General features: G+C 25.6%; 4 protein-coding genes across 5 annotated transcripts in view; all 4 read right to left on the bottom strand.

The window, feature by feature from the left end:
* The window catches only part of LOC112591702 (serine/threonine-protein phosphatase 2A 65 kDa regulatory subunit A alpha isoform), a 7,250-nt gene extending 2,952 nt beyond the window's left edge, over positions 1 to 4,298 (bottom strand). Inside the window, exons 1-8 of the mRNA XM_025335603.1 lie at positions 4,009 to 4,298; positions 2,145 to 2,336; positions 1,848 to 2,067; positions 1,542 to 1,702; positions 1,318 to 1,473; positions 296 to 618; positions 111 to 228; positions 1 to 35 (exon numbers count right to left, since the gene is read on the bottom strand). The exon at positions 1 to 35 is cut by the window's left edge and continues 131 nt beyond it. Of these exons, the coding sequence (XP_025191388.1) occupies positions 1 to 35; positions 111 to 228; positions 296 to 618; positions 1,318 to 1,473; positions 1,542 to 1,702; positions 1,848 to 2,067; positions 2,145 to 2,336; positions 4,009 to 4,110 (1,307 nt within the window). The 5' untranslated portion in view covers positions 4,111 to 4,298. The remainder of the gene's footprint in view (positions 36 to 110; positions 229 to 295; positions 619 to 1,317; positions 1,474 to 1,541; positions 1,703 to 1,847; positions 2,068 to 2,144; positions 2,337 to 4,008) is intronic.
* Positions 4,299 to 5,599: 1,301 nt separating this feature from the next.
* LOC112591707 (cytochrome P450 4C1-like) lies at positions 5,600 to 17,386 on the bottom strand. Its single transcript, XM_025335611.1, has 11 exons — positions 17,124 to 17,386; positions 9,769 to 9,875; positions 9,512 to 9,602; positions 9,230 to 9,418; positions 9,010 to 9,079; positions 8,813 to 8,939; positions 8,653 to 8,719; positions 6,480 to 6,661; positions 6,235 to 6,403; positions 5,961 to 6,140; positions 5,600 to 5,880 (listed from the first exon to the last, which is right to left on the bottom strand). Exons 1-11 carry the CDS (start codon positions 17,308 to 17,310, stop codon positions 5,720 to 5,722), a joined length of 1,530 nt encoding a protein of 509 aa, XP_025191396.1. The 5' UTR covers positions 17,311 to 17,386; the 3' UTR covers positions 5,600 to 5,719.
* An 11,366-nt stretch (positions 17,387 to 28,752) lies between these two features.
* On the bottom strand, positions 28,753 to 35,293 carry LOC112591696 (uncharacterized protein F21D5.5-like). The gene is made up of 7 exons (XM_025335593.1): positions 34,980 to 35,293; positions 33,370 to 33,704; positions 32,984 to 33,301; positions 32,637 to 32,927; positions 32,117 to 32,410; positions 31,455 to 31,516; positions 28,753 to 28,870 (listed from the first exon to the last, which is right to left on the bottom strand). The coding sequence occupies exons 1-7, from the start codon at positions 35,140 to 35,142 to the stop codon at positions 28,753 to 28,755; spliced, it is 1,581 nt and encodes a 526-aa protein (XP_025191378.1). The 5' UTR covers positions 35,143 to 35,293.
* Positions 35,294 to 41,427: 6,134 nt separating this feature from the next.
* Positions 41,428 to 71,718, bottom strand: LOC112591677 (cadherin-23). Of its 2 annotated transcripts, none has more exons than XM_025335571.1 (29): positions 71,377 to 71,718; positions 49,725 to 49,963; positions 49,495 to 49,643; positions 49,209 to 49,427; positions 48,767 to 48,931; positions 48,498 to 48,627; positions 48,216 to 48,391; positions 47,804 to 48,143; positions 47,463 to 47,718; positions 47,123 to 47,397; positions 46,731 to 47,065; positions 46,285 to 46,599; positions 45,942 to 46,215; positions 45,697 to 45,861; positions 45,378 to 45,626; positions 45,227 to 45,315; positions 45,001 to 45,158; positions 44,745 to 44,929; positions 44,386 to 44,609; positions 44,108 to 44,296; positions 43,910 to 44,042; positions 43,667 to 43,827; positions 43,353 to 43,592; positions 42,940 to 43,265; positions 42,669 to 42,867; positions 42,401 to 42,602; positions 42,195 to 42,336; positions 41,761 to 41,859; positions 41,428 to 41,689 (listed from the first exon to the last, which is right to left on the bottom strand). In XM_025335571.1, the coding sequence occupies exons 2-29, from the start codon at positions 49,873 to 49,875 to the stop codon at positions 41,599 to 41,601; spliced, it is 5,637 nt and encodes a 1,878-aa protein (XP_025191356.1). In that variant the 5' UTR covers positions 49,876 to 49,963; positions 71,377 to 71,718; the 3' UTR covers positions 41,428 to 41,598. The 2 variants fall into 2 exon arrangements, with proteins under 2 accessions (XP_025191356.1, XP_025191357.1); XM_025335572.1 differs by having other exon boundaries at positions 41,626 to 41,714.
* Positions 71,719 to 72,089: the final 371 nt, after the last annotated feature.

Raw genomic sequence — 72,089 nt, 5'->3', positions numbered from 1 at the left:
AGTTCAACAATAGCAGGTAAAAGTGTTTCAGAAAGCTAAAACATGAAATAATAATAATAAAAAAAAAACTAAACAAAATTCAATAAAAAAATTAAAAATAAATACAATACCCGTTGAATTCCAATAACTTCATTAACACAATCCAAATTAGATATTATGTTAAGACGTACTTCAGGGCATTCATCTTTTAACTGAGTCAAAAACAGTGGTAACAAATGATCAAGAGTTCTAAAATAAAATATTCTTTAAAAACTATACTATATTGATTATAATACAATATAAGTATATTTATTACCTCTGTTTTCCAAGAATTGGAGATAATCCCATTATTACAGAAGCTAAAGCTGATTTTACATGTTGATTAGTATCTGCAACAAGTCCTTTAACGACAGGTAAAATTGATGTCATTATAATGGAATCAACTGCATTTGAAGTTTGTGCAGCATTTGGATCACTTAATAAAGTACCAGCAGCAACAGGAGGACAAAGATTACGACAAAAATCACACACTTTATTAGCAGCTGCAGCTCTCACTTCAGCTTCAGTGTCACGTAATAATGATTGAAAAGTTGGTACCAAATCAATACGAGTTATTTCAGGTCCAACAGCTTTTTGTAACTAAAAAAAATATTTTTATATTATACAATAATAACTTTATTTATCATTTAGTGTTGATTATTATGAGTACCTGTATATCTTTAAATATAAAGTACATATACTTAAATGGTTTAACCAGTATGTATAAAAAGCATTTTAAGCATAAAAAAACTGATACAACGAAATAATAAAATATTTAAAAGACTAATCATGTTTATTCAAATAGGATTCATAATTGAGTGCTGGTACTAGTGGTTATATAAATTAAAATAATATGTTATGAAAATATATATAACTCTATTTGTACATTGGTTAAGTAGTAATTTAATCAATATCTTTCTATTTTGACTTCAAACCATAATACAAACAGTATCTATCTATGAGTATAAGGCCTATGGAAATGTTACAATTTTGGACAATGATAAAAAAGAAAAATATACTATAGATAATCATTCACAATAATATATTTTTAAGTAATCTAATACTATTTTAATATTTAAAGCATAAAACTATTATCATATCACAATTTTGAAGTTATAATATTATTTGTTTAATACTTTTATTTTATATAAATACATGTACTTCTTAACTATGAAATATACCTACAATAAATAAAAAGTTTTCTATGACCACATAATATAAACAGGATATAATTCAACTTTTAAGTATACCTGAAATTGTAGAAGTTGAAAAAATATGACTACATTTTTATACAAATACCTCAGTAAATTTATCAGCAACCATATATCGTACTCTCCAAGAACTATCAGAAGTACATAAACGCAAAGTTGGCATCACTAAATCGTTCACATCTTCATGTGTAAGTAATGAAGCTATACTAACACAAGCTTCAATAGCCAAAAGACGAACAGAATCCTGAATAAAAAAAATATTTAAAAAAAATATAATACATTTAATTTCAAAAAAGCTGGATAAATAAGCACCTGTTCATCTTGAGCAAGTGATGAAAACATAGGTATAAGATCATTTTTTAAAGAATCCAATTCAACAACTTTTGCAAATTCACCCAATTTTCCTGCAGCAGCTCTTCGTACCATAGGTGTATCATCCTGACACAAATTACGGAAGAAGTTGCGTAATTCCGCTATATAAAAAGAAATAATCAAGAAAAAGTTAAATTAAATAAGGTTTACCTAAATTATTTAAAATGTTAAATTTGGCAGATGATACATTTTATATTTTTTTAATAATACAAACATATAATATATATATAACTTAATAAAACTTACATTTGATCATTGGATTGACACGAGAATAACAAACTGAAAATAAACCACAGGCAGATGTACGTGATGTAAACCAGTCACCCGATGCTAAACGAATAACAAGACTAACAAAATGATTTTCAAGATCAGTTGGTGAGTGCAATACTGCTATTTGACGCAGTGACTCAACTGCCTTATCTCTAACGACTGTTTCTTCAACTGTAGCCAATGATTCCAAGGGAGGCAATAAAGTACATATCATAGTTAATAAACAAATAAATTTTCCAAATAAAAAAATAATTTTGTTTTTAAACAAATTACCAATAGTGTATATGCAAAGTCTGGTCCTCCAACATAATTGGTAAAATTTCCCAATTGCTCAGCTAATGCTAACAATACTTCATCTTCATCATAAATAGTTTCAGTTAAGAATGGAATAAGCTCTACTCTAGTACGCTCAACACCAAGTGCTAGAGCAATTGTAGAAAGTTTTTTGATAGAATTCAAACGTAACTGTTAAATTTGAAAATAAATTAATTCATAGTATTCCTAATAGAATTATAAAACGTTAAAGAAATAGATATATTTATTCAAATGATTATGAAACAGATATAATTTATTAAATATTTTGATAATTTAATCAAAATATCTAACCATTTTAATTGACAATCAAAATACTCAGTTAATTAAAAAAAAAAAAATTGTAAAGTAAATAAAACATTTAATTAGATTAAAAATTTGGCAAATAAAAAACATTTATACAAATTTATTTATTTAAATAATTTTCAGCATGTTAAAATGTTGTTAACCGATCTGCATTAAGAGCAAATTTGTATACAAATTATTTAATCAATACATGTTGGATTAAATTTAATAATAGTTATGATTTATCATACTTACTATTATCAAGTAATCAACAAATAAAAATGTAACTTAAAATAAGGAACACAATTCAGTTTGTTTACAAAGTTATAAATTTATCACAATAGTTTTTGGTATGTTCAAAAGGAAAGAATAAAAATATTCATTTTCTCTATTGTATTATAATTATTACAATAAATATATTTGTACAAGTAAAATGGTATATGCTACAATTGTACAACTATAAGAAATTCACTTTTAGTAATATATTAAAATCATAAGATCATAATACACTCAAAAGTATTTGAGTATATTATTAGTATTTTGTCCAACAAGAGTACATGCAAATTTTGTGTATTATCATATGACTCTCGGCCATCAAAACTGATTTTACTATGACTGAGGATATACATGAAAATGCACAAAAGAATCAATTTTTGTCATATCATGGCATATTCTCAAATTGGACAGAGGATAGTATCATTCACAATGAAATGTAAATATTGGTTGTCTATTGTTTAAAAGCACATTATCTTAAATGTTTTTATGATGGTTGTAAAATTATTTTTTACTATGTTGTTAAGAAATGAAAAAAAAACAAATAGGTATAGTTTTTTTTTTAAATAACATAAAAGTATAGAAATATATCTTGTAACAAATTTGTAAAGATTCAATATACGCTCAATGTGTTTTAATTATAATATAATGTACATCTTTACAATGAAATAGTTAATGAACTTCAAACATATTCAGTAATACATTTTCTAAACAAAAAAAATGAATACTCAGTAAAAATATTATACCAAAAAATAATAAAATCATTATTGTTGCCTATTCTTATGATTCACAATTATAATAAATAACAGATTTCTTATTATTGAGAATATAGATTATAAATCTTTTAACATTTTTCTCAAACCAAATCAATTTAACTGAATATCTGAGGTAGAACAAAATGAAATACTAAGGAAATTTTATCTATAGATATAATACTGATAGCTAGATTTTTCTATCGAGATTTGGATTTAACTGTTGCTGGAATAGTCTACATATGATCAATAATTGCAAAGCAATACATAAGATATTGATATACCTCTACAATTTTTCCATAATTCAATATAGGGTGATGAAGGAACTGAGCATTTCTTATTCTTTTAAATTATTTTCAAGTACTTCTTTTATCCTAATCAATATGACATTTAAATCTTCAATTACCCACATTATTTAAATACTTCTGTTTTCTCTTTCTAATTTTTTTTTCATTTTAAGCACTGCTTGTTTTTTATTTTTCAATTTACAATTTAGAATGTGTAAAATGATGTACCTGAACGTCTTCATTCTTTAATTCATCTATAAGCACAGCAATCGGATACAGTGATGTGTCTTCGGGTGCGGGCTCACCGGATGGCAATGTAGTCGCAGCCATTTGTCGTCAGTACTGTATTCGAAAATTGTTGACCCGTCAACAGGACCAATTTAATTTTATATGACTATTAGAATCACTAAAATTAAATAAAACTATAAAAATTCACCGTACACGAAAATCAAAACAAACGGGAAATAGGATTACAGGGGAGACGTCCATTTTGATTAAATCTTTTCATGGAATGACATTGCCTTCTGTTCAGTTATGACTCTCCTGGTTGAGGTTATTTGTCATGGTAGAAACGGTGACGAACAAGGCTTCTCGATAAAAATGGGTGGAGAGGGATCAATAACAATAAACAGCCGCGTTGTAGGCGGTAACTAGCAAGGCTATATTATCTCCGCGCACAATGATAATGCTTATAAATATTAAATTACAATTTACAATCATAAATTAATAACCAAATATGAAATAACTGAAATAACTTATATATAAATATAATTTATTTCATCAAAATTATAATTTATAACTATCTAACTAACTAATATTTTTAATCTTATAAATTGTATTCCTGACTTCTGAGTCAACTGTTAACAGAACTACGTAGTTGTAGTACGTTGTGTAAGTACTAGGTTAGTAAATTACCGTAATTTTTTACGGTAATCTTAAATCGTACTCAGAATACAGTTATTAATTAATTGTAAAAATTAAGCCAACAAAATCTATTCTTTGTTAGGGCAAACTGGCATTACGATAGATTCATACTATAGTTTCTATAATAATTATTAATTTTATTTATTCTGTGATATTTTGGTCAATGATGATTATTCATCATTATTTACAAATTCAATACTCGTCCATAGCCCACAATTTAATGGTAAATATTCTAGTCAATACCTATCTTGACTAAATAATTCAATTTCGCTTATATAATATTAAACATACATTAATTTAGTATACAAAAATTCAATTGACATGTAATGGGTTGAATATCTAGAAATGTGAAATTAAGTTTTTAGACGGGTTAAATGAGTTAGTTTAATCGAAAAAGAACTCTAAAAATAATTAAATGATGAAAGAGTTGATGAATTAATGGCAAATAATATAATTCTTGAGAATCAAGTTGGTTGGCGAAAGTGTGTAATCATGTTCATATGTTCAGCGTTTAGTATATTTTATTTTAGAGAAAATTCAACAATATTTATTATAAATTATATCTTAATAACTGTAGCTAATCACAACTTACATAATTATAAAAAACTACAATCGTGATTCTGTGGTTATTATATTTATTCTAAGTTAACTAAATTACAATGAATGTGTTGAAATTATAGTTATAATGGTGCTAATGTTGCCTGTGTCATTAACTTTAAATAATACGTAATAATTAAAAACTGTAATACATTAATAAAATGTATAATATGTTGTATTTTTAATACATGCATCTTTGTTTTCCAAAAATTTAAGTTTATAACACTTATAATTAAAGTATCTTGTACCTAGATAATAAAAATAAATATATCTTGTATCAAAATACTTTTATAGGGCATCTTACTCAAACCTGCATTAATGTTTTCTAATAATATTTTGTTTTATAACAAATAAAAATAATAAAATAATAAATGTATAAAAATTAACAATTTTCATTTTTTAAATTAATCAAAATACATTAATTAATTTTAGTTAGTTTTATATCAGGTAATGATTCAGGTCGTAAAATCAATTGTGCACCTATTTTAATGTCTTCTTGACTTCCTAACGTTTCAATTTTCATCTTTCTAATAACAGTCGATATTATAGTTTTCATTTGACACATAGCATATTTTTGTCCTAGAAATAATAATTTATAATATTAAATAAATAATTTTTAATTATATTTATCAAAATTTTAAATAAATATCATTAATTACCAATACAATTTCTGGGACCAGCACTAAATGGTATGAAGGCATAAGGATGCCTATTGGTACTGTTTTCAGGTAAAAATCTATCTGGATCAAATGTCAAAGGATTTGGAAAATATTTTTCCTCACGATGAAGTAAATATGGTATTACTACAACTACTGACTGTGGTGGAATTTGATACTCTCCTTAAAATGTAAGTGAATTATTGAAATGTAAAATAAAGGAAATTTTCTTGCAAATTATTTGTTTTAATATTATTTAAGTAGGTACATAACTTACTTATCTGAAGATTTTGTCTAAGCTTTCGAGTAACACCAGGAACACTTGGATATAGTCTTATAGTTTCCTTTATTACCCGTTCTAAATATGTCATAGATTTAAGATCTGCCATAGTTGCTTCTCTATCACTATTTCCAAATATTAAGTTTAATTCTTCCCTTACATTGTCCTTCAATACAAATTAATTTCACACAATATCATTAAGAATATTTTAAGCTAAATTTGTAGAAATTTAAATAATTTACTTGGATGTCTTGATCCAATCCCAATTGTATGAAAGCCATTGTTATGGCAGTTGATGATGTATCGTGTCCCTCAAATAAAAATGTATCAACTTCTTCTCTAATATCCAAATCTGTCATTTTTTCTGGATTTTGTTTTGATATTCCAATTAGAAGATCAAGAAATGATTCTACTCGTTTTTTGCCTGTAATTTAACCCTTGAGTATTTAATTGTATTATATTTTTTGTCTTATGAGTTTAATAGCTAATATTATTAATGTATATTTTTGTATATTTTATAGGTATCCTTTAATTATTAATGAAATAAAATAAATTTATTATTTATACTTTGCACTTAATAGTCAGATAAGTAAAATATATTTATATGGACCACTATAAGTAAAGAATTATTTTTATAAATGACTCATAATTCACACCCTTGTTATATTTTGGGTACCAACCTTTTTACTTGCTATCATCTTGCCATCACTAGTTGTAGCCTCATTAACATTTTAATGTCTGTAGATAATATTTTAATCAATATTGTTACTTTCTACTCTTAATAATTTTTATTATTATTTAAAAAAATATTTATTAATTTTGCGCTAAAAATAGAACATTTAACTTAGTTATATATTATTTTCAAATATTAAGTTAAGAGTATTATTTAGGCTTCTTGTAAACTTATTTTTATGTTTTAATTTTGAAGATAATTACAAGTAGTTTTAAATTTTAAACTTACTATAATTTGTTTTAAAACTATTAAACTATACAAAAAAAAAAAAAAAATAACTTACTATAAAATATATATAATTTGAAATGATATATATTCATCAAAAATAGTTCAGTTAACATGAAAATTAACTATAAAAACTAAAAAACATTTTTTTAATTGTACTAGGTATGGTGGACCTTTAACCACTCCTCTTGAAGTTTTTGTTATCTAATCGAGATGTTGACCAATTGCTTTTAGTGATTATTTTTGTCATTTAAAAAAATATACCTACCAGTTGTACTCAACCAAATGTATCAATTATTGCCATTAATTAATTATATTACCTATACACGATTAGAATACCGTTTAAAGAATGAATACAGTATATTTTATAATAATAAATTACATACATGGTAATTTATCAAAAACTATAATACTATTATCATTAACTACAACAAACGTAATTAAACATTTTAACATTATCTAATTTTGTTTTTGAAAAATTACATCGCATATGTCGCTTATTAACTATAAATATCGTATTTATTCATTTATATAAAAATTTACTTCTGCTATTTTACACCATGTGTAGTATATAATAATATGTTGAGGGTAACTGATACATGCCTGCTAATTTTAAGAACAGGTAACTTATATTCCAAATGTCATTACATTGTTAAAATAAATTAAATTTGTAACAAATAAGAAATCGCGACTAAAAGATCTTTTGGAAATAGTCTTTATATATTATTATTTTTCTCGTATTAATTGATATGCAAATATTTTCCTAGTTATGTAATATTAATTATTAACTATGCTTAAATTAATTTTAAATAATATATTATTATTTACTTTTTTTTCGGAAAGTTTGTATTATTGTCTTTTTTATGTTAAAAAATGTCTGAGTATAAAGTAACAGTTCTGTGATTTGACGATAGCAAACACTTCTAATTTGAAATAAATTATACAAATTAAAAAATATGGACTATTAAATTACGATTGTAAATATGTAATTTTGTAACAGATTAAATTATTTATTATAGTAAGTAGATTATAGTCGGGTGCCGAATTTCGATAGTTAATAAGTGGCTAAAGTTGCGTAACTAAAGCTCATCCCTAGGAAAAGGAATGATCAAAATTGTAATTTATAAATCACGATATGATGGACTATAGAAAGCTCCCGCGTTATTCGACTTTAGTTTTTTTTTTAAATCATATTAATTTTTATTTTATATAATATATATATATATATATGAAAATTTTATTATTATAGATTACTTTTATAAATATATATAAAAAAAATTCTAAATGGGCTCTATTTATTGCTCCCCTCCCTCACAAATGCCATTTGATTCAGGTCCATTATTTTATTTTAAAATTATTCTAATAAGATAATTAATAATGTACCAACTTTATTAATCAATGATTACCTATATCTATTTTAGTATTATATTTTATAAAATTGAATAATAATAAATTACCAAAACTTAATTCTTCGGTTTCTAAACAATTAACGGATTCAAGTTTAGCTCGTTTTTCTTTAATCACCTAAAATTTGAAATATTTTTAAACAAATTTAATTTTATTATTAATTATTATTATTTAACTAATTCATTTATCATATTTCAAATTTTTACTTACATTTTCAGTAAACGTATGTAAAACCTTAAGAGATTTATTAAAATTTCTTCCATTTTGACTCAAATTAAAAATTCTTTCATTCCAAAGCCAAAATTTGAATATTCGTTTAATCATGACATCAGTTACTCTGAAATAAATAAGATATAATGAGTATCTAAGTATCAATACAATTTTTAATTTATCATATTTATACATACGTATTTATTGCTTTAACATATTCTATAGATTTACCCTCCTGAGATCGTAATTCAGTTCCCATTATTGTATCTATAACATTATATTTACATACTTTATAATAATTTTATTAGTGTAATTTATAACCATTAATCATATTATAATAATTCTTAATATGTTAGGCTCGTTAATCGTATTTTAAGTTGATTTTATTTATATTTTATAACTTAAACTTAAACTTACCACAAACAACGTCTAATGCACAAAGTGTTATGTGATTATAAATAGATACATGTTGATTGTTACTAGCCAAATTTTCAAGTTTTTTTGTTAAGCACTGAGCATGTTTATTAAACGTAGGGATGTACGTTTCCAATATTTTAAAATGAAATGTATAGGTCAGCAGTTTTCTTCTTGTTTGCCATTTTAAACCTATATTAAATTTGTATAAAATAAATTATTAATAATTTTTATATACACCAATTATTAAAAGTATGTATGAGCATTGGGGTTTATTTTAATTACTTCCACTTGTTAGAAGACCTTTATTTAACCAAGGCTTAAGCATTCCATATTCTGGGCCTTTGTTTATGTGATGTGGACTGGATAATAAAGCCTGCAAATATTTATGTAGGTACCTCATTATTTGATTAATTTAATATAAATTATACAACAATAAACTAACTCTTAGAAATTTAAATTTAATCTAACATATTTTAATATTTTTAAGTTTATCGTGTATGTAATGTTAATTTTAAAAATAAAAATAAATAAGTAGGTACTTTTATATCGTCTGGATCGTTTAACAATACGTATGAATGGCCCAATACGTTTATATGTAACAATGGTCCATACTGCTTTAAGATATTACTAAAAAACGGCAAAACATCTGAAAATAATGAAACATCGTGTATCTTATCAAATAAAAATCATGTAACATTATTTGAAGGTGGACTCATTGGTAAAGCATCTTAGGCTATTAGTTTGGATGAAATATTTAATTAATGTAGTCTTGATAAAGTAATAACCTTCACTATTTAATTCATAGATTGATAACATAAATGCAATTTTTACGTGTGTAATAATATAATAGGTAAGTATTGTAATTTATATGTATTCATCTGTAGACACTATAGATAGTGTAATAATACATGAACAGGTAAGCCTATCAGAAATATAACTCAAAATTTGGGTTTCCAAAAAAAAAAAAAAATAAAAAAAAAATCTTCATAAAATTGTTTTTAGGGAAGTTTCAAAGTATGTGCACAAAGTACAAATGCTATACATAGAACTTACATATTCACAGAAATAGAATAAATTAAATTTATTAATCTTTGTAATTACGCAGGACTACCTACATAAAAAATAATTATTATAGCCATTATAAGATTATACTCGAAGAGTAGAGAGAGTGATTAATTTTTAATTGCATGTTTTGGAATCCGAGAGAATAGAAATTACTTATTAATTATTATAATTGGATAAACAAAATAAAGCTATAAATTTTAATAATAAAAAAAAAATTTAATTTAAAATAGTTTTAAAGTTATAAATTATAATCTTCCAATATTTTTTTTCAGAGTTGTCTTTTTTAACTCAGGGCAAAGACTTTTTACTGGTTTATATAACAGTATCTACAGATATTCAGTTAAGTCATTAAAGCATATATATTAATATAAAGCCTACTATGTAACCGTCAATTCTATTCGACAACAATCAACAAACGCTATCATAGTGTACAGTTTTCACCAACCTGAATAATTTTCATACACAAAAAATATATTTTATTCGTTTTTCAATAAAAAAAAAAATATATAAATGGCTCACTACAAAAAAAAAAAATAGCTATTTTTTCGTAAATTCGTTGAAATTTGAAAATACCTATACTAAGTGTACCTATGATTTCATAGAAAATTCTTGAGAGTATACTATACGTTTTTGGAGTATGCCTTATGAAAATAACACTGCAGATAACTATAAATAAATAAGCATTTGATGTTATTTCCATAAAAAACTTTATTAACCCATTTAGATATGAACTACAAAAATAATCTAGGTGACCAAGCTTAATTGAATTATTATCACAATAACAAATGGCGCCGAAGTCCAATATAAAAAATATAATTTATAATGAGATGTATTATAGTAATTGAATATATTTATACGATAATTATTAACTAATAATTCTTATTCTTGGAATTTTTAAATATACTTAAAATGTTAGAAAACTTACAGCTTTTATTCTATTTAAGAAGTGTCATGTAGTAACACAAACTAATATTTTTAAATTTGAATGTATCCAGATTAGAATTGTATCGAATAGTTTCGTATTAATTACTATAATGTTCAAATCATTTAAGTCCTTATATAGATATTTCAAATGTATTATCGTGCATGATCGAATAGGTATATAATCATTTATCCTTAGTACATAAAGCTTAATTATTAAAAAATACAAATCAAAAGTTAATACTTAGCAAATTTATATAATAATTCAATAAATTATAAATATAAGTTACTATATAGACATTAAATAGCATTATTGAATTTGGTAAATCGATTATATAGTTTATAATACATAGATAATATATTTTATTAATTTACCTACTAATTTCAATACTGTTGTTAAATTTTTATAATTACTATTATTTATAATTTATTGAATTTTAAAGAATATATTTTAAGTTATTTATTCATTGTAACTTTGTAACTATAAACATTACTCAAAAATGGACCCCAAGACGAAAAATAATAGTCTTAATTCAATTTATAACACTTTTGGTATTTATGAATTTTTTTTAAATTATTAATATATATTTTTATTACATGACAAGTATTAATTCATTATCTATTTTTTTCCAAATACATTGGATTTTAAATCGGTTTTATTTTAAGCCATTGTAGATACTGATAGAGGTAGAATATCCATACAATTATAATTTGAACATTGGTATCTACCTTAAGTTTAAACAGGCTCAAACTGTTATAATATTATGTAAATGTATAGATATTATTTATAATCTTAATAAATTTAAAAAAGATTACACACATATATAAATACATGTGTTTAATAATATAATAATCGAACCAGCTATTGTTCAAACTTATAATTTACAGGAAGTATGATAAAAAACTCAAAGTATGTGACTGTAATAATTAAATACTACAAATAAATTATAACATAATTTTACAAATATAATATTTAGTTTTAAATGATACTCAAATATACAAGGTCAATATAAAATTATTATTCTTCTATGATCGTATACTGATTTTCGTTGTAAACAATTTCTATTTATTTACATGTTTAAAAATAAATAGTAATATTAAAATAATATGAATGTATAAAGAATAAACCTATATAATTAATATCTTAAAAAGGTTTTAATACTTTAGAAAATTTGAAAATATTATATTTTAATACCAAAGTAAAATTAAATTTAATTATTAAGTGTTTAAGAATAATATAACAACTTATTTAACAAAAAAAAAAAAAAAATAAAATAAATATTATGTTAATTTTAAAATACCAAAAGAAGAAATTAAAATCTGAAAGATTAAAAATTTACTAAAAAATGTCTGCGCAAATCAAATAGTAATGGTAAAAAACGATTTAATACCATTACCATGATTTAAATTTATTAACAATTTTCCAATAATTTATGAAATTCTATAAAATATAGTTTATTACTAAATTAAAATTAAATATAAAGGTACCTATTTTAGGTATTTACACATGGGTACCTAAATTATTTTGAAGAATTTTTACTATAATTAATTTAAAGATTTGACAAAAAATTGGATATTTTTAAAAAATTTAAGATTAAATATAATATATTTTAATTTTGATTTTAAATGTTAAACTATATAAAATATTATATGTGTATTATAAATATTATAAAAAGTATATAAAAACACAAAAACAGTTTCTTCTATATTAATATCTATATAGTAGGTAGTTTCGTTAACGTAATTAAAAATAAAATATGTATTGTTATTTGTTCTAGTATTGTTTTATTTTTTATAACTTTGATTTATTTAAATATTTAAATAGACAACTATTTTGATACAGCATTATTAACGTTTTTTATGTTTTTTAAAGTTATGATAGGTCGGGTCGGTAGAGGTGACCGTGAACTCTGTGGATGTAATGGAGAATATCACAGACGTCAGACTCCCTGTATATATTATTATAAAAATGCAATAAAATTATGAAAATTATATGTTTATATATTTCTTTTATCACATGGGTACAACACCAAGATTTAAAATTTTGGCTGGCTACATATTACTTTACTATAAATTTTAAATAACCCGTGGAATCCAACCTTTAAAAATTGAATTGTGTATAAAAAATAATAATATGAATAATTACGAAAAGTTTTACTTAGTCTTTATGATTAATACATTTTTAAATTTCAGCAAAATAACTAAAATTGTTAAACAAAAAGCGTTGTTTTTCGTAAATATTCGATTTTGTCAGAGTATAAATTTCAGACATTTATAAGACAACAATTGTGTTTAATATAAACTTTGAATAGTTTTGAATTATTATAAGAACAACTTTTAAAGAACTTATTATTTTTGATTTTCAAGCTTTTGGGACTAGAATCTTTGAATTTAAAATCAAATATCATCTAAAACAAGTACATTGAGCATTTTTTCTTTGAATCTAAAAATCATAAATTCATAATATTAAAATAAAATAACTTATTACACATACTTTATATCAAAATGGATTTTTAATGATTAAAAATTTGAAGAATAAATATAAGAGTTTACTTTATTCTGAAAAGGAGAAAGTTTTGAAAAAAAAGTATTTATATCGCTTAGTTTTAACACTTATGTGTAATATTTCATCAAAATAATCTGTTTTCATCAATCATTTGTAAAAAAAAAAGTCTGCAAGATTAATCACATTAAATAAAAATTTTAGTAATTGCTTTTAAAATAATAAAATTATATAATGGTAAATAACATAATGTATGAAACATTCTTTATACCATTTAGCGGTAGTCGGTAAGTATGCACTACATATACAATATACCTATATATACTACGCAGGTAAGTGGTAAAATCTTATGACTAACTAAAAGCGCTAAAACTATATTATAAAAAAATACACTACATACGTGTTAAATTTATCAATTATCATATAGGAATAAAAATGTTTATACGAATTCTTAATAAACTAAAACCATATTAAAGTGTTATACTTGATACTAATACCAAAAATGATTCTGAGCAGTTTTGTTTTGTCTGATAACAATGCAATCTAGATAAATTAATACGAATATTGACCAAGTCTGCATTGGCTCTGTGAGAAGTTATCTTATAAGTTATAGGTAGTATAGAAAAGATAAATTAATATGATGTTTGATATTATTTTTTAAATATAAGTGTACAAATGAAAAAAACAATAAATGTTAACTATTTCCAAAAGATGTACTTGAAAAATGAAGGGCTTGCTCTTAGTAATCTATGCAAAGAAAAAAACTCATTTTACTTTATATCTACTTATTATATTTTAAACATACCTTGTCACTAAATAGATTATTGTAGTACTTAAATAAGTCAATTCTGACGTAGGTACTTATTGTAGAATAATATAAACAGGTTGATGATATAAATAGCTGGAAATTCGTTATTAATATTTTTAAAACCTCGTTTTGTAAAAAAAAAAAAAACATTTTTTTCGTAGAAAATGTCAAAAAAGTTTCAAGTTTTTATAGTTAATAATATTTATTTTGTCAATTTATTGTCAGTAAGTTAATTACAACAAAATAACTTAAATCGTTAGAGGAAAAATAAAAATCATTATTCGTTTAAATATTTATTTTTATTATAATTTGGATTTCCAATGCTTATTTTGTAATTACTGTAAAACAACTTATGAAAACCTAACCTATTTATGACTAAGAAACAAACTTTTTTGAACAAAATAATAAAAAAATTAAAAATGTAGATAATTTAAAATAATGATAGATGTCTCAAAAAAAACCAAAATATTTTTAAAATTGTATCATGTCTAGAAAATGCTATTATCAATAATTAGGAAAAGTTTTGGATTTCTATGGTTATCCATTTTTATAATTACTACAAAAAAACAAAATCGATATTATCCATAAAAGACGACAACTATAGGTATTATTTAAAAATATACTTCTGTATTGTTCATTTATATATTTTTTTATTTATTTACATCATTTTTAATAATATTGAGTACTTTTGACTCTTCAAAGTATAAACTTAATTAATATTCTACCTCTCAGATTTCATCCTAGAATTCTTAAGATTGAAAAATATTTTTTCTAAAAAATGTGTTTACTTTTAAATATTATAATACAATACACATGCAGGTCCAGACAATAAATTATTGTAAGTTCAATACATAATTTTATCACTAAGAATCTAATCATCTATCATCAAATATCTAATCATCTATTCATTTATCATTCAATCTTAATTTTTAACATTTAAAATACATTTATAACTTTTTGTGAAAATATTATAAATTGAAAATGTATACAAATATATCTACATACCCATTTAAATAAATGTATGAAATAATTCTACTGTTTTACTAAAAATATTATAATTATATATCGAGGTAATCACGAAACTAATAAGACGAACTCGATGAATAATGTACGTACGAGAAAAACATTTCATATCATGATTAACCACAAGAATTAAATTTACGATTCGATCAATGATATTAGGGCATTAGGTAATTATATATTTGTCGTCAATCGTAGACTAAATATGACATATTAATAAATGTAATGATGTAGAATGTAGACGTTTTTGTTTAAAATGTCAATTTAGAGAAAGTTATAAACATTTTCTACTTAGTAATAGTAATTTTTAACTTGCAAGCTATATTAAATTTTAAAATTACAATATACATTTAAATTAAAATGTGAAATCAGTGATCAATACTTAATTTTACTAATTTGTAATTACCAACTGTAATTAATAAATAGGTACCTTTAAACATTAGAAACACATTATAATACGTTAAGTAAATACTAGATATGCATAGGGTTTGTGTCGAATTTGTAACTAATTATAGGATTTTAATGTTTTTAGGACAACGTAATTACTAATTAATTTTTAGAAATATAATTATATTAAATTTTCATAAATATTCACCTAAAACTGAAATGTATTAATTTTATTGTTATAAAAAATGGAAATAATGAGCCAAGACTCTACAGTAAAATTAATTAATACTTGATAAATATCTATAATTATTTTAAATGTTGTCAGTTATTTTATATTTATAATATTTTAAATATAATTCGAATCAAAATGCTTAAAGAGTTATGACAACACATTTATATTGATCAGATATTGGACACATTATGACAATGCATGTTTAAATCGATATGAACTATTTATACTTTATTTTACGTTCTAATTATACTCAATACATATGAATTATTAACATGTAAATATCAATTAAATATAAATAATATTTATTTTTCAATAACGTTTTATTATTTTTAAGGTTAAAATGATCGTATTTTTAAAAAACTCGTAAACGATTAACGATATGAAAAATGCTAAAATTTTTGGTCAGAAAAAACAGAATTTAATAAGGTGTAGTAAAGTTAATAGAAAAATGTGTAGGTACTCAATTTATTACAATTATTTACAACTTTTACAAGTTTCAGTTTGAACATTAATAATACTAATCGTTCTTTTTTATCGTAAAATATAATATTTTGAATTAATTTAAGAAAAAACTTTATTATTTTTTTTGATAAATAACAAAACTTGCATAGATTTAATTTATTTATTAGTTTACTATATTATCACATTATTATCGTATTTGCCAATATCGATTGTATCTATTGTAAAACTAATAAACATGATATCGTTGTTAGGTACCTATAGTATTTTTTTTATCAAAATATTAATACTATATTTTTGCAGCAAAATAATCAATTAATTATACATATATATATATACTTTTGAATGTGTAAAAAGCGAATGAATACTTATTATAGAATATATTAGGTATGTTTTTAATGTAAACCAATTTCAAATAAATACTTAAAAAAAACTAGCACTATATTACAAAAAAAAGACTTAAAAATAAACTATTAAATATAACTTATAAGTAACCAACCTTTAGATTTTAGTGTAGATAGTTTATAAGAAAATTTTAAATCAGTCAAATATCCTCGTGGCATGGATGGTAATTTTGCGCATAAGCGGTAATGTTCCTTGGGTCTTTGAGCACAGAAACACGTTGTGAATATCAAAATCAAAATTATAAAAACTAATAATAAACTCAATAATAAAAAAATTGTCATGATGTTAGTAAAGTTATTATAAAAGAATAAAGATTTCAAATAAAATTGAACCAATAAAGAGTACCTACGACCTATGTATAAATAGGTTGAGTACTATAATGATTGAAATGGTTTACGATTGTCTCCTAAAATAATAAATATTATAAGGAAGTGTTATTAGTGGCGGGGGTTATTAATTCATTATGGTAACAAACATTAGGAAACTATCTATAGTATGACCCCCAATCATCGCGCTATTAGTATCTTGCTACATTGGTATCTCTTACAGTCGTAGGTACTTTGCACACTTTATTAATTTGGATAATCGGATCATAAATATTCTGAACGTGTAATAAAGTATTTTGTTTAGAATAAAATTACAATTTTTTAGATGAAAGAATCAATGTAAATGTATGTTTTGATTAAAATACGATTCAAGAGATAAGTATAGCTAAAAAATATACAAAAACAAAAATTACAATAATAAACATGGCTATAAAATTAATAGTATGGTCAATATTTTGATTACGGTTGAATAATATGGTTAAGTATAGGATGACCATCTTTAAAAAATAAAACACAGGATAAAAATAATTTTCAATTTTGTCAGTATTAATTTAGTATTAAATACGTGCATATTCTTTCTTAGGCATTTTAATTTTAATTTAATATTTTAGTATTTTATTGTTATGTAGTATACTTCTATAGAATATTATTTATAAGGTACGTTGAAAATTGTTGTAATTATACTAATGAAATGAAAATAAAAATTTACAAATCCAAAATCACGTTTATCGAATTATAGGTAGGATCACTATCACTGCTTTGAATAGAAATAAAAAAAAAATTTTCTATAGTTTTCTAATAACTTTCTACAGTACAAGATAACATTAAAAACTGATTTATAATTAGGAAAATAATATAATTATTGTGCATTAGCTACTTATCTAAGAAAGTTAGGTTAGTGGGAGGTAAATAGGCTAAGTTAATTGAGTGTGGATAAAATTGAAAATTCAGGGTCTACGTTTTGGACTAAATATACATGATTTATTGATTTCTTTAACAATTTAATATTGAAATGAAATACTAAAGATACGTCATTTGAAAAAAAATAAATAATAAACAGAGATTTTTATTTTTCAAGAGGGATGCGAAAATTAATTTATGCTTTATATCCAGCATATTAAAATATTATTAAGACATAAAACCTTTATTAATTTAGTAAAGTTAATTTTATAGTTTCCTTACTAGCTGTGCAGACGGTGCAGTCGTGTTTTATCCGACTTAAAAGCATACGTATAACTAAGTAAGTTTGCGATCAACAGTTCCAATTTGTGTTGCTACAGCTATTCTAAACATAAAAATGAACGGATTTTTTTCAAAATTAAAGGTAAAAATATTATCAGTATTATTTTATTGAATTTCTTTAATTTAAAATATGCTATATGAGTAAAAAATAATATTTAAAAATCTAAAAAATAATTTGGTTGGCTTTAATGATCGTGTTATTTTGGCAAAAGTACCTAGTGCAAATTTATGCTATACCCACACTAAATAAATAAGTAATTTCTTCTTCTTCTTCTTCTTCTTCTTCTTCTCCTGGCATTTCTACTCCCTAAGAGTTTTTGCCACCATTACTACACTTCGCCACCTATCTCTAATTTGGGCTGTCTCTCCAATCCTCAACTCTAAAAATCAATCCATCTTTTCCTAGGTCTACCTCTAGGTCTTTTACCATGTGGTTTTCATTCCAAAGCTACTCTAACTACTTCGTTCTCTCGTCTTCTCACTATGTGACCTAACCATTGTATTCTTTGACCTTTAATGAAGCTTTTTACTGGTGTTAGTTCCAACATATCGTACAGCTCTCTGTTGTACATCCTCCGCCAATTCCCCGTTGTTTCATCAATGACAGGTCCATATATTTTCCTCCATACTCTGTACTCAAAAGTCCAAAGGTTTCTTTCTGTTTGTTTAGTCGTCGTCCAAGCTTCGCAACCATACATAGTCGGTCTTATAATAGTCGTGTACAGTCTTGTTTTCGTTTTCCTAATATTTTGGATGTAAAGAATTTTGTCAGTGCAAAGAACGTTTTTTGAGCTTTATTTATCCGAATACTTATTTATTTTGACCAATCATTCTTTGTACTTAACGTTGCTCCCAGATATTTAAAATCGTTATCTTTTTCATAGGCAAATAAGTAATTTAATTTTATAAAATATAAATAACAGTTATATGATACCTATATTATAATATAATCTATTAAACTAATTCTTATTATTTAATCGAATATTTATTAAGGGGTGAAAATTCTGACAATTTTTGGTTACATAATGGCGCATATATGTGTGTACTTTTTTTTTGTCATTGCATATAATAAAAAATTAAATATTATCTATTAAGAATTAAGCAGTAGACAGTAATAATTAGAACTTTTTTTGGCTTATAAAGCTGATATAGATTTCAAAAAATGTATCATAAGGAAATTGGGTCATGAGTCAAAAAGTTTGAAGACTACTACTGTAAAGCAATGGTGTGTGATCAGGGCAAGTAAGATAAACGCCGCATGCTTGCTAAACAAAAAAAAAGAAATTTATTTAATTTCTTATACCATATTTGTATAATGATTTTTTTTTTATTTTAGGTACAGTATACCTTATTATCTTTAATAAATGTTGTTAAAAATTGAAAATAATATATTATTTTGTCATTTAAGTATGTAATAAATTGATAGAAGCACTCATGATTTTGTTTACTGGCTCGTATCATTATGTAGTTAGAATCATGCCCAGGTGTAGTAGAGCAAAGTGACCACGATTGTGTAATGCGTTGGGCGATTTTAAATACTTTTAGAAACAGATTTTCTAATACCAAACATTCGATGATTGTTTTTTTTTACGCTTAACAATATCCAAATATTATCGCAAATTACTAGATTTTTTATGTCTTAATGTTCTATATTATGTATTTAATTATATTAGTTTACTATATGATTCTTCTTATTTATAAATGTTTTAATAAATAAATAATTATTGTAAATCACTTAACAAACTAAGTTTTATATACAATTATAAAATAACTTATTAGGTACAATTATAATTTAATGCACTTGTGTATTTTAGTGTTAATTATATTCTTAATAATACATTTATTTTCGTTAATTAACATATACCCTTCAATTAATCTCTCGTCAAGGTCTTGTACCTAAAATTGATATTTACACTTTCTATCACCAAAATCGTTTAATTAAAACATTTATTACACATAGGTTTATAATTTAAATTTACACTAGATTGCTAATATTAATTATTGATATAGATAATTTAAAAACATAGGAAGGATAACATTTTAATGTATTATTTAATAAAAAATATCTGTATATATATATATATATATATATGAATCGACTTTAACATAATATTATTACCATTTAAAATAAACATAACATGATGGCTGAAAGACAAGATTTTAAATGTCTTAATTTAAATAATTGTAGTGTTTATAGATAAAATACATTATATATTACGTACAAAATTAAAATTTAATAAAATATCCAGGGTAAAAAACTATTATAACCTTCAATCTAAAAGGACATCAAATAGTTTACACTTAATTATGTATTATAATAAAAATTCTTATTTTATCATATAGTTTTTGTAAAAAATATTTATTAAGTTTACAATGTTTACATAAATAAAATATATTAAAATATTACGGTTAAAAATTCATCAATAGTTATACAATATTTTTAAAACATATTGAACTATATGATTTTTTTAATTCTGTAAATATCCAAATAATATGTATATACTATATAGTATATTATATATGCTTAATAAGTTAAGTACTGACGTTTAAAATTTTGATAAAGTGTGATGCTACGTAAAATAGAGGTTTCGAATAATGTGGCAATATTTTTTGATTATTATTATTATTTAAGATAAAACATTTTATGAAGAAGTATTTTTAAATTTGTATAACGTTGAATTTCTCTACGAATAAGAAAAACTTATGGCCAATCTTCAATAAAAATTAATATAGTTATTGATTTTGTATACATATAAGATTGCCTTAAAATTTTATAATTTTATAAATTAAATACATAACATATGAATTAAAGCAATTTTTAAAAATATATCTTGATCATCCCATTTACCTTTACTCAAAATTATTGTTTTATTCATCATGATTTATTATTTTATTCAAATTAGATCACTAATGAGTGAATTTACTCATTAGTATTTATGCAATAAAACTGCTGAAACGAAATAAAACCCAAAATAAAACATTTTAGAACACTTTAAAAATTGAAGATCAAAGCATTTATACGATCCAAAGTTCTAATGACAGACAGAAGAAAAAAACATCATATCATTATTAAATTATACATTCATATCTACACGCAGAATCTAAAATATATGATTAGTACTAAATAAAAAATACAACTAATATTTTGATATTCAAAATGTATTATACTATAACAGTTATCATTCAATTCATACCTACCATACCTTTAGATTCTAACAAAATTTATATTTTTAATGTTGATAAATACTTTGGTAAATATTAATCTTGATGTCAGATTAATTTTATGCAGCTGTTTTGGACACCACACGGCAAAATAATATTTTATTGGTCTAGCCAGTAGAAAAATCACACGTATTGTGTCGTTTTGCTATGTTATATATATATGGAGTAAACCATGGTTTAAAATAATATACCAGTTACCCATTAACCTACGATTAAAGACTTTCAAATTGATTTACAAAGTAACTAAAAAAAAAAAAAATAACTGAATAAAAAACTGGTATAGTGCTAATAGTGATGGGCCATAAAAATCTATAAGTACTTACTTACTATAACATTTATCATTATTAGTAATTTAAAATAGATTTTTTTGTCAATAGGTAACCTTGGTTTAAACTGTGTATTCAAGAAAATATACAAGGGATTGACATGAAATAATATGATAAGAAATATATCTATTATCAAAAAATAACAAATATTAGTAAATAATTATTAAATTTTATTGAGTACCTATTCCAGTCAACATTCAGCAGTTTTAGGTTTTACTGCACAAATAACTACAAAAATAACTAGTTTGGCATTGCATTTTACTTGTTAAATTGGAAAGTTATTACAAAATAGAACCAACGTTTGAACTTTAATTTTTTAACAAGTTAATGCTCAGTTTTGTTTATTCTACTGAGCAATTGTCAATTAATTTATCCTTTCAAGTTTAAAGATGTACGTTATAACTAAAAATGGTCTATGGCATATAATATAAATAGAGGAACATCATGATAATTTATCATTTATCAATTAATATGATATTAATTAAGTTTTCTTTCCAATACATTTAATTTATACATAAATTTCATTGCTTCAATCGATTCAATATTGAAAAAAAGTCGATGATGAATTCTATATAATAATAATCATATTGATCGTATTTCACAATACGAAACATGAACATAACTTTTTATATTTTTAACATGTCTGAATCAGAGGTTTCAAGTTATTTTTTAAGTATGCGAGGTTTCAAGCAGGCTATTTTTAAATTTCACTAGGCTATATACAAATATATATATGTACGCATTATCCTGCTTTCAATTATTTCCATACATTTCATGGACCGAATCATCACATTAATGTAAATAGGCAGTAAAAATCAATTTAAAAAGTAAAATAAATAAATAATTAACAATCATAATAATTTACTATATATACTAATATTGATAAATGTCAATATAAAAATTAAAATGCTATTTAAGAAGATTTAATTTTGAGCATTATCTCAGCAGGGTGCAAGCCAATTAGCATATTATTTTAAAAGTAAAGGGTGCAACCGCACACCCAAATGATACTCCTGGTTTAAATTATATTTAGATGCAGTTTTGTTCATTTTATTTAACGTTGCATTTTTATCTTATTTCACTACAAGTGCTTTTTTTGTTGCTAATACTTGATAATTGTTTAGTACAACTACAGAAAATTTTTACTACCTAGGTACTAGGTAGGTATCTTATATTAAATTTTTAATTTAAAAATAATTGCATGATTAAATACAGTATTTATAAAATTAATAAATTTACTATAACTACACTTAATTGTAAATGTTATAACAATGTTTTATAATATTAAATAATATGCTTTTATTTTAATTTTAAAGCATGTTTCTCCTTTATTTTGATTGCTTTATAGGTTGAAAACTTGAATAAGAAGTGAAATAAGCTACAGTAAATTAACGGGTGTAGCTCTTTTGCATATTATTTACAGGTAGATTACATTAAATGTAAAAAAAATAATATACTGCTTTGCTAAAGCAAAAATATGTAGAGATTTTGTTATAATAAACCTATAAAACTAATTTGTATACTATGATGACTATGATGATTTCTTTTTAATAATATAACATTTTAGTGACACAAATATATTGTAGAAGAGACTAATTCTAAATTCTGATAGATGAAAAAATGGTTCTGTACTTTGTATGATCGTATATGAATCCCATGTAAATAAATATTAATTTTTGTATTATTTCGATGTTCCTAGTTCTGCAGTTACCACTGATGCAAGTAACACATAAATTTAAAAAAATTATAGTTATGTTAACTAGATATATTATAGTTCAAAAGTCAGTTATTAGAAGCATTAAGTTTACGGTACTAGTGTTTAGGCCAAGTCAATTATCTATTTAATGTTATCTATATATGAAGTGACAACCGGGACCCCAAAGTTATAACCTGTTTATGTGTATCGGTTATGCGTCATGTTTTGATTAATACAATATTAAAATCCAATTATTAATAATAAATTTCCTAGTAAAATTATTGATTTAATAATATATATTTCGTCCACAAAGGAACGCACGTATTCTATGCATCTTCACAGGATTCCCTGCCATTAAGACCAGTTCCTCTATGTGGCCACAGCGTGTTCTTTCATTGGATAGAGTACCTTCACCTAATTAGGTATTTTTTTAAATTATTAATAAATTATATTTCATAATTTGAATCACAAAATAAATAAGATAAATTACGTTCATTTTTTAAACACTAGTCTTACACTCAACACTATTACATTAGTTTATAAAGTTCACTTAACTTTTTATTATGTATTATTATGTACAATGTACATGTATAAATTTATAATATTCATATAATATAATGCATGAAATTTAATTTTTAATGTGTATTTACTACATTTATTACAACTATTTTAAAAGATAAAACTATAGTTTTTATCTATATTTATAAACTTAATAGACTGTAAACTGCAGTAGATCTAGACGCAACTAGAGGGGAGCAAAAGTGTGTTTAGCTCCCCCTGATTCAAGTTTAGCACCCTTATTTTTTTATGCCCAACTATTAATTATTACAGTTGTAGTGAAATACCATGGCTCTGTGAGGTATTAATAGTTTAAGCACCCCACATTTTAAAGGTCTAGTTGCGCCTATGTCTAGATGCTTTGTATTTCAATCATTTTCTATGAGATCCATACATCTAATCCTCACGAAATAAATTATGATAGCACAGGTATTTCATATAACATATTAAGTACCTACATATTGATTCTTCAATGCATTGAATATAGGTGTGCATAAAAAATAATAACTAATATATTGAACTATAAATTATAATAATATTATATTGTTTTTAAAAAATTAATATAAATATTTAATTTATGAATAGACAATTAAACCTATAAACACACATGCAATTAAAAATAAATTTATAATATAAATACCTACCTACTTAATATTATGGTCGATTTAGATACATGTAATAGGAAGAATTCAAGAATATGTAAGATTATTTAAGAATATAAAAATAATAGTTATATAATAAGGTTTTATTTATTTATAATTATAGGTATAAAAACTAATTAGAAATAAGAAAATCATTTTATATACATACCTGCCTGGTGCTTACTTAATATATTAATGATTAATGATTAATAATTATAAATTAAGAATTTAAACTACTAACATTTTTTAAGAATACGTAATACCGAATGGTGAATAAAGAAAATCACCAATAAACCGGTTATCGCCGGATGTCCGTATTATATTTATAATTACTAGAGTGCGGATTTATATGTATTAAAAATTCAAAAATATTTACATATATATGTATTTATTTTTATCCAAACATGCAATTAAAAATACAAGATATCTAAAAAAAATATTTTTATTCTTGAAAAAAAATTATAAAATAAGTACGAGTATATAGCTATATAGGTACGTAAATATAAATTATACAACACTACATTACATTATTATTTTATTAAAATTATGATTAGGAATACATTTAAATTAAGTACTTATTCATTTGAGTTAGGATCTTCTTCATCGTCAACAAAACAATTGACAATCACATATTATTTGTTTTTAGGTTGTCAAAATCAAAATTAAATCGACATTAATTAGGACGCAATATATTTTTATAGCGGCTAAAGGGACATTTCCACGTCGATGGAACTTATTGAAGCAAATTTAAAAGCTTTTAATTCAGTTTAATTAAATTCAAAAAAAGTTTGTGTATCGCTGCCGTTGTGAATGTTTGAAATAGCTTCAAGTGTCTTTAAACCTGGGTTTTTACTAAGTAATTGTTCAACTTTTTTTTTTTATTTTTATTCCGACCTCCCCAGGGGCTTCTTTCAATTTTTGACGGTTAAGTTAGGTGAATATTTAACAAAAATATGTAATATAAATAAATTATATAAAAATATGTAATTAAAATCAAATATGTAAAAATATGTAATATCAATCATAGCTTAAAATAATCAGATAGTCCTCTAACATATTTCTATAAAGGAATCATTCGAATATTATTATTCTCGACAATATGTAAATACATATACAAATTCACACCCTAATAATTCACTACCTATACATTTTTATTATAGTATCTATACTAGCGTCTTATTATATTCGTTATCGTTTATAATTTTGATATTGTCATTCATTTTTCCATTTGGTGACTATTTTAAACCAGGGAACGATAATAACTGTCTAAGGAAAATAATTTACAATTAATAAAGATACCAAAGTTTTTCAACTGTGATGGACACAATTTTTTTTTAATCTAATAAATATTAATTTCATAGAAAGCTCTAGTTATATATATGTGAAATTTTAAAGATAAAGAGTCTAACGGATTATTATTATTATTAATTAATAAGGATACATTTATTCATTTATTAGCATTTTTTGTAGGTGTATTGGTCATTTTTAGTCGTTATCAATAAACTATTTAGAGTGATTAAATAACGGTTTTGGATTTTGTTAAACATACTGAGTCAATTATAATAAGCAAAATTAAATCATCGAGTTCAATTAATTTAGTTGGTGATTGGGTGGATTTATTCGAAGATGAACTTAAAGGTATTGATGGAAAAGCTCTGAAAGATATAAAATCAATTGATTTTCAAGAAAAACGAAAATAGGCATAGTTTGTATATTACTGAAAATAAATCTGTAAGCGACAAGCGCTATGAAAAAGTAAAAACTTTGAAAAGAAAATCTAGAGAGCAAACTGAACAAAAAATTTAAAAATAACATTTTAGTAGGTATCGTGTTACGTGTTATTTATATAAATACCTACTATGAAAAAGGTAAAAATGACAATAATTAAAATAAAATATTTTAAACATGAATGTTTGTTTTATTTCTTCTCAATCGGTTAAATTTTAAATTATTTCATCTTAAAGATAAAAATGTTATTACTTTTAACTATAATTTGATATTATTATAGTTCTATAATAATATATTCTACACTTGACACTTACTTTACAACAAATATAGTTCCCAGGTTTTTCTTAATACCTATTCTCCGATCCCATTCAAATGAAAAATTTCAGCGTAGGTTTATCACTGTTATTATCAATCATTAAATATTAAATCACATGTGTATACTTAAAATTAATTTACAAATATTTATTTTAAATAATATGCTAAATTATTCAAATACCTATTAAAATGCAGTATGGGTAGGTACATTTTATATGTTGGTATACTTCTGTTGACTACCTGATTTTAGCTTTATTATTTTATGTACCTAATTCTCAAATTAAAGTAAATAGTAAATAGTAAAAATTAATTAAGTTTTTTACAATACTTGCCTGTCGTGTAGTAGATATTTTAGAATCTATTGTATATTACCGGCTACTGCAAGCATTAGTAGGTATAACCTATAGAACAATGCAATAACCATTTTCTTCCAAAGACGAGATAATCAAAATGAGATATTTTTTCCATTTTATTAATTTTAATGATTTATTATTATTTGGTTCTATAAATATTTTAATGTTTAGGTAAACATCAAATGAAAAAAAATTAAACTTAGAAGAACATATTTTAATATTGGAATTTTACCGCACTATCACAATGAATGCAATGTACCTACTACCTAGGTACTAGCCACTAGGTGCAAATTAATACGCATTGTGGTCGGTGTGAATATCTTAAATGTCGTATAATCGTAACAGATAAAATAATGTTTTATTGTTGCCAATTAATAAATTTTAACTCATCAAATCACAAATAACATAAGTAAACACTAAAATAATAAAATTACAAATGTATCACACTGGCCTATCCTGTATGGTGTAGCCCGTAATAAATTAAATCTCACTAGATTTAGATATTTACACTGTTTAAAACTGTTAAATGAATAGGTATTACATGTATTTTTAACATTTGTCATTGTAGTTTATACTAAACATAGAATAAATATCCTAAAATTATATATGTACAATTATAATGATTATTACAATGTAAATATATAAAGTTAAAAAAAAAATTCAACCAAGAAAAAAGTTTTCTATTTCTACCTCTTTTGGAATGGAGTTTTGAAAAAATCATTTCTTAATGGGCCTTTATGACTACATCAGAAAATGAAATTACTGACCAAATAGCATACTCATAGTTTTTGTGGTTCCAACCGGGCAAAGATGAAACAGTGAGTGAGTATATCTTTGTTTATCTAATGATAAATTTTGATCTTGAGAACGGTGGCATTGAGAATTTGAGCCACCTTGGCCACCCTATATTTATGCCATTTCCTCAATTATTTTAACATGACATAACCTCAGTTCAATGCATTGAAATTGGTTACTAAGGAAATCTGAATCTAGCAGTAAATTTTCTCCAACATGCTAATGGTTACAAATTTTAAAGGTAAAAAAGTTTGAGACAGTTATTCAAATTAGGTTTAATTAGATTTTTATTAACTCTATTTAATTACAAATTAAAAGAGAAATAGCTTAAGAATGTAACAAAACCATTTTAAATTAAAACCCATAATTTTAGTTCACATGATTAAATTTCAAAAAGTTATTTATGTATTTATAATTTGTTATTAACTAATACTTCAAATAATATAATATAATTAATGAGTTATAAAATTATATAATATAATACATTTTTTAAATAAAAAAAAAAATAAAAATTACTTATATCAAAGTAAAAACATTTTATATAACTTCTCATGATTAGGATCTTTAAAATGAGGAACAAAATTTATTTTAACTATTTCATCAATACCTTCACTTTTTGATGGTTCTTGAAATTTTGAACTGAAAAATAGTATACAAATGTATTTATAATAATAATAAATTAATACTATTATGATGTTTTTTTTTAACATAATATAAATCTTCTTGCCGATTAATAGATAAATAAGAAGATTAAAAACAGGGCTATGCAACATTTTATAAGTCAGGTTATTAAAAATAAAATAAGTGTACATAAAATTTAATAAAAAAAAAAGGTTTATAGGAATTTTTGGAAATTCAGTAACCCAATTTAGGAATACCTTATATGATTTAATATAACTGTATATTATGTAGTTATTCTTAAACAAATTTTGTAATCTATCATTAATATTCAACTGAAAATTTAAAATAAGTTTTACCAAATTGACAAAAAAAAGATAGACGAGTATCACTCTACTAGTCTACTATATATTAAATGTTGAGTGTATCACTTATAGGTATGTTCAATTTGAATTCAATAATTTATCATTGTAAATGAAAAAAGATTTTAAAAATTAATGGTCAGCCTAATATCACCAATTGATAATGTTTTTTTTTTTTTGATATAGCTATATTTTTGTTTTTATTTGGGTAATACCTTTTTTTTTAATTTTAACAACAAAATTTACAGTTATACAATTTAACACAATAAGTAGTAGTGATAAGGTGATTTATACATAACATGAAATATGATACAATATAGGAGGGCTTTCAATAGAGCTACATCCTTGGATTATTTGAAATTGAAAGGAATAATTTTAATAGAAGAGGTCTTTACACCACTTTCGTTTGAGTTTGCATATGGAATTGTTTAGGATGTGGTAGGAAGCAAGGCGACATAATATGTCGAGATTAGTATGGGAGCTATATTTTTTGTGAAGTTTATGTAAGTGATTTTTGTGACTTGGTTTACATAATTTATTTTCAGGTCAGAGTGTTAGGTTTTGTTACTAACATACCAGGGAGATTCTGTTATAGTGCATAGGCAGTGGCGTAGTGAGTGATATATTAACTGTGGGCAAATACATATTTTTAGATCCCTTCTACAATATTTAGTGTCAAAATATTTTAATTTGTCGATTGCATATTTTATTTCATTTAGAATGATGTGTTCAAGGGATAGAGAAGCAGGTAGAACGCTGTTTAATGATTGATTAAATTTAATTAAATGTGTTGGATTTGAATACTTCATAAAAATAATTTGTAAATGTGTTCAATTTTTTAATGCCAAAATGGCTAACTTATTATTAGGTTATTTTAATGATGGAATTTGTTCTTAATGTTTTAATATGTTTTTCATTTTAAGCCAGAAGGAGCCATTGATTAATTTAAGTTTAGTAATAACTAGTGTTTATTTCAGAGGGGAATACCCCCTCCCTGAAAAAATGTAAGACTTACTACGTCAACAAACAATAAAATTAAATAATTATTATGATAAAGGATTGAATATTATGTATAAATAACTTGTTTAACTGCCTTTTTTTTATGTCAGTTAGTCAATTAATGTGTATCGGCATGAATCTAACTTATCTTGTTGTACCTATTGTGCAATGGCCAATGAAATAATCGATTACTATGATTTATTATTATTATATATTGTGTGTAGGTCTAATGTTTAAAATGTAAGTACTATTGACCATGCAATTAATCATTAATTATGGTCACTTCTTATGTGAACAAAAAATAAAAAAATAATTTTGTATGCAATTTAGATTAATTTTTACTTCCCTTTATTATTTGCTCTTATTTTATTGTACACCTTGAAAATTTACAATACCTCCTTCATGGGAAAGAAAGTCTGAATAAGCACTGGTGATAATAAAGCAATTAAAATAGTTTATTTTTCTTATGATTTTATAGAAGGTTGATAAAGTTATTAAAAATTATTGCATTTATTATATTATTAGTATTTAATTATTATAATAATATATATTTATGCAGTATTGTAACAACTTATAAACACAAAATTTTCTTTCTATAAATACCGTAAAATAGTAAAAATAGATTCATAGTATAAATAAATAAAATGAATAAAAATGTCATTGGGTATAGTAAAATTCATAATAATAAATATTATTATTTTATACTATAAATTTTATAGTAAAAATTTTAAGTTCCACCAATAATATTTTAAATTATAACTAAATAATTAACATATTGCTATTTATTGTTTAAATAAGTATTATCGTCCAATGTCCATGAAAAAAAAAAATGTATATATTTTTTAGATTCTATGGTTCCAATATGAATTAACTACCTATGAAAAATTTCATATTAAATTTTCAAAACTTAAATACAAAAAGAAAAGTTTTCGTACATTTTTAATTATAAAACGGTCTAATTTTTTGAGATTTTGACAAATTTTGTAAAGTTCTATTTTATAATATATATATCAAAAATTGTTGTGCCTATATATTTTTAATATTTAATATTATAAGATAATCTTTTGTAGGTTTTTTAATCTACATAAAATTTTATCTAATTAACTATTAACATTATACATAATAATTCAAAACAAATCAATTATTTTAGACAAAAATTAATGTTCAATAAATATTTTATTCAAAATTTATATCTGTTATACCTAAACCTACAATAAATTATAGGAACTTTTATTTATACTTACAAGTAAAAATTAATTGCAGCATCTGATATTTTTTGGTGTTTTTTATCAGTCAATTCTCGAAACTAAAAAAAAAATATATATATATAATTTCAGATTATTTTTTTTACATATAAATACTTACATTTATAAACTTATTAAATAATTTATACAAAAAGATTTTTTACAATAGTTTGAATTTTACAATGATGAACAAAAATAAAGTTCTATAAACAATGAAATAAACTTAAGATATAATAGAGGAAATACTTTTTTTAAATATACATATAAATTTGGGCTCTAATTTGGTATGTGCTTTACAGGTTTTGCCCATTCTATTTTCAGACTGTCGAGGAATTTGTATACACAACTTTTATAACTTATTTTTATATTATCTAAACCAGCGTTTCCTAAACTGTGGTCCATGGACCCCTAGGGGTCTGCACATATTATATCAGAGAGGGTCTGCAAACGTAAACTGAAAATAGTATTATTATTGTTTTTAATTTTTATTTAGAGGATTCACAATCATTTTTACTATCTCTAAGGAATCTGGCAGAGAAAAAAATTGGGAAACGCTGATCTAACTAATTATATAGAAAATTAACTTCATGATATATTAATGTACAGATTTTAGATAATGTTTTAATTATTAAAAAGTAAAAAAGACTTTAATTTATACTTACTTTATTGTTATGTTTTCCATGATCTTTGGATACATTCATTAAAAATACTCGAATTGGTATTTTTAAACTTTTAGCTACATCAATGAAGCGTTTTCTTGATTCTATATCAGGATTTGTATTGTCAATCACTACACTACAATTACTATCTCTTAAGTATTTTTTAGCTTCAGAAACACATTTTTGCCACGAGCCTAGTGTATCTCTGTTAATTATTTTCATATGACCATGACAGAGTAAATTATTTAATGCAAAATAACTTTTCCCTGAACCAGGACAGCCAACCATTATGATCATCTAAAAATGACTTTAATTACTATAGTCTGTCACAAAATAAAGGTAATACATCTTGACAAAAACCAAATAATCATGTGCATCACTACACTATTCTGTGCCTAATAGCCTTATCACAAATAGCCTGGCATCTATTAGTAGCTAAATCTACATGCACAAAACAGTATCTTTTTTTTGTGAGACCAAACTATTTAAAAATATTAAAAATTGTATGATGAAGAGGTCTTACTTCTTTATTAGGAGAAATCAAAACTTTTGATGTTAAATCTGTACAGAGAATATTAGCCTTAATGTCATTTGGATTAAATTCTGGTAATGCATACAATTTTTCAGTAGGTTCTTTTAAAAAGAATTCTTCAGGTGTATAAAATTTGAGTCCAATATTCATGGCAAATAACCGATCGCAACATGAATGATCTTTTTTAATTAGTTTACCATCAAAACTAAAACGAGCAGATCGGCCTGCTGCATCACCACAAAAAAAACTTTTATCTATGTTAATTGGTACACCTCCATTGTACTAAAATAAAAATTAAATAATGTAATTTATTTAGTAATATAAAAAAATAATCTTACATCAGAAACCAAAATATTCCACATTCCTGGTGCAGGTTTTCTATTTATATCTTTTTCAGTAGCTATAAATACTTGAATAGGTACTTTGAGTACTTTGAGAATATTTGTAATTTTAATTTTAAATGTAAGAAAATTCGTTTTTGACTTCGAAATACCTCCTTGATTAGTAAATATCACTATTTTGTAACCGTCATCTGACAACTTGCTAATAGATGTAATAACTTCAGGGCTATAAATTTGCCAATCGTTCTCATCAACGGGGAAAACTTTACCAGACTTGGTAACAATAAGTGTTCCATCCAAATCAAATGCTGCTATCTTGAACAACAAATACAAAATAAAAATAAACATTTTTAATTAACAGTATTAATTAATTAAACATTTACTTTTTCTTTATGAACAATATTTGAACTATTATACAACATCATTGAATCATTTTTGTATTCCCATATAGAAGTAGAATCTGAGCGAGGTTTTTTATTATAAATTTCTTTATCTAAATAATTGGTGGTCCTTTTATTAGAGTCTACACCATAAGAAGGAGGTGTTACAAAATCTAAACGATAAGTATAATTGCTATTAAACAACAATGCCACTTTGTCTCCATGGTTTAAAAGTCTCTTTTCTCCTTTTATCATAGATTCATTATTAACAGCTGACTTGTTGCTACCTAATTGTTCGACCAATACTCGAGCCGTAGAATAGTCAGCTATAAATTTCACTAAAAAAATTTAAAAATTACTACATACCAGTATATAAATTAAAAAGTAAGTTTATACACAATATTATCCTATGTTTCAGTTTAATTTAAGGAACCAGATTTAAAAAAAAAAAATGTTATGGGTTAAAATAAAACTGTGGTTACAATAATTCTTTGTAAATATCATAATATTTTTAGTTAATTCTTAAACATGACCATCATACAATTGTTTAAAAAAAAACACTAATTATCAATTTATCTAGGTACCTATAATAAAATATAAATATAAATATTTTTAATGTTATAGGTATAGACATTAAAATCAAATCACTAAAAAGTACACAGTGACCCCTACCCCCTCAAAAAACAAAAAACTAAGCCAAAAAATGTTTACAAATTATAACATAATATTATAAATACATTAATCGCTTTGCTCAGTATCTAAAATAATAATAATTATAATAAATTATTGGATAGTAAATATGCAATTTATTGAAAGGTATATTGAATGTTTAACTATAAATAGGTATATACTATATATACTTAATCAACAATAAAAATTAAGTAAACTGTACTAGGTATCTTAAACCAGTCAAAATTTAAAAATATCAATTATTGGGTAGGTAATAAAAATACTATTTATTGAAAGGTATTCGAATAATTATTTCAGTATTTAAACATATGCATTGATCCATTAGTATATACTAGGTAGTTGGAGTACTTCTGAAATTAAAAATTTGTTAAATTTTATTGTTTATATAAAGATTTAACATAAAATAAAGATTATGACAAGTTATAATGGTTATATTTATGTGATAAAACATATTAGTAAGTAAAAAACAACTTATACTATAGATATAGAACAATCATATGGCACTTGTATGGATTTTTATACCTGTGAATTTTTTTTTGTAGATATTTTTTCCAACTATCACTAAAATCAATTTTAAAAAGAATTGATGTGAATACAATTATTTGGGTACTAGAAACCAATTCCATTGAAAAAATATAGACGCATATATTATTTAATTTTAATAGTGTTGAAACTATTTTCCTGCAAATCTAAACAAGAAACATACCTAGTTCACATTTTTTATAAGATATATCACAGTGACATTTAGATAATTGGGTGTACCTACATTGTTATAATTTTATCACCTCTGGAACATCAGATGGGATTAAAAACAAATAAACCCATGTTATTGTATAGGTAATAAAATACTTCACATATATACCTAATTTATATTGAAATGTATAGGTAGTATAGGTAATATCATAGAATTATTTTTAATTTACTTTGATTTTTTGACAATCTTTGATCGTCTATTCCAGTCTGTAGTGTTCTACCCAATATTAAAGGTTCATTGTCCAATAGTATAAATTTTAGTTCTGGATTTTCATCAGATACCAAAACACATAATGTAACATTGTCATTGGACTTCACTGACAATTCTGACATATTAAACTGAGCAAATATTAGGTATATCTAAAACTTAAAAGTGAGTCTATAGAAAAATCTTTAAAATCTGTACCTCAAATACTATGAACAAAAACTTAGTCAAATATATTTTAAAAATTCAAATTATTTAAAAATTGAACTTGAAAATTGATGCCAAACTGATAAGTGATAACTGACAGAAGGAAATTAATTGTGACATTATTTTGATAAAAAAATAACGAGATAACAAATAAATCTTACCAATCACGGTTAGTCGTTAGATCATAAATATAATATAATATTTTTTATATATCTGTGAATCAAGGTGGATATAATATATCCACCTTGCTGTGAATTAGGTATACCGTATACGGTATACCTAAATAATGTGACCATACTTTTTCGGGTTTTCCTCTCAGATCTCAGACGGGTAACAACTTATAGGACGCTTGTAAATTTGAATAAGAAATCGTCATTTTTTTAAAATTTTTTGTGTACATTTATAACAATATTTGTAGTAATATATCGATTTAAAACATCTATTTTAAATAAGTGAAGAATGTCTATTGATAATTAAAAATTAAGTGAATATAAAATCGTAAACATTATATTATACCAATTTCGTTGTTATCTGTTACGATAATTAAATAGGTACGTACCCTTATTTGATAGAATGTAAATTATTGTAATACAGATCGCCGTTTTTTCAAAATGGGATATTTTTATGTTCTTACTTCTTTGGGTACAGTGGTACACTTAACTTGAAAGTAAAGCTATCCCGCCTAAAGCGGTGTGTTTGGACACTTTAGATATGAACACTTTTTTAACTATAAAATATAAATTAATAATTATAAATCTTAGTTTATTTTCTCTACATTGTGAAACGATAAAATCGGGGAATAACAATAATGCAAATCTACCAATTTTGAAATATAAAAACCTTCATTTAAATTTTATCCAATTTAATTTTTTTTAAAAAATTTAAATATTTTCAAATTCAAATATTAACATACAATTTATTATTATAAGGTTAAAAATTTTATTTTTTTAAATCTGTTTTTAATGTAAAATTTTACAGTTATTATTATTTAAATAATAACTGTATAATAATTTAAGCATCAAGTGATAGACTAAACGTCATAATTAAATTCCTCTTTTATTATAAAACTAACAACTAAGTAAATATTATTAAGCTGTCTATTATAATATACATTGATATTAATATCACTTGTAAATAGTTGTAATAACATGTAAATTTATTAACTTAAAAATCGTACAGTTAAATATTTAATTATCAAGTATTTAATTTAGTTAAGATTTTATTTTTTTATAAATCATGTTTTGATTTTTAAAGATTGCGAACTCGAAATTTTTCCTACTTATGTTTCTTCAATACAAAAAAGATCTTTGAAATGAACTAATAAAAAATTAAACAAATCTTGATGATCTAGAACAAGATAATTATGAAATCAATGATCTAGGAAACTTGTTTGCTGGACCAGCGTCTCCAATCTTGAAAGTAAATATTGCCATTTGTTACTCATGTAATGCATAGGTATTTAAAGTTGAAAACAATATAACAAAAGAGTTTAATGCAATATTTTAAGAGTATAAAAAGTGTAAAATTACTTATATAAGTACTTATAGACTTCAATTTTCTATGGATATTGGATAAGTTATTATGATATAAGTATTATGTTTGATAACGAAAATATTACTACACGCCTGTATCAGCATATCAGCATACCGATTGAGAACTATTGAATTACGATAAATGCGTTAAATTACTTTTTTTTTTTAAAGTCCCTCTTTATTAACGACGACGGTTGAAGCAAAGCATAGGTGCACTCAGATAGTTGAATAATGTTTAAAAATATTTTATATTTCATAATACACTGACCGAATAAATACCTATTATAATGTCATAACTGTAATAATTTTGTTTAAAGGCTAGAATATTGACTACCTACTATTTAATTAGTCGATACTTGATGGTCTAGTGCAGTGTTTCTAAACCGGTGTTCTGCGGTACACAAGTATACTGTGAATTGGCTGTAGGTGTGCCACAACCGTGGTATATGCGTATAGTGTTATTAAGTATTCATTTTTAATTATATAATATATTAATATAAAAAATAATAGTTAAAATAAAAATCCCTTTTTTTGTTTACTTCTTGTTATTTTATTACTATAGTGTTCTTTCAAACTTATAGTTATAAGAAATACGCCGCGAGCATAAAAAGGTTGTGAATCACTGGTCTAGTGAGTAATGACTAACAAATAGGTGTAGTCAGGGAAGCCGCAGGGTATGCAGTAGCATAGATACATAATATATGCAAAAGTGCTATATGGGGAGATGGTAGGGTGTATTTTAGGTCTCCTATTTTATCAGTGTTTTATTAGCTTACCATAAAATTTACAAACTTATTGAAGACCTAACCTGATGTTATACGTACAAGCATTCATTATAAATTATAATTTATAAACAACGGTACAATAAAATATTAATTATACATAATAACGGCTTACTGTGATATATTTATATAAGCTTTTTGCATACCATGAAAAAAGATAATAGTTCAAATTTCATGTATGATTGTATATTTGCGACAACTCGTTTTACATTTTATTTTTTAATAAATGTGATTGGGATTTACTCACACGCTGTATTTTTTCATTTTGACACAAATTTTCAGTAACTATAATATGAATTATTTAGAATTATTTCAATAATCTAAGTGTTGTATACTATTGATAAACAAAAAATTTATAACTAATTCTCAATATTTAGTTTATTAATATTAATATATAATAAATAATTAATAATACAAGCGATTCCGCACGGCGTTGAATGTGACAAATTAAATAATAACAATAGATTTTTACTCTGTCTTAAACTCCGTTAAATAAAAATTACATATATTTTTATTTTTTAATAGTACCTATTTTAAATAGTTTTAATCAAATATAAAATAGATGTTTAAAATTTTAAATTATTTATAATCATAAATTATAATGACTATTGTCTATTACAGAGTATGTATGCTAATAGTTTAAAAATAATCCAACCAAGAAATAATATTTTTAATTTTTACCCCTTTTTACATTTTACACTTTTTAACCTTCATACGAGGTGGCTTTTGGAAAATCCTTTTTGAGTGGGTCTCTACGTCATTAAATTAAACTAATGATCAAATTCAATATGTTTAAAGCTTCAGCAGTTCCGACTTGACGGTAATGAATCAGTGAGTCAGCCAGGATATGCTATTATATATAGATTATAGATAGATATTATACACACGGATTTTAATGATATGATCACCGGAAACCCAATATGAGCGTTAAACATAGATTTTAATAATATGTTCTTTACAAAGGAAATAATTACAATTCGCGTCTCATTTAGTCTGCATAGATACAATAATTGCATGATTAGCATGTGACCTCATGTCAGAGCTCAATGTCCTCGTATAATGATCACGGACCACTGCAGTATCTATTATATATGTAAAGGTAGCCGATTCAAATGGCTGTGTTTTGATTGAAACAATACAAATTAATACATTTGATATTATGTTAATATGATAATATAAAGCAAAATCGTTCACCATATACACTGCACAGTCGAGTATTTGATCATCTATAACAATCAGTTAATAATATTTTTTTTAATCATATAAAATAAAAACACATGTCATGGCTAAAAAATTAAATATAACATATAATAATAATATTGTAGAGCTTTACAATTTTGATTCATAAAATATTTACATAAATGCGATACAAACGCATATAAATAAGATTATATTATATAGGTACTAAGTACAACAATAAAAAATAAAAATAATAAATAATAATAATTAATTACTTAACAATAGGTAATATTAAATAAAAAAATTGTTAATTCTAAACTATGTATACTTACACTATATTAAATAGACATACGGTGTAAACTCTATAGTATAGTATAGCCACTAAAAGATATAATTAAAATTAGGATTTATAATAAATAAATATTAGTTAGGTTTTTGTAAACGCGCAGTATAGATAGGCACTAGACGTTACTCAACATCTTGGTGGATAACAACTAGTTTATAGAACATCTGCTACGATTTTGACAACGAAAAATTGTTATTGGCGGTAATTGGGGGGCCAAAAGTATTCCTATTTTCTACAAACATAAGGTTTTTTGAATATCTACTCGCTGTAGTTGATTTAAACATAATATAAATTAAGTATTTGAAAAATCCCATCGGATTGTTCAAATTTTTGGCTATCTATATGTAGAAATGTATTATAAATATAAATTCTTTAAAAATTTAAATTGAATTTTTATAAATTTTCATTATTTTCAATTATAAAATAATTCTTAAATCTTCAACATTTTAAGTAGGTACTAATATTTACCAAAAAAAATAAAGAATTTTATAATATTATATTTACTATGATTAATTTTAATGTTACCTAGAGTAAACGAAAAACAATTTTTAATCGTATAGATGTGTTTTATGTTGTTACCTACCTCTCTTCTTTAATACTTTTATCCAATTTTCATCCATAAACATGGCCTAGTAGTACTAATCATGATACATAGGGATTATAATATGAATATATTCAATAAAGACAACATATTATAATATTATTCTAAATACTAGTAACTATAATAATAATACGATTAATGACAAATGTACTTATAGAATGATTAGAATACTATTGTGCTACTAACTATTATACTTTATGGCTTCAAGTAGGTTTTACAGTAAAAAATTGATAACTTAAATTGAAATGTAAACATTGCAATAACATTATATACCAATTAAAGTTGGGTTACCTACTGTTTACCAGATCATTAGTATAGTAAATGTCATAAAGAAGTAAAATTGTTCGTAAGTTAAAATTAATTTACAGCACTCAATGAACATTAAGGGGATTGAAAATGAACGTTATTTTTTACAGATACATATTATACCTATATATTTTATCTATCATACACATTCAAATCAATTAAACGAATAAAGCGATAACATTTCTCTTAATTTCTAGAATTTCTCATTTAGTTTATCTGAATTTATCAAGAATACATGTTTTGAAACACATACGAGTATACTTATACCGGGCATACGAATATATAATGCGGAGTACTTGTTATTAGCACTCGCATTTCGCATGTAAATAAGTTAAATAAGTAAAGATAGACACAATAATTAGTAAAACCACGAGTTATTATATTTATTAACAACACGTAGCTACTCCTTTTATGGTTTAACATAACTCGTGGCAATCGTGGCATCACTAGAAACGTGTAATTGCTTGATGAAGAATTTATTTTATTTTATTACTACAACGCCATACAGTTTTTTTTTTATTAAATCAAAGTAGTAAAATAAGATTAAGTAAATTAAATTAAAAATAACAATAGATTATAGTAACTAAATTTTTTTTTCATATTGCCTACATTGAACTCCTAAAAAATGAATTCTGCGGTACAGGGGATTACAAACATATAATTTTTAAGGAGATCAATATAGGCATTTTTTCAAGTCCATGAATGTGGGTTTTGTAAATATATGCGTAATAAGTGATCTTTACTGTATGTGACTGCTGTAGTGTAAAAGAAATAAAGGAGCATCCTTAACCTAACGTGCATATACAAATTAACATGATGGCATCTCGCACGTAAACAATATAATATATTATATTATGCTCAATTGTATGCACTTTTTGTCAATCCTACTAATATAGATCTAATTATGCAAAAAAATTTTGAAAGTTGATTTGAATTTTTTAAGAAGTTTACTTTAGATCGACCAAGCTACATTTTAAGATTTTTGATTTAAATTTCGAACAATCAACATTTAAAATTTATTAAATTTTAAATATTCGTACCAAATTTATGAGTTGGGGAATGAAGTTTGATACCTAATGTGATCTTGATTGATCTTAATTATCCATAATTAACAATTCATATCAGTTTTCAAAAGTATAATCTTATGACTAGATCCATCAATAGGATTGGAAAAAGATTAGTACATTTTATTCTGATCAAATAACTGACTATTTGTAATCTTCTTAATAACAATAATAACAATGAAAAAAAATGATTGATAATTTAATGGAATTTTTCTAATTGTCTGGAAACAAATCGTCTAAAAGTATCATAGAATTCAATCTAAACTATAAGTTATCTTAAGAGAATGTAATATTCTGGTGAACCTACATTTTTTTTAAATTCTGTATAGTATTATCGTCCAATAATATTTCTGTTTACCTATTTTATATGATATAATGTAATATAAAGATCTGGAATCAGCCTTAAAACATTAAATATAATATATTTTGTATATTAGATATATGATGTGAAAAAAAAATAATAATCGTTGTTGGTATATTCTCCGGTTGGGTCACCGTGTATTGAGCGCGAAGGAACTTAGCTGATCCTTAACTGCAGTTACTTCATCGTACTTGTTTAACCGAATGTCATAACTCTGTAGTTTCCAAGTTCTTCACCGTAATTCTTGTCCGTTCGTAGAAGTTATCAGTACTGTCCGTGTGTATGTTGCACTCGTTACTGCAATCGAAAATCAATTCAAAATCTAATTAAGTATAATAAAAAAGTGTTTGTTTGTCTATAATACCAACCTTTTGATAAATAATGTAGTCGTTGACCGCTCTATTGGTTGGGGCGACGTTGTACTGGTAGTAGTATTATCGTCCAAAGAGTCACGTTCCGACGTTTGACTATAACAAAGTAAGTTAAATATCAACTTACGGTTATGATCCAAACAGATGTGCGAGTTTTATTAAAGATAAGAGCTAATTAAATAAAACATTTAATAAGTCAATTTAATCAAATATTTTGTCACGCTCAAATACTAGACAAAATTTCAAAAATCATGTATTTGATTAGTTAATTAATATCTACTAATATCCTTAATATTTTTTTCAGGACTAAAACAAAAATGTATAATTGCAGTCTGCAGGTATAACATGTAAGTCAATACGACGATATTGCATTCTGCGGTTTCGTCAATCGCAATATATTTGAATAATATGCACTAGATATGTCGCATTACCTTAGAGTCTCTCTGTCTTTGTACCATTCGTTTTCATATGCTTGCATCCACATAGGATTTGACCCCGCCACACTGTGCATGTTCGTATTGGGTACACGTCCACCGATTGCAGCTGAATTAATATGATCGGACGTTCTAGGATCTATATAAAATCGAAAAAATAGTGAACATATTTGGATTTTATTATATTAAATTAAAAAGTTTACCAAATGCGTTTATAGTAGCCGCTTTGAGTTGTCTACGATAGTTGGAACGTTGCGACAAGCAAATAGACACGACGACTATTAATAATAACCCCAAGAAAAATGTAGTACCGACCAACCACATCCAAATCACATTGTCGTCTTTCATTGAAGCTCGACGCAATGGTTCTGGTTCAGCTGCTTGTGTATCGAGTACGTTGAACTCCTAATGATAAACCGTCATTTAATATTATAATCTCATAATCAGATATATTAATTAAAAACAAATTACTTTAAACAAAGAATCTAGATGCTCGATATTTTCATCTATAATTCGCAACACATGTGGAACTTCCATAATAGAATTATCGTTATGATTGACAAAATGTAGGTACATGTCTGATCTTGTTTTGTCTACTCTGCCGTCGTGGGTTTCGTGAACTTTGTACTCGTCAACGTTTACTATAGCTCCAGTAACGTTTCCTAAAATTCTATAATTTAACCATACAATCAACACTAATTTTTTATTAATAATACGTAACAAATAAAAATGTTGAACTCACTCTCTAAATATTTCAACTTTCTCTCGAAGCTGTGATGGATTCTGTCGCACAACAAACCTGACTCTTTGATCTTCGCGCAATAAATAAATTAGTACTCGTGCCGTATCGTATAACCCACCAGTATCATTAACCATTACTTGAAAATCAAAGTAACCTTTCATTCCTTTTTGAGGATCAAAATTTAAAAATATCACTCCCGTAGCAATGTCCACCAAAAATGGGGGATATTGTATACTATCCAATCCTTCAGCTAGTGATACTTCCAAAGAACCAGGAACTATGTAATATGACAATTCAGCATTGTTTCCTTTATCCGCATCGGTTGCCTAAAAATAAATTGTGTAAATAAAAATTATCAAGTTAAAATAATCACAGTTATTTTCTATAGTTATATATTGTGTTATTATTCTTACCTTTATTTGCATAAACTCTGTACCAAAATCTGCTTCAGTAGTTACGCCACCGGTAAATACTCTTTTCACAAATTCCGGTGCATGATCATTTATATCATTAACAAAAACCAAAACTTTAAGTAAACTATCATCATCTTGAATAAAACCGTGACTCGGCGGTGGAGAATGCAAACAATCTTCACTAGCTTTCACAATTAGTTCGTAAGTTTCTTTAACTTCACGATCGAGTTCATAAGCAACCTATAGATCATATTCAGTTAAATAATATAAAATGTATTTATATTATTCCATACATAAATATATTTTTTTCTTACAGAAATTCTATGGTTAAGAGGTTCAACAATAAATCGGTTTTCATCGTTTCCAAAAATCACATAGTAACAAACCGGAGGTGGTGTTTTTTCTAAATCATTTAACTCTTCTCGATCAACTGTATCAATAAGTTGCCAGTATTCAGATCCTGGTTCACGGTGTTCTACAATTTAAAAAAATATATTCATCAGGATTTTATTTTCTGTTTACGTAAAGGATAATTTTTTCAAGAAAAACAAATCTACCAGTGAAATTGACGGTGATCTCGTCAATCAAGAATCTAGGTTGGAAGTCGTTAGTACTACGCACGTGAATTGTAAGTTCTAAATCAGATGATAAAGGTGTTGGTATACCAAGATCATAAGCTTCTATACGAATCTATAAATATTTAATGAATAATTAGATTAGAGTATTAAATATTATAAAATATAAACGCCAAGTACCTGATAGATTTTTTGGATTTCTTTGTTTAATGATTTTTTTAATGTGATTAATCCAGTAGTCTCATCTACCATAAATGTTTTCCAATCACCCATTAGATCCTGTTTAAGACGATACCTTACTTCTGCATTTTGGCCGACATCGTCATCAATAGCTTTCACTGTAATTACCGAGCTTCCAATTGTCATATTCTACGATTAAAATTACGACGATTAATAAAAATAATTATTCGTTTATCTATTGATTTATTTTATAAATGTTTTATATTTTAAATTCTTACTTGAAGTAACCTAACGGTTACATTGTATGGAGGTGACACGAAACGGGGAGCATTATCATTGACGTCTGTAACACAAACGTTTACAGTGGTTAAACTTGACTTTTGAGGGTCACCACCATCCTGTGCTCGAATGAGAAGACTGTAATTTCCATAGAGATTTTTTAACGACGAAGTTGTATACAAACGACCCGACCAATAATCAACGTTATGTAAACCGAATAACTCTATAAAATATATATTTATTAATCACAATTCATATTTTCTCAAAATATGAACATACTATAATCGTATGTTAGTTAGTCATTACTTTATTAGTTATTATGTTAAACTTTTAGCTACAAAAAATAGTTGATACCAACCTCTTTCATTCCCATCTTCGATAGAAAACATTATTCGACCATTAGCTGTAGTTGGATCGTCTGCGTCTGTAGCTTTTATCAATAAAATCATATCGCCAACGGTATGAAACTCTGTGACAATGACACATTCGGAAGGTAAATGATCGAATAACGGAGCGTTGTCGTTTATATCAGATATCATCACCCTGTATAAATAAATGTAATTAAAACGATTATTTGAATAAAACATGAAATGTGACGCACGATTGGTACTCACATAATTTGTTTGAAGGCGTTCCGACTTTCGCCGGAAATGTATCCGAACTGATAATTATCCCATGCTTCAACAATTAAATTATAGGTACTTGTTTGTTCTCTATCCAACGTATCGGCTACTTTCAATACTCCGTTATTTGTATCAATTGTGAATTTCCCCTAAAATTAATTGTTATTATGCATTTGAATATTTTTCTTGATTAAAAATCTCAATTATTTCGATTTACCTGCGATGATAGACGATCCAACAAATATGTTATTTTACCAAAATCGCCAGAATCTGCGTCCATTGCTGTAATTATAGCTATCGATGATCCTATACAAATGTAAACGTCATAATAAGCTTTTAATTATTGTAAAAAAAAAAATCATTTATACCAATTGGAGTGTTTTCTGGAATTGTTATGTTGGTGGGTGTATCTTCAACAAAATATGGATTATTGTCATTTTCGTCAATCACGCGTAAAATAACATCTGCAAACGAAGACCGTACTGGAACTCCGCTGTCTGATGCTCGGATAGTAAAATTTATCCAATGTACTTGCTCATGATCAATACGACCCGCCACGACAATTTCCCCAGACTCAGGATCTAGTCTAATTAAATCTGTAGCATCCATTGATGAATCTGAAATATTAATTGGAGTTAAAATTCACCGTTATATTTTAATTAAAAAAAAAAACTTAATTAAATAAACCTTCTATTGAATAATGAATTGTTCTATTTTTATCGGCATCGTCTGCCATTACGGTGATGATAGGTACACCAGGTTGACTGTTTTCCATCACAGTTCTTTTATAAAACTTTTGACGGAACACTGGGTCATTATCATTTTCGTCATCAACATGGACAATTAAAATAGCTATTAAATTAAAACATAAATTACGTATTTAATCAAGTTAATTACTAATCAGTTACAAATAGATGTTGCGTTTTACTTACTTTGAACCATTTGTTTACCATTAACTGCAGCTATGTCTTCAACGACGATTGCCAACCGGATAGTTTCAACTTTTTCTCTGTCAAGTAATTTGCCTACTCTTAGATATCCATCTACGGGATTTAAAGCAAATGCTGATGGCCAATCATAATCTGTAGGTCTAACGATCACTCCATCTTCATTTCTTGCTTCTGAAGCATTCACATCAATTTTATATCTCAACACCGGTTTTGCATCTGGATCTTCTGCTTCAATTTTTGTGATTGCGCTACCAACCTAATTAATATAAAAATAAAATATAGAATAAAAATAATCTATAATAGCTGAATATAATTAGTTACCAACCAATTCGTTTTCATTCATGTGAACCGGTTCCATTTCTTTGAAAAACGGGGGTTTATTATTTACATCTTGAATTTTTATCGTTACATTAACAATACAACTAAGTTGCTGATCACCAATCCCTCCATCAATTGCCACAACTTCTAAATAGTATGCATATGTCTTTGGTTGAGTCTTATCTGGGTCTAAAGATGCTCCATGTGCGACTTTTATCACTCCTGAATATGCATCGATTACAAATTTATCTTCTGCTCCACTACTAAGTCTATATACTACAACGTTATTTGGAGCGGATCCATCTTCATCCCAAGCATTTACCTATTACAATTTGATATCGAACATGAATAACAATAAAACACGACAATTCAAAATACAATATCTTAGAATAATGGAACGCATTTGCATAATTGATAAATTTAGTACAATTTTTTTTTAAAGTGTAATCTTACTTCTAATACAGTGCTACCGCCGACTAAATCTTCAGAAATTATTGTTTCATAACTACTGCTTTCGAATTTTGGTCCAAAGTCGTTAACGTCTTCTACATATACAATTACATGAGTTTCATCGGATAGTGATGGCAATCCGTGATCTTGCGCTTGAATCACCAAGTTGATTGGTCTCAAATTTCCGTTAATATTGTTAGTACTTTTCCGATTTTGTAGCTTTTCAAAGTCTACTGGTCTTATTGGTTTTAGAACACCAGTAATGGAGTCAATTGAAAAACATTCAACTGGATAGTCGGAATGCAATATACGGTATGATATTTCCGAATTTTTTGTACCTAAAAATTTAAAAATAATTAAATTAATACAGTTAGATTTGTTCTACACAAACATACCATTTAAATCTAAATCTCTTGCTTCCACAGTGACTGGAGATTCAAAAAGCAGATGATTTTCTTTAAGTCGTGTTTCATATTTTGAAGAAAGAAATCGTGGTGAGTTATCATTAACATCTTCTACATTGATTATTAACTGAACAGAATTCCTATTTCCTAAACCTAAATCATCCCGTGCTTCGATTGTTAAAAAGTGTTTAGATATTTGTTCTCGATCAAATACAGGTCTGTCAGATTTTATTATAATTTCTCCAGATTCTGCATTTAACTTAAGACTATAAAAAATAAATATTATGTTTTACATAATTTAATCTAATACAAGTGTAGAATTATTACTCACAAATCAGCGCAACTTCCTCTTATACTTGTATACCGTATACCGCTTGTTCCAAAGACACCAGAATCTTTATCAGTGGCTTCAACTTTCCCAATAGTTTTACCGGATACAGAATTTTCAGATACAAAAACTTCATAAATAGGACGTGAAAACTCTGGGTAATTGTCGTTAACATCTCGAATGTAAACAGAAACGGGAACAACGCTATATTTTGGATTTTTAGCTATTGTTTCAATAGCAACAATTGTAAAGTTAATAACTAAAAAAATAAATAATTTCAATAACAATTACTATTTAAGCATATTTTAAGGTTTTATAATTTATATCTACAAGTTTCAATATACCTTTAACAAGTTCATAGTCTAAATCAGCTGTCCTATTCACTCGAATCAAAAATGATGCTTCATTTATACCTTCGGAAGGTGTAATATCGAAGTATCCAATTCGTCCTTGTTGAATTCGTAAACGAAAAGTTCCATTTTTACCTTGATCGTAATCATAAACTTGGGGTATTGAGTCTCCAATAAAATTTACAGGAGTATTTTGTTGGGAATTTTCGTTAACTTCGGCAATGTATTGAGGACTACGAAATGTCGGTGTTTCATCATTTACGTCCGTAACTATTACGGTGACTTCCGTCTTTGTTGAAGGATTAGGAAACACGTTTTTCGATTCTTCAGTGGCCTAAAATATATCAGAGAAAATATAATAAAACTTATTTACAATTGTAAATATGTAAATAACCATGTCACCTACCATAATCTCAATAATAATGGCACCAGTTTTAATAATAAGCGGATCCTCTCGATCCAAAATGTTCGTTGTGTAAACAATACCAGAATTTGGTTCAACTTGTAACATTCCATTGCCCCCACGAGTGATTGAATACACAATGCGATTATCTATACCGCGATCTCCATCAATTGCTTTTACTAATTACCGAATCATTTATTTAAATTAATACATAAAACATTGTTTTTAAACCAAATACTTTAAAACTTTTAACTAAAAAAAAAAAATAAATGACATAAAAAGAACCTTGAATTATTGATGTCCCTGGTGGCGCATCTTCGCTTACTCTTGCTACTGGTGTTACAACAATGAATTCGGGAGGTTGATCTTCAACATCTTGTACTTTTACAAATATGGCAGCTGTACCGGTTTTTCTCTATTGCATTAGAAATGTTAATTTAGTTAGATTAAGTAAACAAATTGTAATAAAATAATGGTTAAATTATTGGTTAATTATATGGTTTATTTTAATATTCAATTTTGACAGTAGAAAAGCCTGTCGTAAATACACAAACCTTCTCAACGGTTGCACGATCAACAGCCAAGATTTTCAATTGATGTAGCGATGTTTTTTCATAATCCAAGCTTCCCACAAGACGTATTACGCCTTGGCCATTAAGTGTAGATATCGAAAATAATCTACTTTCTATTGAATCCGAGTCTTGTAAATGGTAAACCACCTACGTGGGTAATAAATATAAATTTAATTATACTATTTTAAAAACAATTATCATTAAATATCGATAGGAATAGTCTATATTACGGAATATAAGTTTTACTTGGACACCTTAAATTAAAGGTTTCGTTGAGTCATACATTGTTTACTATGTTGTAAAAATATGGTCTAATGAACACTGTACATAATTTAAATAATGTGTTTATACTGTACAGTGTAAACGAACTTGAACGAGGGTGATAATCAACAGACCGTGAAACCCTAATTTGTTGCTATGTTACCTGTCCATATGGGCCTTCATCTGCATCGGTGGCCTCGACCGTTGCAATCACCGTGGGTGGACTATCCTCAGGTACGAATATTGTGTTTTGATATGGCTTAAATATAGGCGCATTGTCATTTATGTCATCCACAATTAATAAAAAACTTTGAGTAATAAAATTTCCATCTCCCAAGTGACCATCAGTCAATGTCAACACAAGTGAATATTCATCTTTAGTCTATAAAATAAACTCTTGGTATGAACTTAATAGATACTTTAAAATTGTATTTACAAACATTAATTACCTCACGATCTAATTCAATTTTTAAATAAATGTTAGCTTCACTTCTCCCAAAGTTTTCAACTCTTATAACTTTATCACCTGGCTCTCGAACACCAAATATTAATTTATCGGCATCGGGGTCAATACCACGAACCCGATAAATGAGGCTTCCTAAAAATGAAGGTTACAGTTATAGTCTTTAGATATGTTATTTTTTTACATATTTATAACCTCATGGTAAATTTTACTTACCAATAGGAGTCTCAGGACCCTCTTTTAGCCGAACAATAATTTCGGTTTGCCAGTCGGTAACAAATTGTGGGGGTTTATTGGCTACAGAAAACTGTACTAAAATCACTAGTGACAACCAATATATTTTCCAACCATTCCGATATACAACCATATTTTGTCCTTGGTCGATGACATTATTTGCCGTTTTTCAACTTGGCATGTTATTACGATTAAACCTTGCCAGTTTCTATAACTGAAGTCTGAAAAACACGTAAATCTTAAAATTGAATAAACGTAATACATTATAAAAGATAGACAAAGTACAAAAACGTTATTTTCATATGTTATACGGACTTCTCGCAAGTCGACGAATCGCCTTTTTATGATAGCGTTTAGACATAAACGAATATTTCTATAGAATTGATTTCCACGGTTCATTATTTTATTAGTTTCAAACCTGTATGGTTGTCTATTATGTTGAAAAAATGGCATTCACGTGCATTATTGTCATCAAATATCCTCATATTATATAGTCGTTATTTTATCATAAACAGTTAACGTATACCCGAAGGAGGAATCGGGACCGCCATAGTAATAAGGCCTGGTAAATCGGTAAAAAAATAATATGGACGAGAATGTGATGGACTCTAGATGGTATAAATAAATAATAATGTATTAAAATATAGGTTAACAACGAGATGCCTGCAACGGTTGAATGATTCTCAACATGAATGCTGACGAATCACGGTGACTGTGAAAAAAATTAATAAATAATAATGTATACATTATATGTATATACAGTGTACACTATACAGCAATCATGAGGATAAACAAAATCTCTGTATAGTACGTGGGATTTGACGATTTCACGAAACACCTGCTCTCAAGTTGTGTTTATCAAAGAATGAAAAAAGTCATGGACAAAAGTCCACATTTTTATCCAATTAATGAGATCGCAAAATAACTAAAACTTTTTTTTTTATTCGCATATTATTTATCCATCAATAATTATTACAGAAGCAGGTGTTGATGCGTTCTATTTTGTCCAGCTAATTCATGATTTTGCTTTGTCACTGTCAGGGCTTAACTAAACACTAAACCATTCGGGTTACATATTTATTAATTTATAAAAGAGTAGGTTTACAATTAAAAAGAAAACACATACAAAATAACGATTACAAAAAACAAAAAAATAGACGACAAATGGCTTTGTGTGGGAAAACACAGGTTTTGTTGAGAATATTGTTGTGATAGATGATGTTCTTGACGGTCGACAATTCTGAAGATAGTGTTTTACATCAAAAAGAATGAATGACCGTTATATATAGAGAAAGTGTTGACTAAACTGTACGTCAAAATGTATAATACTTTGAATTTATATACCCAAATATGTTAAGCTAATAAATTATTATATAAATATATAATATGTTTTAATTTTTCACGTATTCATGGACTTCGACAATTTCATTTAAAAAAAAATTTATATGATTGATTTATACTGATACATATATTTTTATAGTATTAAAACTAGTGGCTGAAATCCTTCATATTTTTTAAATTATAACAAAAATGGTTAGTTAAAAATATTTAAATGTTTATGATCATAACCATTAATTATACTTTTAAGTTTTATTACCTTACTTACATCTTAATATAGAAAAAATAATATTCATGGATACTATACAATATGAATTACTGGTTAAAATCTAATTTATAAAAGTTACTTATTATTTTTACTATAGCTGGAAAGTATACTTCAATACAAAGTACAAACATATATTTATATAACTATATATAATAGTAATCCAATTATACATATCGCCTAAATTTGATGGAAAGTATGACATATTAATTTATTTTGTTCCAGTTACTTTCTGTAGCATATACATTACATTAATTTAAAATTATTGTCACGGTTGAAGGGAATTTACGTAGGTATTATAATATTATATTTATGATTAATGATGAACTAAACGCAAATATAAAATAAAACTATATGAAGTAAAATAATTATATCTGTAAATATTAATTGGGAATAATAAATGTACCAATAAATTAGCAGTATGATTAACTTACAATTAACACAATTGATTTTTAAATGAAACATTCTACAAAATTATTTAGACTTCAAAAATTATGTTCATAAACTCATTTTGATTATTTTTATTGATAACACTTTAATATAGAATTTAATAGTTGTATTGTGTCATTAGTTATTAAATATAAACAAAACCTAATAATAATTATAATATAATAAAATAAAACAAATGTATGAAATAATTTTAATTTTTTTTATTTGCCTGTTTTGAAAAAAATATGATTGTAAAATAGCGAAAGGTATTAAAAGTTGGCTCATATCTACAACATAAAACAATTAAATAATATAAAAATCGAAACCTATTTTCACAAATAAAAATAATGTTATAATTAATAAAATTAAAACATTGTTAATGTGTAATCTATATTGCAGTATGCGAAGTTTTATAGATTATATATACGTTTGATTTTGTTGTAAAATTTTTACACTCTTATAGGTAATAAATTAGTCTAGATTTTTGTGCTGTACTCCTGTTTTATAATAATCAATTTAATTTTACATAATTGAATGCTTTTTGATATATCTACAAATCACAATATATTATATACATTATTATTATTCTGAATAACAATTGTTAAAAATTGCAAATAATATGTATCATTATATAATCATTTTGGCCAATCAAATATTCTCTGTAGTTTTTATAAACCTACTTTATACATTTCTATATGTGAGTATCGACTTTCATCTGATAATTTTTCAAAGAAACTTATATATTTTTCTTGCGTAAGTCACATGCACATTTATAATCGATGTTTATTTTGTTCCAATATTATTTTTTTCTCTATCGTAGTTCTAGGATAGAGGCATATTATGTCGTAAGATTATAGAAAACTAAGGCAATCTGCAAACTATGAACTATTCAACTATAGATGTATCTAGACGCCGTACATCACGAACACGATGCAAGGATATAATAACAGCAATATCTTCTTATTAGATTTAGTAAATAAGAAAATAATACACGTTGCCATGACAAATCGATGATATACATTTTACCTCTTAGGTAAGAATTAAAATAATGGTTATAACATAAAATATTTTCATAAATATTTTGACCTACTTTTATTACTCAAAAACTGTATAAAAAAAAAAAAAAAAAACAAACAAGAACATTATTGTCTAATTTAATAAATTAAATAATTATATTATATACGAGTAGCTAGAATTAATTATTTTTAGATATAATTGAACATAGTTTTAATTATGTATACAAAAATGCATTGCACTCGAATAAAATAATTTAATAATTTTTAATAAGTCTATACTTGTTATATGTTTTAAGTGTATAGTTTAAAATTTAAGCCGGCTCAGTGCTGAGCAATCAATTTCAAATAAGGGTTAAATAAAAATAAAAATATTGATTAAATTCCTTTTAATTTGCTACGTATGTTGTTAAATCATGAAGGTATTATAAAAATAATAAAAGCTACCAATTTTAACATTCTAAAAATGATGTTAAACCCATAAGATCAATGATTTTAATCTGATAATATGCTATATGAAAGTTTTAAGCCAACAAAATTGCTTAATAATAAAATAAAATAACATTTCGTAATAAAATCAATGGCTTATACATATATAATTCAAAAAATAGAATATATTGACGTACACTGTAGGTATAGTTTATTGTATATTATATTATATTTATTAATATTGTTACCTTTAACTTTTAAGATGAGCAAATATGTAAATTATCATAACTCTGTAACTACTCGTTCAAATTTTGATTTAAACTCATCAATCTATTAAAAAAATCATCTGTTTTACCAAAAAAAAAAAACTGATTTTCATTTGAAAAAAAATAAGTTTATATCGTCACAGGACACTCTTTAAATAGAATAAAAATACAAGTTTTTAATAACATAGAGTTGAGTTGGCTTGTTAATTCACGATTTATCCTGCAGTGTGTTATATTTTAAGTACCTGTATTGGTTACTACCAAACTCACTTATATTATTCATCAAGGCAGCATTTTGATCATATATTTTTGAATACAATCGTAACTGTTGATTAAAGCTAGTTTCATTAAATGCACGTGGTAAAATTAATCACTAATAATGTTTCCAAGATCTCCAACCAGTCACCAGACCATAGAAAAGTTACATTGATTGGTCAGAAAACGTGGATAAAAAAAAAAATAATTGGATGTGCTATAGCCTATAAGGTCGTATAAGTAGGAGGTATAAAAAATACTATAGGTATTCAATTGTAATTTGTAACAGTCATCTAAGTGAAGACTGCAGTTGAATAATAAACGATAATAATGAAATAAAACGCTATAAATATATTTACTTCAAAATTATCTTTTCATTTTTTTTCTCACTTTTTAACGGAATATCAGCGATTTTAGTTTTTAAATCACACCACAATCTTTTGTTTCAATTTCAATTTCAATTTTTACATTAATCATTGAATATAAAAATCGTGATAATTTCGAAATGAAAAAAAAAATCGTTTAGATCCATTTTTAACAATAGTGTATAATAATATACTATACCTATTTATACTTAATGATAAAGCATCGTTATTTTAATAATAATTATAACCATAGGCCAAAGTTTACACACAATCAACGAGCTATAAGGTCATCCCGTTGGTTTATTTTTTTAACTCTTGTAAATCGAGTGCACAGAGTTCACATAATATATACTGTACACTCGGAGTCCTACTAAATTCATTATGATATACCTAACTCAGCTGTATAGGTGCCGTTTACGTGCAATTTATTATAGATATAATAGATTGTAACACAATATACATAAATATATATACACCTATATAGCCTACGATAGGAGTTAGCTATTATTTATTATTTACAGTATTATTATTGTCTCATGACTATATCGGTTTTCACTTATTGGCTTATCCAATTAACCAAACAATACGCCACGGCCGTGCAACTGTTTGAGTATAATATATATATAATATAAGTTTATTATATACGTATATAATGTATAAAACCCTGATAGTTTGTGCATGCGTGTTTATGAGCTCATAGTATACCTACCGCAAGAAGGAGAATAGGTAATGTTGAGAAAGTATACGATATTGTGATCGTTCCGATATCGATTTATTTGTTGTTGTTTTTCACGAACCGGCTTACAAATAATATTTATTGTGGTGTTATTTTCATGCATCATATTGCTATTGCAGATGATACGTATATGATCATTAAACATTATACTGCACGCTTTAAGGTTTAAAATGTCCAAACAAATATCGATAATAATAACTAAACCTACACCGCCGGTACTGCCTAGTGTTATTCGTTTCTATAGTATTTTTCATATTCTGTAGTCTGTCATAACTCTTTCTCTTTTCAGAGACATCGACTCTTCGGTTTCACACGATACAACATCATCACACATTCACTACACCCTTTAGGATTATAATTATAATCATAATATCATTGATCGTATTATAATATTATGTTATCACGCATACAATGCGGCTGTTCGTCTCTGTTACAGGCGTAAATTGGTGGAGAGAAAGCTTAAACGGCTTAGCTTCCTGAAAATTCCTGAAGCCACCCAAATATTTCCTAAGTTACCTTGTCAATATGATAAATGATATTAATAGGTATTTATTAATATTTCTAGCGCCCTTCAGATTTTTAATCATATCTACGCCTATGGTCGCGGTATTACTTTTATTATTAATTGAACAAATATAGAGATATAATTGTGTACCTATACATATAATATACATATTGAGCGACAAGGAGTATATATGACGAAAGAATATACAAGGCAAAAAAAAAGGCCAATTGTCACGGGATTGATGTGCTTATGCAAACCAAATCCACTTGTAAGCTCATTGGCATTAAACGTACCTATAAATAAAAAACTGGCTTTCAGTACGTGACACGGGTTTGGATAAAGCATCCACATTCCACAAATTATAAGATTCAAGATTGACTGATCCTGGAAACCTAGTCGGGAAGACGATTACTATTATATGTTAATGCATAGCTTAAGATTTATTAGAATTAAAGACTCGATAATAGACGATAATTTTTATTCTGAAATCGTCATTTTAATGGCAGTGCGGAAAGCTAGACGGATATATAACTCAATATATATTTTGGTCTGGGAGAGGAATACCTCTTTATTTGTGAAATAATGTTATGTTTCAAAATTTAAAATTCGTGGTCGATTTATAAAAAGGAAAAAATTAAAAACTATGAGAAACATCATAAAAACTATGTTTAATATAGTGTACATTATATTCATCAGATTTATTCAGAATTAATAAGGTTACAATATCGTACAAGTGCAATATTTGCCAAATAACATGGGACGCTCATCAGTCCCAAGTCACGCTCATTCGTCGTTCGTATGGGTAAGTATTATAGGTGGGCAGGCAGGTACAGATATACACGCCGCAACAGTCAGTGTCATAATATAACGTGCGCGCACGCCTCAGGGCTTTCGATAATTATTGTTGTTGCTGTCGCCATTGCAGTTACTATCGGTAGTATTGCCGCTGCAGTCCGTCGCTCTTCCTCCTACGCCAAAACGGAACACGCCGTCTCTTTTATGTAATTTTATTATATTATAATTTTTTTCTTCCGTTCCTTTATATTATAATATGATATATATGTAGGTAAACTTGTAGATGGCCAGTCACGCAACGCGATTCTCGCACACGCTTCATAGCCGGGGTTATTATGATTATTATTATATTGTTGGCGGTTAAGCGGAGCCGTCAATCGGCGGCAAGACTTAACCCCGATTTCGGGTGCACGTTATTGTACTATCCATTGGTCGTGGACGTTTTATGAAGGCAAAACTAAAAAAAATACGTGAAAATACTTATTGCGTGGTGTAGTGTTAAAAACACGTAGTTTGTACGATGAAAGTATTCGTAAGTATTTATACTCGTACAGCTACAGAGTACATGCATGTATAATGTATATATTATATTGTATTTATAATACTCGCAACAATGTATAGTAAGAAGAAAATGCTTTTTAAAATAATTCTTTCATTTCCTAGATAATTTAATGGTTTAATAATTAGTATGTATTGAGAAACAACGGTATTTTCAATTTCGGTACAGCGCACCGATTAACGTATGAAAAACAAAGTTTTGGTTCATCGAGTCTGATGACCGGTTGTCGACATGACTGCAGTATCGCGACGACATAAGAAAATATAATACCTGGTGATTTGGTACTTTACAGTTTATTTTGCTTTGCATCATCACCTGTGTCTTATAAAATTTTTATAAAAAATCGTTTTTTTTTTTTTTTTTTTTTTATTAATTTTAATATAATATAACGTATTATATACAATAATCATAACACAACGAAATACTATTATATGATAAGCATATTGATAACTTGGTATCTTATTTTTTTTAATATAAAGAACACATTTTGTAAATAAATTAAATGAACATCAACTAGTTGGGATTTAAAAGAAATAGACTATTTAATAATTATTATAATTATTATTAGCTAATTTTTTTTTTTTTTTTGAAAATAGAATTGTTAATAAAATAGCTTTATTCACTACCTATATAAATATAGGTATACATTTTACACATAAGTACTACGCCACGAGATTCGTGCTTGTTTAGTCTATATACGCTTATCACAAATAAGTCAAATAACTTATTCCGATTTCCAGCACGAATTTTAATTTTGTATTTAAACGAAAATCGACCAAAATGTTTTTCAATAAGTGGTACTTATGCTGAGGACGCACTATTACAGCAGACTGCAGTCAATAATATAAAATATACAAAAATGTTCGTAAATATATTACATAATTACCACACAATAATGTTGTGGTATTTACGTTATTTTATTTTGCTTGAGATACAAACGTAAAAAAAACATAAATAACAATAATAATATAACTGATATTTGCACGACGTTCCGACGGTTACAAAATATCAGATGTAGTGTTTAGTTAGTCCGATGAACCTAATCTCGTGACACGTCATATACATTTGGTGGATACATTATTACGAGTATAATATTATTATATACCTAGTAGTTGAGAAATAGAGACGAAAGAATCTGACAATGTACTCGTAGTGTGCGTACATATTAAATAGCAGTGACCATTTCGGAATTTTTTATATCAATTTCTTTGTACACACAAATGTTATACAATAGTCTCGATGATTTGGTTATCGGACACCAGCATAATTTTCTAGTAGTTTTTGTAAATAAAATGAGAAAAAGCCACAAATTTAATGAATATAAAGCACGTAGACACAAAGTACCTATAAGTACACGTTTTCAAGAAATTTTCATAATCTCTGCCATTTTCAAATTACACAGACTCCGGTAAATACAAAATATAATTTTTAAGTATACAGTTAAATATTAATACATAATATACGGTTATATAATATATCGTCTAATCTTATCACTTTCGAATGATTTATTACGTATATACATTATACATGTGTCTACAAGACTATAAATGTAGATTGGAAAACGGTTATTATAGCCGTGCTGCAAGCATTGTACCTACAGCTACTTACAGCTTCGCTTTATAATTGTTAATTTTCTTGAAAAAAAAATTACAATCCATCAGACATTATTCGGATTTATATGCATTATATCTGTACCTAGTGTAATCTGGAAGATTTAAAACAATTCAAGTTTACTTTTGTATAACATTAAGCTTGAGACTGGTATCCTTTATATTTTTCAAGTTTTAGTTCAATTATTTCGTTAAAAGATTCCGGTTTGAAAAAAATATAAATTAAGGGCAAACTAAGGGTTCAGGTTAAAATCAGTATTAAATAGTTTCAAGATTTTTTTTTAAATAATTCTTTTATATATTTTATTTAATTTTGTATATATAAATAAAATAATAATTTATATTTTAAAACATCCTGAGAAATAAACAAAAATAATTAAGTTAGTTTATTAAAGCACCCACGTACCGTAAACTTTTTTACAAATATATAAAAACACCTATAGCATAACCTGATAATTTTTATTTAAAATATAAGTTTCAAAATTGGTTTAGTTAATTTGAAAATATTTCAATTTGGTTTCAGTTATAATATGGTTTCCAATATTTTAAAGATGTTTAAGTTCCAATACCGGTTCTTTTCGGTTAGGTTCTATTACCCGAATAAAGATACAGTTTTTATTATAGGTATAGCTCGTTACACTTATAATAGTTGTATTGTATTAGCTTTTTAACAAATTAAAAATATTATATAATGTAGATACCTAATCATTAAAAGTTTAAAATATAATATGAAATGAATTTTTAATTTTTCCCGAAAAATTGGGAAACTAAAACTTGGTTCATCGTTGTATCTCATATACCTAATGCTATAAACGTTTATGATATTTTATGTATAATTTTTGTACAGTACCTGAATTCTATACATAATATATAGTTGTGCATGAATGGGTAAAGGATTCATATCTATAGATCGATACCGGACCGTATATACACCGTATACAAAATATAACGTTTACAACATAATATGGTTTCTCCGACTCATCGACCTGCGGCCATTCGATGCCGCGTGCAAACCTATAGCATCACGCGTATGCTACGGATCAAATCGTGCAGATCTCCCAGATCGGCTATGCGATTCTCATAACAATAATATTCAACACGAAACGTTAGTAATAACATTTTAATCATAACGATATTGCAGCACATTACAAACGAACCGCGATCGATTAAGAAACGTGTGCGGGACGATCAGCAATAATTATTTTCATCGTTATCGTGGCGGTTGCATTTCTCTCGTATAAATTCACTGACATAATCGAAGAATAAAATAATATATTTGTGTTATTCTCATCTAATAAATATCTAATCCCGCAGATTGTATTATATAGCCTATATTAAATAATATATAAATACGACATCGAAATATTCAGATGAGACAATACTACATCATTTCACCTATACAATGTAATTCACGCGCATACTTATTATTTATAAACAACAAATAAAAATCGTAATAACAATAAACTGAAACCAAAAAAAAAAGCATGGTTTTAAAACGCGATGAAAAATGAGTTATACATATTGTGACTGATTTTTATAATAAACAAAATATTTTAATTTTAATAGATAAATTAAACTATAAAATATATTATCTATTATTTATACTTTATCTATGTAATATATGTTTTTCTAGACTAATTTTATTTAACATTATAAAACTGAGTCATGTAATGCAGACAATATAGTGGTTATATATTAAATAATATCTTAAGAATTAAGATCAATATAAAAGTGAAAATATAGTTAAGACAATAATATAGTTAATGGTATACCTATAATATTGCGGTATTTTATCAATAACATGTGGTTAAGTTTTTACACACGAGAAAGTATATTTTTTTTTATTTAATAGGCATGTATATAGAATTTTGAACTATTTAAAATAAATATAATATTGCTGGTTATGGATTACTACGGGTTACTTATACAAGTTATTATTACTTAATGAGGTCATAACACTCATAACTATAGCTCGGAGTTTTTTGTTTTTAAATAAACGAATCAAAAATTCAGAAACATGTCTTTTTTATCGTAAAAATACTCCAAAAATGTCAATTCTAAAAAAATATTCCCATTTTTAGAATGTGATGTAAGAAATGTATATTATTTCTATTACGATCAACACAAACACGAACTGTGGGTAGGTACTGTGCTACAGTTGTTCGGATTCGGAAAACTTAAACTACGTGTACCAAGTATGTAATAGTTGTATGAATATACTATATGTGAATCCTAAAACATGCATCACAATTGCCTAATAAGTCATTACACTAAATTAATATCAAAAAACGCTGCAAGGTGAAGGTGATATACTGATGTGTGAAATTCGGTGTGTAGATTACCAATATAATTTAAAGACAAAAAGTTACCGAAGAATTTGCTATTATGGCACATGACAAGATCCCTCCTGAAGAGCTTTTCTTACATAAACGAAAAACTAGCAAAAGCGCAATATTCCATATAATTTTTCAAATTTCAAATTTGGAATGTTTTAAAATTAAATAGGTATACATATATTATATTATATATATAATATATTATAATAATATATTCATATTATATATAGGTATAAGGACTTACCTACTTATTCCCATCCCGCTGTGGTTATTTTGTCACTTACTTTTTCTTTTAATTGTGAACATTTAATATTACTTATGTATTTATAAATATATATTTTATAGCCATGTAGAAGTAGTGATAGATTCATAGAATATAGATTGTCTTGTATAAATATCACAACCTTATCAAAATCAGCGTAAAACAATTTGAAATTTCGATAGTAGGTACATGAGAGTATTTTTAATACAACACTATCTTGAAAATATATTAAATCAGTTATGTACTTACTTTAAAAAAATTTCAAGAAGTGATTTTAATATAAAATATATTGGATTAAATATTTAAGATAGTGTTGATTTGTTGGCACCTATATTAACAATCTACTACAGTTAGGTTAAAATACATATAATTTATATAATATTAAAAGAGTATAAATATGTAATCAAATCTTAAGACATTAGCAACATTAATAATTAATATAACTAATATTATCTTTTCAAGATGTGTAAACAGTGAAGTATTTTCCTTTTTTTTATTTATATATTTCACCTGTACGATATAGTTTTAAATATGTTTGATACCAAATAGAATTTTAAGACATTAAAATAAAAATACCAAATTTATACTGCATGATAATCATGTGGGATATAAAATTACTGAAATAAACATTTATAATATAATGCATGTGTATTTTGTAGGGCGAGACCGTTTTCGACCAAAATCGTACTCTTCTCTTTTCGGCTATAACAAAATTTTATATAATGTATGTAAAAAAATAAAATAATTGAGATATAATTTTACAAAAATGATATACTAATTATTTAATTTTTTACATATTATATTGCATAAAATTTTGTTTTGGTCGAAAATGGCCATGCCTATTGTGTTTATATTGATTTATATTATTGTTTTCATCGATACTTTTATATCTTATATACAGCAGGTATAATATAGTTGTTATTATCGACGTTGTGGTCTTATGAGTTATGAATGATTTGGAATTTTTTGAGCAGTACAGGAAATGATTATTATTATTATAAACGGTATTCTTTTGTTTTTGTTGTTTCTTTCTGTTAATGGATAAATATAATTATACACAATATATGTTGTACATCCGTTCACTACCGACCATATTATACATATTATTATTTATTACCATTATAATGAAGATGTGCATACAAAACTTGTTCAAAATTGGGTTACATATTTTATACATAGTGTAGGCGATCATAGGCGAGGTTTATGAATAACCGAAATATACCGCGAGCAGAGCTGCAGGTCTTCTAAAGATGGACAATACAACCGAAGTGCGTGTATATAATAATCACAGGCATAATCAATGGTAGGGTATACTGTTTCTATTGCCAATCATTTCCATACACCAAATATAATACGTACTTGTATATTGTCCAACGGCATTATATTTAATAATAATATTAACCATTCGTCGTGGAAATGGCGAAGACAGCACTTATACGAATGCGGAATGTTTCTCCATGTCTCGCGAAAGCCCATTGAAACGTGCGCACCTTATTTAAACGTTTGCATTTGACGGTGGTTATGGTACGTGGCGTATTATATTATTAAACCCACTATTAGTTATAATCCTGGCAAGAAAATCGGTGAAAATACCGATTTGCGTGGCACGTCAAATACTATAATTTGGTGGATCATTTACTACAATAATAATAATAATACAGCAGTGTATTGTAGGAACTCACGACGATCCAAGTGCATATTATAATATTAACGTATGTTTATGCCATGTATAATGTATATAAAAAATGTAAGTAGAGCACCAGTCAGAAACGGTCTCAAACTCTGATATATCCAAAGTAAATATATATAAATTTATGCCTATAAATATTATTTATATATATATTATAATATTGAGCTTTTATTTATCATATTAGATTTACTGTAAGTTTTTAACCGATAAGTTATAAATTTATTTTACAACTTTATGAATGAAACAACAAAAGTTTTCATTGAAATTTTTGCTTATTCGGAGCTAAAATATTATTATGGTTATAAAATTATAAATAAAGATATTTCTATTTATTTATTTAAATGTTATACCTCCAGAACAAGAAATTCATATTCGATAATCACCAATATTTATCATAGCTTTAAAACCAGTGTATATATTTTATATTACATATATCTTTTAAAAATTGTAGTTGCGTATAGTAAATAATAATATAGCCAATATAGGTACATAAAACTTAGACAGTGATAAAGAGTTTCAAGTATCTAGGTACTCTCTATACAAATAATACTTTTTAAATTATAGCAATCGCTATATTTTATTTAAATGTCCAATTTTGTCAACATTTAAAAATGAAATACGATATAAAAAAAAAATTGTACATGACGTGTATTTTTTAGATTCTTAACTTTCTATAAAAGAACAGTTTATAATAAATTCCTTATTAAATTTTCGAACCATAGATTGCTATTTTATTTAAAACGTCTATAAATAGCACAAAAAGATTCAACATATTTTAGTAATAATACCATATTTAATATATACCTAATATGAATATTTAGCAAAAAATTCTACGCATTAGTGTCTTTACATTTGTTTTATTTTGAATTATAAAAAAAAATAAATGAACACTAATTTATCAAAAACTAGGCTTGTAAAAAAATTCCTGTTTAGTGTTTTTCGCAAAACATTTGGAAAGAAGGAAATTGGAATTTTTCTATATTAATGTTTTACTGGGACGTTTTGATTTTGACTCCCTGTAGTACTAGCTAAATCAAATTAAATATCAGAAACTACTTTCAAAGTTGAAGACAAGCATTTTATTGCTTCAAAAAACAATAAAAAAACACTAGCAATATTCATATTATGGTAAATAACGTGAAACGGAAAATTAAGTTATTTGCGTTATTGACCAAATATATAGGTAATTATTATTAAAAAATAAAAACTGAATATGCACTTCAAAATATTTTAATCAACGAAAGTCCGACAAAACTACCCAGTTCTCTAACATTGGAATATCAAATAAGCCAAAGCATTACTCTATTTTAATTCAATTGGCCGTCGTCAACTATACTCCATCACCAATTTTTGATCGTATATTTTTAATTTATCTTAATTAGTGGATTTATTTGAATCCATAGTCATTTAATGATGACGTACGTTGAAAGGGTTAAGGATACTACTAATGCACCACACCCTGCAGTAGACAGTAGTAAACCTACTATTGCAGTTTTATACATATATAAAAATACTGTGGTCATTGTTATATAATAATCATATTTTTATTCTCACCTCGATGTGAAATCACATTTTGTGCGTACCTATGTGTTGCCAAAAATGATTTTTTTTTACAAGTAATATCGTTCCCATGCTTTGGTTGCGAACATAGGTCATAACGTCGTATATATTTATATACTATATAATTTCTAATCGTGTTCGGTCCAACATACACTCACATTCATACAGTTAGCGGCACCTCATACTCTTTTCCAGCTCTATACCGACTCGACCCGTCAACAATCGTTAAGAGATTTTTTCCAGCCGTCGAGGCTGTCACGCGAAAAATCCGTGCTGAAGCGTTACATGTTTTATTTACTTCCCCGAAACATGAACGACCTTGTACACACTGCAAGTAACAAAGAGATCATCTTTTCGTCATTCGTCGTTCCGTTTGGCCCGCCAACCATAAAAACCCAACTCGCTAGCTAGATAATATTATAGTAAAGCACAAGAAGCAACGGTCAAATAATAAATAGAATATTGTTTATATGACACATCTATATATATATATATAATATTATGATAACAATAGTACCTATCATATTTTTATATTATATATATATGTAACCTCCACGCATTTTTTTCAGAAAGACCCATTCCATAACTGCTTCCTCTCCCTTAAGTTAGTACGATGACGAATCGATTGTGTTTCAGTCAATGTCGAGTGTCTTCATACTCTCTAGTCTTTGCAACATAATTTATATATGTATAATGTATATACTATATACATTATACATAGTATAACATATTATTTAAGTGATGTGCATTCGTCTGATATTATAACATATTCAATTCAATGTCCAACATATTATTATACAGAACGTATGTATCTCATAAAATTAACTATTGTAATATAATAATATAAAGTATACTATTACTATTAATACTTTTACCTATTGTACATAGAGCAATCGACGCTGTCGTGGAACACGCTATTCGTGTTCGTCTTGGTCCGGTTATATACACGTCATTATTTTAAGCGCACAAGTTTAAACATTTTGAACAGTACCTATCTACGAGTATATTTCCATACTATATTTTATACACGTATACACACATTATATGTATTACAATCAATGGATTGGCTTGACGAGTTTTAAAAGAACGTTTTCCTTTCCTTACCTATAATCTATGTTTTATATTCCATTTTAATTACAGAAATTAACACGATTTTCGTCATTTAGTAGGTACTCTTCATGTCACTTCGTCAGATTTACGTATATATATTGTTATGAAAATCGAGGTAGTATAATAGTCATTTTTCAAAAATCATACATGCAGACATGCTATATTGTATTTAATTGCAGATCTAAGAATTAAAATAAGGTTAGAGTCGTTAGAGACAAAATAAGTCATAAACATTAAATACTCACTACTAATAAGTAATAATTAATAAAATGAAGACCATACTTCATAGTAAGTAAATAAACTTTTGGAACTACCTTCATCATCATTTGTACTTATGACCCGATTCGTGAACATCATGCAGTTATATGAGATAAAATACGTTTATATTATAGTAATTAGGTTCAATTTCAACATATTTACTCAGATAGAAATATAACATTTTTAATTTATTCATATTTTGCTTTTGACGTATCTGTTATATTTAGACACATTTTTACAACTTACAAAAATTAAATAATATACCTTCCTGAACGGCTGAACGTCTATTTAAGTATTATATTGGCACGATTTTATATGCTAAATATTTATGTAAGTATATGTATACATATTAATATATTATAACGTATCAAAATGTAAGTACATAAACGTACCTATATGAATGCATTAATGTATAATGTATATACATACATATTTTTTGGATTTGGTGTTTTTAAAAGAAAAGTTTACACAATATTTAACAAAATACCCTAAAGTCGTACAAAATATTGAACGCAATTATTATTTCTATTCTTTCTGTATTCGGTTTGATTTCGTAACTTTATCGCTTCGAACGCAAAACATCATTACACAGATTTACGAAAAAAAAAATTCGTGAACATCACTTACACACGAATCATTGACAAAAACGTGAAATAAAAATTAATATTGTAACCACCACCTCTAACTTTATACAGCAGTTTTAATAAAGTTTCTTTCTAAATTATTACATAATATTATAATCCAAATATCGCAAAAAATTACATCTCAATAAAAATCTCTAATTATTATTTGACTTTTGGTGCTATTATTTTTTTTAAATTATTTTCTATAGTTGTATTCAAAACTCATAACATAAGTCATTAATTATAAAATTATAGTAAAAAAGATTAAAAGAAGCACTATATAAGTAAACAAGAAGAAAATTCGAACTTGTAAATGAAGTGCTACTTTTAGTAGACTCTTGCGCCCGGATAAGGATACGGTTTGTAAATAATCACAATGCTCATCTCTACTTCTTTTACAAACGTTTACAGCTGGTTGATTTTTGGAAAGCAGAGCGCACGTAAACGATACACACATCAACAGTTTTATCGATAGACGTTTCATTTTTTTTTTTCAGAACTATACCAAATATAACAAATACTGCAAGTTAATCATTCTAATTTATTTCTCAATTGGAATAATAAGACGTGTAAATGATCAATTATCATGAAAGTAAAAGCCATACGAATATATAACAACAGTTATTAAACATAAAACCAAAAAAATAGTTTTTTTGGCCAAGAAAATATTGTGGTCTGTAAACCATAAATACTTATTACAATACCACTGGACAAATAATATATAGAAAGGTACTTATATATATTATATATATAATGATAATATTCAATAAATATATTACGAGTATGTAGCAAAATTTTAAGTCACTTAGCGAAAAAGTTTTCTTATTTAATGAAACAGACAGAATATTATTGACGAAAGAAAAATGTTTATTGTTTTACACTTAGGTATTACAAATAGTTAGGAATGTTTACTGAAAACATGTGTTAAAGTAACTATCATCAGGGCATACTTATTACTTTTCCATTCTTTGTAATCTCGGACAGATTTTATTCACTTCAATAAAAGTAACAATAATATAATTTATAATGTTATGGTAAAAATAAAGAAACTAAGTTATAAATAAATAAGTCCTAAAATTATTTAGTCTATATGAATAAAACAAATTCGACACAAGATTTGCAGGCTTACAGCCAGTTTTTATTAGTAACAAATTGACAAATGATCAAGGTGTACGAATTTAAAAAAATCGGTATTAAAAACAACTATAGCTATTTTAAAAATGCAAGTATTACTGCACATAAGCTCACTAAAAAAATTTAACACTTGAAAATCATCAACAACAAAATGTGTATTTCTGTATTCTGTATTGGTTTTTGAAAATCTAAGATCACTGGACTGAAATATTTCATCTTTACTTTAAAAGAAAACACTGTATAGTACATGTATTTTAATATACGAGTATTACTTATAACTGTAAAATGAAAACGCTAAAAAACCTACAAATATATTAAAAATAATATAATTTAAATTTTTTTTCTAAATTATTTATTATTTTTTAGGTTATATCATACGCAAGTCATTATTTTAAAAATGAGATATGTTATATTATACGCGATGTCACCTATCCAATTTTATAGATGTGACGAATTGATCTAACGGAATATATTTTTAATTATATCTTGCGATTAAGAAAAAAACCAAAAGCACTGAACATTAGAAATAGCTGTTTCGGAAACAAAACCGCAATATATTAATTACACATCATCTGACCGTGGCACAAGTAAAATAATACAAGTTTATTGAAATTATGCAGGTGCCTAAATTGGCATTTGTTGTTCCGATGTAACAGTAACCCGGTTTAGTTTTCTTAAACGTATACGTGGGTGCTTTAAGTGGAAAATCATTAACGTTTTTCAGAGCCTACATATACTGGGCAGATGAACCCAACCGAGTGGAAACGCTGACCATTTACGGTCTGTGGGTCACACCCGCTCATGTTTATAAATCTTGGTTCAATATCTTATGAACACTATTATCATAATAATTTATAATTTATACGTTATATATAGCCATAAAATATATACTACAGTTTACAGGGCATGTTAAATTTACAAATTTATTTCCAGAACGTTAAATTGTTACTATAAACTAGATACATTTTAGATTCTAAGTGGATAGATATGAATATATTGAATTAACTTCTTCTTCTTCTTCTTGATTTAATTACAATAATATGTGCTTTATTTGTGTGTGTTTATGAGTACACAATAAGTAGTTGATAAAATGCTTTAATTTTCAACTTTGAAGGTGGGTTTGTTAGAAAATTGGTTTTAGTTTGTACTTTGTATAGGTAAAAATTAAAAATTAAAAAATTTTTATAATCTGAAGAAACAAAAAAAAAAAATTAAGGAAAAACGGAAATTTTTACACAAATCAACAAAATCGAGGTTAGGTATAGGTAAATACAAATTAAAAACGAATAACTGTAGATATTTGCAATTTTAAAAAAATGTTTATACTATAATTTTCTATTTATAATCAGATTTACAAAATAATCCGAAATTTTTTTAGTTATTTATAGGCATGAGATATTTTTAATTGTTTAAGTTTATAGTCACAATATTTTTTTATAAACGTTTAAAGTTTAAAGTTAGAATTTTGACATATTTCATAAAAATCACATAAACAAAAAACTAAAAATATCTATTCACAATACATTTTAAGATTTGTTTGTAAAATCAATATAATTGAAAACAATATGATCAATGTGACCTACAGTTTTATTTTATTAATTAAAAATAAATTGTTTAGTATTTATATAGATACCTACTATAAATGAAGGTCATTATCTAATAATTTTTCTTGTAACACGTATATCTATCTGAATTATATTATAATCACATAATATAATATATTGGCACTGGTCACTTTACTTTATGGTTATTAATAATATTTTTTATTATATTTTAGTAATCAATAAAATAATTAAATATGTTTATATAATATTACCTATCTATATTTAAAAAATAATTTTAGATAAAATATGATTCTACTTTAAAAATATTTTCATAAAAATTCGTCTTTATGTTTTTTTTAGGTTAAGGTTGTTATTTAGGTTGAAAAATAAATTAAATAACGAGAAACATAGTAAATATATATATATGTGTGTGTGTGTGTGTGTGTGTGTGTGTAAATAGATAAGTAATAAGTTTAAACATATAAATCGCTCAAGGTATTTTTTTAATTTTTTTTTTTTTTAATAATATGTGATTAAGTATAAGACTAATTATACACTTTTGTGTTATTATTAAAATTAAATAATAATTCCATAGATAAAAATTAAAATATATCAATGCCTAGATTTATATAGTACAAATTTTATAATATTGACTATAACTAAATTAACTATTTAAATTACTTTAAAAAATAAAATTTCATTGTTTCTTTTAAATATTGATATAATAGTAGGTATCAGTAAAGTATATAGTTATGATTTTGTTCTGGGGGATGTATAATTTATTTGTTAAATATAAAGTCCAAAAATCACGCTACACCATGCCCTTTATAGCCCTAGCTATATTGCATATCTACCTATTGATATTATTTTTGTGATTGAACCTTTTAAGCCTAATTAATTTCGTAAATCTGCATATTTAATAATGATTTTGTATTTCAAGTTTATTTAGTGTAATATAGTAATTTATTAGTTTAGTTAGGTTACTTCAGTGATATCGTTTTTATAGCAATGAAATATTAAAATTATTACCTAATATACATCACATAATTAATATTTATTGTTCAGAAATTGATATCTTATTACAATAGTAATTTGAATGAGAAAATATATAATATATTATTTTATAAGTAATTTAGATACAATATTATTTACTAATTTAAAATATGTATTGTATGGGTAGGCTTCTTAATAATTAATATTCAATGCTTTAAATTTATTAATTTATCATTCTAACATTCTGAATATATAGTCTGTTCAATTTGAGTGTATATGTCAACTTCAATATATCTAAACAAAATATACTCTACAAAAGTTAAAAATACCTAATACCTACATACTAATAAATTTATTTATTTATTATCTTTTAATAAATAAAATTTGACAACAGCACAACCCTATAGTGTTTTTCCATAAGTAAATATATTTTTTGATTATTTTAAATATTATGAGTATTACTTTGTAACAACTTCATGTTTAAATTAAACATATAATATATACACAAGTAAAACGACAAATAATATATTCATAGCATTTTGACTCGTCACGGTGAAATAATTATGCATCGCTTGCAGACGATAACGATTTAGTGTAAATACAAATGTGATGCATAAACGCCATAAACTATAAATGTATAAATATCTAATAGTATAATTAATACAATATATATTTATAAAATATATTAGTAGATACTAAATACTTGACGGTTTTTATTTAGATAAAAAACTTAAAAACTTAAAAACTTAAAAACTTAAAAACTTTTTGGCAAAACTTTATTTGCGGAATATTTGTTATGTACCTATAACCATAACTATAACGGAAATATGTGATACATAAATATATATATGCTGGTGTATTTTAGTATTTAAGTTGTTGTATAGATAGTTTGTTAATAATGATTAGTGATTACTAGTTTAAGGATCGGTAAAATGGAATCGAAAAATAAATTAAAAACATGGTACTTTTTTTTGGTACAATTTAAAAAATCTTAGTCACGCAATTACAGTATTTGTATTAATAGCAAGTTACAAGAACTATATATTTTGTTTATAAAAATTGATCTCTATTACTTTTAATAGATTCTGGTAATTTTTGTATTCTTGCATGAAACTTATAACTGTCAAATCATTAAGTTTGATCAGTAGATATACCTACTTTATTAATTACAACCATCCTAAGTCTAAAATTTAGTAAATTCGTCATTTGGGACAAATAAATACTAATTTTGGTATAATGTAGGTATCTATTATATACTTTAAAAATTATAATTTATTGATAAATTTTTTTATTGTATTTCGTAAAATGTTCAATTTTAAACTTAAAAAAAGATAATTCATATATTATTATATTGGTATAGGTACATAAAATGTTATGTTATAAAACGATTTAAAAATAAAAAATCACTCTAGTAAATTAAATACAGTAATTTTTTAAACAAAAATTGTATTTAAGTGCCCCATAACTGACTTTAATAAGCTACCAATATTTAATATAGTATATGACTTAAGTATATACACATTAATACCGCTGAAATAGATGTCCATATGAAAACTCACCCGTTGTAGGTAGGTACACAATCCACGGTTTATTGTCGGTTGCAGTGAGGTCAAAAAATTCCACGAAAAAATGTATTATAAACTTAATTTGTTAGCTGCAAATGTCATAGATCGGTCATCTGTGGCCGTGTAAAGTTATAACAATAATATTGTCACTACAGACAACCGCACAAACACAGGAAGCTGAGGAACCAATTGTCGGTGCACTGAAAAAATATCATAGTCAACGCGAGAAGAGAACACGCATCGACTGGGAAATGTGTGCGGCGCGAGACTGAGACCAGGAAGACCGTGCAGACTTCACAATCGTCGGTTGGGGAACGGTGATGAACTCGAACGTGTCGGCGGCCCGCGCGCGTGATGTGAACCGGAAAATTCAATTCTCATTCGTTTTTAGCGGGTCTCCTACTTTATCGTGATGGTCTACAGCGCTGCCAACCACGATGAGATGATCCAGGGAATTTTGTTTGCTCATGTGTGTCGTCACTGCAACTGAGACTCAATTTTTAAAGCTGTTTTATAATTTTGTATTTTTAAGCTGTAATGCTGAATTGCCCAAAATGTCAAATTATATTAAATTTTGTTTATATAATATTTTTACATTAATTTTTTTCTTATAATTTTGATCACTATCAAATTTGATTACTGGATATTAATACAAATAAAAATATTTAAAACGTGATGTAGCGTACAGACTTAATTCCCCAAAATAC

Source organism: Melanaphis sacchari, unplaced genomic scaffold, assembly GCF_002803265.2.
Source record: "Melanaphis sacchari strain LSU unplaced genomic scaffold, SCAv2.0 Contig141_pilon_pilon, whole genome shotgun sequence".
NCBI classification, from domain to species: domain Eukaryota; kingdom Metazoa; phylum Arthropoda; class Insecta; order Hemiptera; family Aphididae; genus Melanaphis; species Melanaphis sacchari.
Note: the sequence above shows the minus strand (reverse complement) of the source record. Positions and strands in the feature narration are given on the sequence as shown.

Coding starts and splice junctions, on each gene's coding strand:
- LOC112591707 (XM_025335611.1), bottom strand. CDS start 17,310: ATGACAATTTTTTTATTATTGAGTTTATTATTAGTTTTTATAATTTTG. Junction 9,419..9,511: donor AGGTCTTCTAACAAGTGGAA/GTAATTAAAATA, acceptor AATTTAATATAG/GTTTAAAATGGCAAACAAGA. Junction 8,940..9,009: donor TATGTTAAAGCAATAAATAC/GTATGTATAAAT, acceptor TATTTATTTCAG/AGTAACTGATGTCATGATTA.
- LOC112591677 (XM_025335571.1), bottom strand. CDS start 49,875: ATGGTTGTATATCGGAATGGTTGGAAAATATATTGGTTGTCACTAGTG. Junction 49,428..49,494: donor AAATTGAATTAGATCGTGAG/GTAATTAATGTT, acceptor TTTATTTTATAG/ACTAAAGATGAATATTCACT. Junction 41,860..42,194: donor AAAGACAGAGAGACTCTAAG/GTAATGCGACAT, acceptor ACTTTGTTATAG/TCAAACGTCGGAACGTGACT.
- LOC112591696 (XM_025335593.1), bottom strand. CDS start 35,142: ATGTCAGAATTGTCAGTGAAGTCCAATGACAATGTTACATTATGTGTT. Junction 32,411..32,636: donor TGATTTCTCCTAATAAAGAA/GTAAGACCTCTT, acceptor AGTCATTTTTAG/ATGATCATAATGGTTGGCTG. Junction 28,871..31,454: donor GCTGCAATTAATTTTTACTT/GTAAGTATAAAT, acceptor ACTATTTTTCAG/TTCAAAATTTCAAGAACCAT.